At 40.5% G+C, this 72,089-nt stretch overlaps 1 protein-coding gene and 1 pseudogene across 2 annotated transcripts; both read right to left on the minus strand.

Moving 5' to 3' along the window:
* Window positions 1–24,944: 24,944 nt before the first annotated feature.
* On the minus strand, window positions 24,945–31,130 carry LOC109214815 (annotated as a pseudogene).
* A 3,361-nt stretch (window positions 31,131–34,491) lies between these two features.
* LOC109214816 lies at window positions 34,492–40,049 on the minus strand. Of its 2 annotated transcripts, none has more exons than XM_019378777.1 (4): window positions 39,923–40,049; window positions 35,841–35,932; window positions 34,851–34,999; window positions 34,492–34,770 (listed from the first exon to the last, which is right to left on the minus strand). In XM_019378777.1, exons 1-4 carry the CDS (start codon window positions 39,960–39,962, stop codon window positions 34,686–34,688), a joined length of 366 nt encoding a protein of 121 aa, XP_019234322.1. In that variant the 5' UTR covers window positions 39,963–40,049; the 3' UTR covers window positions 34,492–34,685. The 2 variants fall into 2 exon arrangements, with proteins under 2 accessions (XP_019234322.1, XP_019234321.1); XM_019378776.1 differs by having other exon boundaries at window positions 35,841–36,052; window positions 39,923–40,045.
* Between the last annotated feature and the right edge of the window lie 32,040 nt (window positions 40,050–72,089).

The following is a 72,089-nucleotide window of genomic DNA, read 5'->3' on the forward strand; positions in this document are numbered from 1 at the left end:
GAAGGGACCAGATCATGCATTTGTTAATCAAGTAGCAAGCAGTATTGAATGCTTCGCCCACGAACTAGGTCCTCCATAACCGACTTGTTCAGCAAATAAAAACTCGCATGCCCCAGTCGTCTGTGCCATAACTCTACATCATCATCATTTACACTTAAGCATGTTATATTACCACCATTCAATGAATGAAGGTTTGCAACATAGATATTCTTGAATCTCTTGGCTATCAGTACCATTTCACCAGTTTTAAGATTGGTGAAAGTGCAAGATTTGGACAAGAACTTCACTTCATTTTTCCTTATCACCGATTTGAGACACACTCAACAAGCTATATTTCAAGCCATTCACATAGTACACGTTTTCAATTGCATGGGAGAATGTTTTGTCAATGATGCCAACACCAAGAAGATAGCCTTCTTGTCATTTCCAAAGGACACACTCCCACCTTAGAAGGCCTAGAGTGAGAGGAAATCTCATTCTTCTAATTTTATGCTTAGAGCAGCCACTATCCATGTAGCATTTTTTGACTGCTACCTCTCACTTTTGCCTGCACACTAAATCAATGATTAGACTTAGGAACCCAAGCCAACTTGGATCCCTTATAATGATAGAACGGGAAGATCAAACTTCTTTTTGCCCATGCAGGCAGCACATATTTTCTTTTAAGGGAACCAGATTCCTCATCTGTTGGCCTCTTTTCAACAAAAACTTTATTTTTCTGCAATGATTGAATTTTAGTTTTACAAGAGTCCTTATAATGACCCGTTTGACCAGAGTGAGTGCACAACCTATTATCAGCCACAATTACATACTTGCTATGGGGATTATAGGAGGTTTTAGCCTTTTGGGACCCGATTCCTTGCCTGTTTCCACCATTACTCTTGTACATAGACGTTATTACATCAGAGGATCAGGTACAATTAAGTGACTTATCAAGATCATTTTTAACCCTTTTCAAATCCTGCTAAAGTTGTCTAATCTTTTAAAGCTCAACAACAATACTTGTTTTAACTTTCTTAAGCTCACTCTCAAGATCAAGTTGAGCCTCACTAGCCACTTCTTTACCCTTAGTGTTTTCCATCCATTTTTTCGTTTGGCTTTTCAACAAGTTATTTTCTCTAGTTACTTCTTCCACTTGTTCCTTCAAATCTACAATGAAAACTACCATATTATCCCTCTCTTGTTCTATGTCACCAATTTCTTATGTTAAAGCATTTTTCTCATTAATGAGGCTATGATAGCATCAATCAACACATTTGCTGAGGACATCAATTTTTTCTTAGAGTATGTTTTCAAATTTCTTTAAACATTAATAGAACTTACCTCATCTTCCTCCTTGTCCTCATCATCATCGGATTTGGTCATGAGTGCAAATATTGACTCATATTCCGAAGATCCATTGTTAGCAACCATCATAGATATATCTCCTTGGTCATCTTGACCTTTAGATTCACCGGAGGAATTCCCCCAATCAGCCAAAGCTTGTTTAACCATGCTGTCAGCAACATCTCTTCTTTTGAACTTCATGTCAGTGACCTAGTTCCTCTTAGCCATTTTATTAGTGTTGGCTTTATAATGATCCTGCTTATGAATAGGATATTCTTTAATGAAGTATCCAGACTTTCCACACTTATGGCAGCAATCATTTTCTTTGAAATTCCTGCTGGAACTTCCTTTCTTTGGAATCCCACCATTTTTTCAAATCATCTTTTAGAATCTACGAGTAAGATACTCCATATTGGATTCATCACTACTTGAGTCTTTGTTGGCAGCCTTAAGAACCAGGTTCTTCTCCTTCTTGGGCTCTCTTCTTTCAAGATCCTTCTTTCTCTTCATCTCATAAGTTTTGAGATTTCCAATGAGTTCATCAATGGTCAGCTTCTGCAAATCATTGGCTTCAGTGATAACATTCACTTTACTTTCCCAAGAACCAGGTAAAACACGGAGTATTTTTCGGACCATCTTGTTTCTTGGGATGACTTCACCAAGGGAGTGAAGCTCATTAATAATGGAGGTGAAACGTGTGTGCATATCTTGAATAGACTCATCCTCCTTCATCTTGAAAAGCTCATACTCAGTAGTAAGCAAATCAATTTTGGACTGCTTAACCTGAGTAGTTCCCTCATGGGCAGTTTGGAGAGCTTCCCAAATCTCCTTGGCAGACTGACAAGCTGAGATGCGGTTGTACTCATCTGGTCCGATGCCACAAACAAGAATCTTCTTTGCCCTGAAATTCTTCTCAATAGCCTTTCTATCACCATCGTTGTATTCTTTTCTTGTTTTTGGGACTGTAACTATTCCCTCACCAATAGTTTTCATGGAAACAAAAAGTCCATCACATATTACATCCCACAGCTCTGAGTCCTCAGTCATAATGAAGTCATGCATTCTTTTTTTCCACCAACCATAGTATTGGCCGTTGAATCTTGGTGGTCTGTATGTTGATTGTCCTTCCTCGAAGTTTGGTGGAGCAGCCATGTAGATCTTTCTATGTGTTAACCTTTTAGAAAGAACCTGCTCTGATACAATTGATAGAAACTAAGCATCCACCAAACTATATAGAAAACCAGGTACTCTATCAGTTCCCATAGTAAGCAACAGACTATAAAATCAAACAGTATAGGGAACCATGTTCTCTATTTGTTCCCACAGTAAATCGGCTGTAAATAAAGAACACAGAGGAATTTTACGTGCAAAACTCCCAGCTCAACGGGATTAAAAACCACGACCTACCATTATAGGATTTCAACTTCACTACTCAGCAATCTTTAGATTACAGCCTATTGTAACCTAGGAATTAACCTCTTAAACCCTCACCAACTTGTAACTACACTATTACAAGCCACTTTGTAATAACTCTATTATAAAGACTTATCACTCACTAAATTGTAACAACACTATTACAAGCCACTTTGTAATAACTCTATTACAAAGACTTCACAACTCGACTAACTCTAGCCAAGACACAAACACAAAGGCTTATGATTTACAAAGGGTTTCCTAAACAATGCTTCTAACTAAGCTAAGTAGGAATTACAAGTGAAGAACAAAAGAACAAAGACTCAACAAACCTAAGGACTTAAGATATCTCCAATCTTTGGATCTGGTCCTTGAGGTTGCAGTAGCTTTGTTCTTGAGAGATGTGGTGGCTAGCACTTGAGAGAATATTTTCTTTTGATTTGCAAGTGTTCAAGTGATTTGTTTTACCTCCCTTGAATGCATATATATATTCGTGGGATCATTTATAATGATACAAGCAAGGTAGGTACAAAATCTTCCCTGGAAAGTTGACTGCAGCACTGTTCCTGCAGTGTAGCGTGTGCAGGCAGCAACTTTCCAGCTGGAAAGTTGACTTTCGTACAGTCTCCTCGGGAACTGGTAGGGACCTGGTCTCTCAGCTGTTCCTTCGACTCTGAAGAGTTGGGCCATATCCCAAACTGGATCCCAACCTGGAACCTTGTGATCTTATGGTCTTGAGAGTGTTTAAAGTTGTAGAGTTGACTATACGACGACCAGGGGAACTGATCCATATATGTTCCCTCTGTTGTTCCCTTATCTAATTTCATTGAAAATTGAACCAGACATCTGACTTGTTACTCTGAACGCAAGAGAACTAATTTTATCAGGTTCCTTATCTGGTTCTCTCATGAAGTTTGTCAACACAAAACAAAAGACGCATAACTTATCATTGTTGTTAGCTATATGCTTTCCATGTGTGATAGAAATTTGACTGCAAATCATGTTAGAAAATCCTATTTAGGCTATGTGTTGGTACTGTTGGGACCCACAGAGGCCGTGTTACATGTTGAATTACCTGCTAATTGTTGTTTGTACTTAGTCTCAGTTATACTTGCATATCATATCTCAGTCTCTATTATTTCTTGTTGATACATAATATCATTGCTTTTTGGGCTAATTTTCATGATTTATGAGAGCCCTAGTGACTGGAGAGGTTGATGAGTGAGTGAGGCCGAAGGCTTATTTCTGACGATATTTATGGGATCGGCCTGCACGCCATAGCATGTTTCATGATTTATGCCATGATTTAGCTTGATATAGCGCTTGGCCTTAAGGAGCCCTTTCGGAGTCTGTACACACTCCCAGTGATCGCAGGTACCTACTGAGGGCGAGTGCCGAGTACCGAGCGACTGAGAGGAATGAGTGACTGTGAGGAATGAGTAATTGTGAGGTCGGAGTGAATGGGAGGACTGAGTGACTGTTGCTCTGAGAGGCTGCATTGATTTCATTGTTGTTGCACTTAGCTGCCATATATCACTACTTTAAAATTTCTGAGAGATATTACATCCGGTTTTACTTGAACTTGACATGTATAAACTGATTTGACTTAAATTGTCGCATTTGAAAGCATGTCTATTTTCCTTTGTTGAGACTACTGAAACTGAACTATAATTGTGTAGCTCGTCACTATCTTCAGTTCTTTATTTAGTCTTGTTACTTACTGATTTGGTTGTACTCATACTACACCCTGTACTTCGTCTGCAGATCCAGGTGTTTCCGGACACGGTGAGTGTTGATACTCTACACAATTGACCTTTTGGAAACTTCGAGGTAGCTGCCCGGCGTTCGCAAACCTTGTTTCTCCTTCCCTTTCTTTCCTTTTATTATATTTGGTTTCGGACTATCTCAGACAGTATATTTCAGACTTGCGACAATTAGATGCTCATGTACTCTGTGACATCCCGATTGGGAGTTGTTTTTCCGTGTTTGGCTTTTTGGGATCTTTCTATCATGTTTATGAGAAGTTGCTATTTAAATTGCTTTAAATCTATTTTTGTTAAAAGTAATGGAGTTATTCGTAAGTGTCGGCTTGCCTAGTACTACGTTAGGAGACATCACGACATGTTGGAATTTTGAGTCGTAACATGTAGTTTGTGGAATTTCTTATAAATCCACAAGTAAATACAAAAAAATTTCGATGTTTTTAAACATTCTATTTTTTTCAAAATTTATTAACACAAGATTCCCAACACCAAAGTCAGACATGGGAAATAGAGGCTAGATCAGTTTTTTTTCCCTTAAAAAAGAGAGCGAATGATATTAAAGTAAAAAAGAAAAGCTAACCTCAACCAAAAGTACCCTAGGAACGAAAAAAAACTCGAAACAGAAAACAACTAAATAAACGAGAAAACCAGCATACTTTTAACTATCATTAAGGTCTCATTCTCCAAATGCAAACATTTCCATAAACTACTACCACATTTTTTATATCTTAAACTCCAAGAAGAAAACAAAGCATACTATCACATATCTATCATTTATATATGAAATGAAAATAAAATTTAAAGTTCATAATCTGGCATACAAATGGACTCTAGTGCTCAAAAATCCATTTTCATGTCAGTCAGCTTAAAGCATGTTTAAAAAAGTCCGAAAAGATTCAGAAAGCTATAATAAACTTATATTTCATAACTTCATTCAAGATTTACGCTATTAAAGGTAAAGGGGATACCTAATGCAGAAAACTTGAACAAAGAACTGCAAAGTTAAACTCTGAAGGTTCTTTATAGAATGCAGCAGACAACAGCATGATCAGCAGCAACTTAATCCAAAGTGAAGCAGAAAATTAACCCAGAAACTCAGCAACTTTCAAAGGAAAATGAAACCAAACACTAACTTCTAAACTTTTGTAGAAAATTAACCCAGAAACTCAGCAACTTTCAAAGGAAAATGAAACCAAACACTAACTTCTAAACTTTTGTACTTTTTGATAGCTTTTGTTATAAGAAAAATCCCTCAAAAGCACTCAATTTTCAGCTATTAAAAGATAGTACTTCTCTTGCTTTTCCTCTCTGATGTTATATGTTAAAGTGAAGATAGACCCCTATTTTTAAAGGAGAGGAGTGCCTTGAAAGTGGTTCAAAGTTGAACCAAAATTCTGTCCAAAATAATAAGAAAGGACAGTCTTTTTCTCCAATTTCAGACAAGCAAGGAGGTAATGGACTCTCATACCTACTCCAAACAGTAAAAGGCAACAAACATGTACCCTTTTTTATCCCCTATCTACCGTTCAGTTCTAACCCTTAATATGACTCCCCACTAACTTAACAAGTGCAAAAATAGAAAATTCAGCATTTTAAACTCCAGAAATAAACCCAATACTAACACAATTAATCAGAGAGAAAAATAAAACCAGAAAAGAGGCAAGACATATATTAACAGGGACGTAATTAATCAAATCAACCTAGTTAAACGACGAGACAAGCAGAAACGAGTTAAATGAAACAGAAAAACGAGACAGGACTTAATCCTAAATTATGCCTAAGATGAATCATAAAGGAAACATAAAATCAGAGACAGTGAGAAAGGGATTAAGATTTCACCAATTTCGAACGCCCATGAAAACAGTGGGGACGCCAACTCGACGGCAAGGTGAACTCCGCAGCAAGTTGTTCTTATTGGTGAATCGGTAGAGAAAACTCTGGCGAACCAGAGGTCAGTCCTAATATCATCAACAAAAATATCATGCCTCGGGTTCAAAATAGTGTCAGGATCCAGTTATGGATCTAAGCTAAATTTAGTAGTGAAACGAAATTGCAAACAATTGGAATAATTTTCTGGATTTTTTATAAATGGAAAATGAATATCAAATGACAAAGCTGAAAATGCAGAATTAAACTAATATATCTAAATGATAATTCGTTGCCATAGCTAATAGAATGTCTAGAAGAAGAGAAGAAGTTAGAATCTGAGAGAATAAGATAAAGGAAGAGGAAGAAGAATGAGAGACAATAGAGTGGAAGAAGTGTGAGACCTGTAGTTCATTAACCTCCTCTCTCTCTTGGTCTGGTATATAACAACCAGCTATCAATGTGGCAAAATCTTGTCCCTTGCTTCTCATTAATGAAAATCTAATCGTAGCCGTTCCTTTTGAAAGTTAGTTATTTCTTCCTGTGACTCTTGCCCATGTTTGAACCCAGCTGACTACATCTTATTACTTTGCCTATAGATCAGGTCATTCCATACCCTCCCCCCCTCACAGCATCCTTGGCCTCAAGGATGCGAATGAAAACCAAGAAATCTTGCCTTGAGAAACTGATAGTCCTCCCATGTTGCATCTTCAAGTGGCAGATTGGACCATTGCATTAACACTTTGACAACTATTGCATTATTCTTCTTCACCATCTGTGTCTGTAGGATTACAACTGGTTTGACTAGAAATTGTCCCTCCTCACTAGTGCTAGGCAATACAGTTTGCACAACCACTCTGTTTCCAACCTTCTTCTTAAGCAGTAATACATGAAACACAGGGTGTACTCTAGAATCTGGAGGTAATTCCAGCTTGTATACTACCTTACCAATTCGAGCAAGCACCCTGTTACGGCCATAGTATTTAGAACTGAGCTTCAAATTCTTCCTTAAGGCAAAAGAATTTTGCCTATATGGCTGGAGCTTTAAGTAAACCATGTCATGAATTTGGAATTCTCTGTCAGTCCTCTTCTGGTCAGCATAGTACTTCATCCTCTCTTGTGCCTTACACATGTTATTCTTAAGCAGTTGTTGCATTTGTTGTCTTCTCATAACATCATCTTAAGCAGCTGGAACTATAATTTCCATGAGTGGACCGTTGGATAAGTGGGGTGGAGAATAGCCATATAAAGCTTCAAAAGGAATACACCTCAAGCTGGTATGGAAGTTGGTGTTGTACCACCATTCTACATCACTTAACCACTGCTTGCAATTAGTAGGTCTACTAGCAATCATGCATCTGAGGTAGTTCTCCAAACATTTATTCACCCTTTCAGTTTAATCATCGCTTTGGGGGTGATAAGCTATACTATAATGCAACTGAGTTCCCAGCAGTTTGAACAATGCTTGCCAATAATTACTTAGGAAGACCTTATATCTATCAGTAACAATTGACTCAGGTATGCAATATAGACTATGCACCCTCTTCCAGAATATGTCATCTATTGTTGCAGCAGTATAGGGATGAGATAGGGCTATGAAGTGGGCATACTTTGTCATTCTTTCCACCACCACCCGTATCAATTCTCTGTTTCTAGACTTAGGCAACCTCTCAATAAAATCCATACTAATATGACTTCAACCTGGTTAGGGATGGGAAGGGGTCGTAACAAACATGGGTAAGCCACATTGTTATCCTTACTCCTGACACATATATCACAACTAGCCACAAAGCTAATAACTATCTGCTTCATCCCAGACCAATAGAATAGTTGTGCTAGCCTTTTGAGGGTCTCTAATTTTGCAGAATGACCACCCATCGGTGATTCATGAAAGCTGGCAATCAGCCGTTATCTGAGGATCCCATTTGTTGCAATGTAAACCTTCCCTTTCTTACTGAGGACACCAAAAGAATAATGCCACAGACTGGGAGCTTGCAGATCAATTGTAAGTTGAGTAATCAGATCCATGGCTTGAGGATCACCTTTATAACTTGAAGTGATTTCCTAAATCCATGTAGGAATTGAGGCACCGATAGCCATTAGTTGTCTAGTGACCTGAGGCAGATTGGTACTCCTACTCCCATACTATCTAGAAAGAGCATCTGCCATCCTATTTTTAGCACCCTTTTATATTGTATCTCATAGTCCAGCCCTAGTAGTTTTGTAAGGTTGGACAACACTAGTGACCTTTTACTCCAACAAATATTTCAGGCTATGATGGTCAGTGCTGACATTGCAGGTAATGTCTCCACTTATCTATTGCATTCAGTAGAGTCATGTATTCATATTCATAAATTGATTTGTCTCTGTGCTTTGGTGCTAAGATTTTTCTAAAATAGGCCACTGGCCTCCCCTGTTGCATTAGGACAGCTCCAATCCCACTTTGCATAGCATCTGTTTCCACTATGAACTCTTTAGAGTAGTCAGGTAATATCAGCACTATTAGAAGTCATAGCAGAGTTGAGTGTTGAGAATGCTAGCTCAGCATCTTCACTCCATTTGAATATATCATTCTTGAGAAGATTAGTAAGAGGTTTGGATATGGTCCCGTAACTAGCAACATACTTCCTGTAACAACTTGTTAGTCCAAAAAATCCTTTAAGAGCTTTAACTGAACTAGGTTTAGGCCATTCGACCATGGCTTGTGTCTTAGTAGGATTAGTGGAAACACCTTTCTTGGTGATTACATGGCCTAAGTATTCAACTTGAGGCTAGCCAAATGAGAACTTGAATTTTTTAGCAAACAAATAATGGCCTATCAATAAGGCAAATACAACAGCCAAATGTTCAACATGCTTCTCCAATGATTCACTATGGATAAGTATATCAAAAAAGAAGACTAAGACAAATCTTCTCAAGTATGGTTGAAAAGCCTGATTCATCAAGGCTTAAAAGGTGGTCGGAGCATTTGTCAAGCCAAATGGCATAATCTTGAACTCATAATGGCCCACATGGGTTCTAAAGGCAGTCTTAAGCATATCTTCTTCTTTTATCTTGATTTGGTGATAGCCAGCACTTAAATCCACCTTGAGAAGATCGCAGAGCCATGAAGTTCATCCAGTAAATCATCCGCAATGGGAATTTGATATTTATCCTTTACAATGATATTGTTTAGCACCTATAGTCGACATAGAATCTCCATGTCCCATCCTTCTTTTTAACAAGAAGTTCTGGTGAAAAAAAGGGTGACTGATTCTGTTGAATGATGCCATTTGTTAACATCTCCTTGACTTGCCTCGCTAGTTCATTCTTCTGATAATAATTGTACTTGTAGGGTCTCAAATTCACAGGCATGGCACCAGGGCTGAGAGGGATTGAGTGGTCCAGTTCTCTAACATGAGGTAGTGATTTAGGTTTAGTAAGCACATCATCATACTGCTCTAAAACTTCTTGGATGGCTTCATCAACTTGATCTTGGCCATTAGTCACCACTGAGTTAATCATGAACAAATGAGCTCAAAGTGCTTGACCTTTCTTAATCACCTTGCCCATAGTCCTACTGGAGATCATGTTCAGCTTGCCTTCTTTTGGAATTCCATACATGCTAGTTTATTTCCCTTTCTTCCTATGGAAACACAATTCTTCTCATGGTCAAATTTAGTGGGGTTGGGTTTCTTTATCCATTCATTTCTTAGGACAATGTCACAACCACCTAATAGAATGATGAACAAGTCTTCCTTGAAAGGTTCGCCTGTATTTTTCACTTAAAGTCTTTACAGTGAGAGGTACATATGACATAGTTGCCATTAGCAACTGTTACTCTTGCTGGTGAACAGTAACTAGCCTGAAAACCAGTCTCCTTAACAGTGTTCTCATCAATAAAGCTATCGGTACTGCCAGAATCAATCAGCAATGCCAAGTTCCTATTTTTCACAGAACCCCTTGACCAAGATTGTGTTAACTCCTTGGTTATTTCCTAATAATGCACTCGTACACATAGCTTCCTGCACAACTTGCTCTATATCACCTTTAATTATTAGGTCTGCAATGGAGGGGTCCTCTGTATCATTAGGGCATTCTGGAGTAACTTCCACCTCTCCCACCAAAAATTCAGTTGCTTCTTCTTACATCAATGCCCTGGTGTGTATTTTTTCCCACACCTAAAGCACATATGGTTGTTCCTCCTATCCTCATACACTTCAGGACTAAGTCTCAATACATTGGGCTTAATAATAGGAGTTCCTGAAGCCTTACACTTGGTGGTACCGCTCCCCGCAGTTGGTCGTCTAACACTAGTCTTATTCATCTTTTGAGCAGCTTCTATTGCCATCTCTTGTAGATTAGCCTGCTCAATAGCAAACTTCGGTGTAGTAGGCTTGAACAGTTTCACTCCAAAATAAATTTCTTCCTTTAGAGCCCCTATGAAACTGGATACGAAATGAGATTCATAAAGATGAGGATTCCTGATTAACATTTGGGCCTTCATATCCTCAAACTTTCCCAGAAACTCATCCACAGTACCAAGATGACTCAGCTTATTGAACTTCTCTACTATGTCATCCATCACTGCATCACCAAACCTATAGATTAAGTCCTCATTGAACTCAGCCCAATTAATGTCTCCCCTACTCAATGTGAGAGAGTGATACCAAGTCTCAGCCAACCCATTCAAATAAAGTGCAACTGTTTCTACTTTTTGATTGTCTTGAGTTCTATATAAATTGAAATACCTTTCACATTTTCGAATCCATACCTTTGGTTCATGGACTTCGAAGCTGGGCAATTCCCATTTAGGAGGGGAAACTGGAACAGCTTGATTCCTGTTTTGTCTTATCTCTTGAACTGGAAGAGGTAACATCCCATCTCATTGGAAATTTTCTCCTTGAGATCTATTAGGAAGCCTTTCTAGAGCTCTCAACCTATCGAGAATCAGTTTTAGGGTCCCTTGAATCCATTGACTGGTGAGCACCTGCTCTAATACTTCATCATGTCTAAGAATTTTGTCATCCAACAGTTTGAGGCGAGTTCCTTCCACCATTATCACCACACAATCACATAATCGAGGCTTTAATACCACATGTTGGGATCCAATTATGGATCTAAGCTAAATTCAGTAATGAAACAAAATTTCAAATAACTGGAATAATTTTCTGGATTTTTTATAAATGGAAAATGGATATCAAATTACAAATCTAAAAATGCAGAATTAAACTAAGCTATCTTAGTTATAATTTGTTTCCATAGATGATAGAATCCGCGGACGATTAGAAGAAGAGAAGAAATTAGAATTTGTGTCACGACCCCAATTTCCTTCTGTAGGATGTCATGATGGCACCTAGTCTCTAAGACTAGGTAAGCGCATACATGAAGAGTTTAAGTGAAATAGTAATAAAAATTTCAATTTAACTGATAGCTATCATAGAAAGGACTCTGCAACACAAGTAAACATAACAACCAAAATCTGGTGATACCGAGTCACAAGCTCTACACGAGTGTATTGATCATCCCTATACAACAGTATCTATAAAAAAGGAGAATGAAATAGAACTAGATAGAGGGTGAATCCGAGGCCTCGGATGCCGGCAGGTATACCTTGAAGTCTCCGATCCAAGCTCGACTCACTGATGCCTAGGATGGTATGAAGTACCTGGATCTGCACAAAAAGATGTGCAGAAGCAAAGTATGAGTACACCACAACGGTACCCAGTAAGTATCAAGCCTAACATCAGTAGAGTAGTGACGAGGTCGGGTCAAGAAACCTACTGGAGTAAATAAAGAAACTAAGCAGGTATAGTATAGTATTACAAAGAAAACAAGGGAAATGATACAAGGAAGAAATATAACAAGAATAACTACACTGAGACTAAGGCAACTAAGACATCACGGAAGAAACACATAATAAGAATATGCCAAGGAAATGATGCAAACCAAACACAAGTGATGAAATTGAAAGGTATCACCAAGAATCACTATCGATGTACCGCCTCGTAGTCTCATTTCACAAATTAAATCACAATCTTTACCTATACTGCCGCGTGAGCCTTAAATTTGAAATATGTTTTGAAAACAGTTTTCCCAAAATAGCTACATGCACTTTAGCCCACCTGATGACGCCCTGTGGCTACACGTAGTTCCCGTACAAGCAACACGCACATAAGTCCCGCCTTATACCGTCGCATACACATTAACCCCAAGCATTATACCGTCGCATACGCATCAATATCACATCACAATAACAACTCGTATCACAAGTATCCATATATCACAACTTGCCAAGAATCAACAATATCAATATTTCCAAAATAATAGCCCATGGCTCCGCCACAGTGGGTACGAGAATATCAACAACAACAATGAATGTAAAATGCTCAACAAGGAAGATGTATCAACAACAACAGTTTTTCCTCAATGTGATAACCCCTTCACAACTTCAACACCGACAACTCAACAATGAGAGATAATGTATAACAACGACATTAAACAAGAATAACTCGCAATGAAAGAGATAACGGGTAACAATAACTTCATATAATGGAAATCAACAAGGAAAGATATATCATAAACAATACTTCAAGTATGATAATCAATAATGAAAGAGATAACACGGACAATAACTTCAAATAATGATAATCAACAATGAAAGAGGTAACATATAACAAATAGAGGCAACAAGTTCAACTGAAGCACGAGCGTAATTTATCATTTAGAATATAGAACAAGTGTTAACGAAATCATTTAAGGCAACAAGGACAGACTAATACTAGTAAAATAGATTGACTATGAGAATTTAGAATATGATACTACAATTCAATTAAAGTATGGAAAGAGTCTAAGTAGCCTAAACCGGTCAAATACCTCGTACAACCCGTGTATCTACTCGTCACCTTGCGTACACAGCTTTCACATAGCACAAATGAATCAAATCAATACCAATCCTAAGGGGTAGTTTTTCCCACACAAAGTTAGGCAAGCACTTACCTCAACTAGGCCAATCAAACACTTGAAAATAGATTTTCCCTTAAAATTCGCCTCCACACGGCTCAAATCTAACCAAAATCGGCTTAATATCATCAAACAATGCTAGGAAAATCAATTGCAATAGATAAAGCTAAGATCTTTACACTTTCTCCAAAAAGTCAACAAAAGTCGACCCGAGGCTAGCCCTGTCAAAACTAGGGTCCAACGGTAGATTCCATCTACCTATGACCCTACGAGTTCATACATGTGATTATTTTCAATCCGAGTCCAAATCGACCCTCAAAACTCAATTTCTTATTTTTCAAAAACTTGACAAAGTTTCACAATTTTTCACTTTGATTCACATGATTTTGATGTTAAAATCTAAGATATGTCAATGGAATATGATTAGAAATAGATTAGAATCACTTACCCAACGTTTGTTAATGAAAATCCCCTCTTCAAATTGCCTCCTACCGGTCGGGTTCAAAAATGAGAGAATGTATTCAAAAATCTCGTCTCCCAACCCTTTAACCAGCTACAAATGTCGCATTTGCAACACAGGGTTCGCATTTGCAAACCCTCGCAATTGCAAACTAGGGCTCGCATTTGCGAACCCTGAGAGCCTTATGTATCATCGCAATTACGAACTAGCCATCATCGCAAAAGCGAACAATTGTTCGCAATTGCGAACCAAGCAAAATCCTACTGTCTTCGCAAAAGGGACGGGGAAGTCGCATTTGCGACAACTGTCCCCCATCTATCACCTTCGCAAATGCAACCCTGGTGTTCGTAATTGCCACATTAGAGTACCAGACACCAGATTTTTGCAAATTTCAATCCAAACCACTCCGGAACATGTTGGAAACTCATCCAAGCCCTCGGGGCTCCAAACCAAAAATCCACACTAGTCTAAAAGCATCATACAAACTCGCTCGCGCGATCAAAACATAAAAACAACATCTTAAACTATGAATCGAACACTAAAATGCATAAATTTCAAAGTAAAGTTCAGGAATTTCTAAAGTTACAACTAAACGTCCGAGTCTTATTAAATCAACTCTAAACGGCACCAAACTTTGCAAACAAGTAAAAAAACCATAATGAACCTATCCCATGTCCCAATATCAAATTCCGAGATCGATAGCTTAAAGTCAACCTACGGTCAAACTTTTCAACTTCAAATTGCCAAATTTTGGCAAATCAACCCAATCAACCTACGGATTTCCAAAGTCAATTTCGAGCATACACCCAAGTCCAAAATCACGATACGAAGCTATCACAGCCATAAAAATACAGTTTCGGGGTCCCGTAAGTCATAAATATCATGAAAACACATGCGTGAATCAGAAAAAGGGGTAACGAGGCGCAATTACACAAAACGACCGATCGGGTCGTTATAATTTGAGAGACGAAGAGAAAGGAAGAAGAAGAATGGGAGAGAATAGAGTGGAAGAAGTGTGAGAAATGTAGTTCATTAGCCTTCTCTCTCTCTCCCTCTCTCTCTCTCTCTCTCTCTCTCTCTCTCTCTCTCTCTCTCTCTCTCTCTCTCTCCGTCTGGTAGACAACAACCAGTTGTTGACATGGCCAAATCTCGTCCCTTGCTGCTCATTAATGGAAATTTAATCGTACTCGTTCCTTTTGAAAGTTAGTTATTTCTTCTTGTGACTCTTGCCCGTGTTTGAACCCAGTTGACTACATTTATTACTTCTACTCTGCATTTGGATCGGGTCATTACAAATAGAGGCTCGACAATGGTGGTGGCTTTTTGATCATTATAGTGGTGGTTGGGCGATCACCGAAGACTTTGCCGAAAACGGTCGACATATTTAGGGTCAAGACCAATCTAGAAAGGTAGCCCCTGTCGAGATCTATTAGTACGTGTAGGTGTTAAGTGGAGGAGGTGGCTCAGTCTCCATAAATTTGAACAGAAAGGTAGAGGTTAGGGTTCTTAGATCTACTATTCATGGAGATTGAGAGGGATTTGAGGGATTTGGTGTAAGGACCCGTGAAATTTTTTAGTCAAAAACCAGAAATCTCGTAGTGCCTAGTTAGGAATATGCGTTAGAAATTTATAAAATTCTTTGCGGCGAGCTTGCTCTCCGCGGTTCGGACCTTTTTGGATTGATCTGTGCATTAAAAAGTTAAGGAAAAATGTTTTTCAGAAGAGCGCGTTTCTGCGGCCCATTATGCGACCGCACAATTGCAATGTTGGCCGCATAGCTGCCGTATAGTGAGGTAGAATTTTGGCTAATTTTGAGGACATCTATGCGGCAAATTATGTGATCGCATAATCGATATGCAAGCCGCATAGTCTTCGCATAACCTCCTTGGGATTTTTGCGAAGAGCAGTTCTGCGGTGCATTATGCGACCGCAGAACAGGTATGCGGACCGCATATTGGTCGCATACCCGGGCAGAATATTCAAGTCTTGAGGGCTATTTTTGCGATCCCTTTTGCGGGCCGCATATCAGTTATGCGGTCGCATATGCGACCGCAGATTGAGTCGGGGCTCCTATTTTCTAACTTTTAAAACCCGACCCCATCTCATTAAAAACACCCCACTAGACCATATTGTGCTATTTTCTGCTACATTTAGAGTGAGAAAAAGAGTTCTAGAGGGAGAAGGTAATCCTCACCAAGTCGCTATTCAATCCTTGCCCAATCTTTGAAGATTATCAAGTAAAGCTATTAAGCCTTCATCCTAAGAGGTAAGAACTTGTGCCCTAACCTTTGATTTCAAAATTCCTACTAAAATGAGTAATTAAAAAGTGGGTTCATGGGTATAAGGATTGATTATCTTGCATGCATGTATGATAAAAGGGTATGGGGAGATTGTGAGCTAAAAATATAACAAATGGGGTGTAGGATGATAGAATCTCTCACAAAAAGGTCCTAAAATCACAATGCACACTTAGTGCTTGATAATGTGCCCAAATGAGCTAGAATCTTGATCATCCCTCTAATTTTTGGTTCAACCTGTAATTCTCATAAAATAGATCGAAGTTGCTAGGAGTTCTGGAATTATTGTAAGAATTTAAGGAAAGCTATATTGAGGTATGTATGGCTAAAACCTCCTCTTCTTAGAAATTGAGCTCCCTTGGTGTCCATGAAAATGTTGTAAGTTCCGAAATTTGATTGATGTAGTGCTTGCTATTTCAAATGAATTGGTGTTGCAAGGATATATGTGAAAGGTGTGCCTCAGTGTTTCCAATATGCGATTTTTTTGTAATTTAAGGATGTGTGAAGCATGTAAACCATGTGCTAAGATGCCTATATTTCAAGTCAAATTTAAATTGAGATTGCTATGCCAAACTATGTGAAATCCTCTCTATGCTTACCACTGGAATTGCTCTCGTATGTGCCTATTATCTTAAACCGCAAGGTTAATGTTGAAAGTGAAATTGATGTGAAATGTGGGGGAAAAGAGTTTGAGTTATGAAATGTGGCCTAGTGCCAAGCATGATGTGATAATTGTGGCCCCAAGTGCCGTAAACTGATATATGTGAAATAAAGATTGAAATGAGATGATTGATGAAAAAGAAAAAATGTCTTGGTAAGACGGCCTAGCCGATCAGGCCGTGATCGGATGTCATACCGCACACTTGGTGGTATTGTGCTGATATTGAAACTGGAAAGTGGGAATGAAATGGTGACTGAGGTACATGTCTCAAATGAGGCAACCTAGCTGATCGGGTCGTGATCGGACTCCGCGCAAGAAAGCGGTAGTATTATGAATGATGATGCAACAATATTAAATGTCCCAACCTAAAGCTATGGAAACTATGTGAAAGCTATGTGATCCCTTTTATTTGATGATGTGGTGATTGTTTAAAGCTTTTGTTGATTCTTATGATTTTCTTTATTCTTGTATGATAGTTCTTTCTAATAAGATGGTGTTTAGTTATACATACTAGTACTATTCCACGGTACTAACGTCCCTTTTGTCGGGGGCGCTACATCGTTGAATGGATGTAGGTGGTTCCATAGCAGACAGTGCCGATCGTACATAGCGGTGCATCCTCCTCTCAGCAATCTTGGTGAGCCCTTTTGTTCCAGGGGTTATGCAGTATATCTTTTGTTATAAATTACCATATTTTGAGGTATAGCCGGGGCCTTGTTGCCGGCATTATCATAACTGTCTTTTGTATCATTAGAGGCTCTGTAGACGTTTGTGTGGGTTATGTACGGGTGTTGGATGGGCCACTGAACTGTGTTGTAATTCTAGACTCTTGTTTCTTTAAACTGTAACTGTATGAAGTTTAGGAAACATAACTATGGTTTAAGGTTTATAATAAAATGAACTAGCAATGTTATATGTACGATCTTTCCTACTATCTAATTAAATGAAAGCACGCTTTCCTGATCATAGTGAGTTGGGTAGAGAGTGTCCAAAAAAGGCTTTCTCAGTCGGGTTCACTCGATCGAGCGCCGGTCCCGCCTCCCGAGGTTGGACGTGACATTTTGTTTGGAGATTCGGTTGAAGGATATTAAGGAGAGTATATGGTGATAATTTTGAGGTAATTAGCCACCATGTGTTAGGGTCTATTGCAAGAAATGAGACTTGAGTCCCATATTAGTACTACAAAATGCTGGCTTGGGGTTTATATAGCCTTGGGCTCTCCCACCTTAACAGCTAGTTTTTGAGATGTGGTTCTTCCTGGGTTGTATCAATGGTACATCCACCACCCTGTGTGCCCATCGTGCCTTGGATGATGTCGATTTTCGGGGGCCAAAAATGTCTAGCGCAAAGCCATCGAGGATGACGGATGCGGAGCGTGGTGGTTTGTTATGGTCTATTGCAAGGAGTGGGACTTAAGTCCCAGATCGGTACTATAAAGTGCTGATGTGAAGTTAGCCTTGGTCTCTCCCACCTAAATAGATAGCTTTTGGGGTGTGGTTCTCCCTAGGTTGTATCAGTCGGATGGCGGCGACATTTCGATTTTCTAAGGATTCCCTATTGTTGGCATAACAGGGACTAAAGGAGGGCGGTGGAGTAGAAGAGAGAAGAGGGAGAGGTTTAGGGTTTGATTTAAGTGAAAAATGAGCCAAAAAAATATGATTTTAGAATCCTTACATATGGGGTATCAAATTTGGACCACTGGATTGAAGGACAATGGATGGTCAAGATTGTGTTCGTTGCACGTTTGAATACAAGTGATACAAGCTGGTAACGATTGAATAGTAGTTACATACAGTTGATACATACTGTCTTTGTTCGCGCAACTGTATTCATTCGCGCAACGAATACATCATGTATCACATTTATCAATTGTATTTAAATGCGCAACGAATACAACCAAGGTTCCTTGAAAGAAATACAGAAAACTAAAATCCACTTGCTAAGAGTCGAACTCAAAACTTTCACTAAGCAGACGCTTTAACCAACTGAGCTACGAGAGCTTGTTCTCTCTTATTTCAGTTCAAAATAATTAAGCACTTGTTTCATGAATTTTCTACAAATTCAAATATAGCTAATAATGATAAATTGCCCAAAAGTGTAGTTGTGAATGATAAACATAGTGTATATGTTTGACGTATCGCGTAATTTTCTCAAATATTTATTGATATTTGAAAAGTTAGGTCAAGTTAGGCGAGTTGGATTATGACCCATTATTCTATTGACCCAGCCCATCTTAGCCCAAGTAAACTTTGGGCACGGTTGTATCATGAACCAAAACCCAACCTGTCGTGATAGCGCCTATCATGGTACTAGACGAGCCGACTACTCAAACATTTCCAACACTATCAATTTTGAAATATACTAACACAGTCTAAATAAATAAAAATCTCATAAAATGGGATAGAATATCATAACTCAATACATAAGTTTTTCCCAAAACCGGGGTGGACCGAGTGCATGAGCATCTATACAACACAAGTCTGAAATACTGTCTACGAAAAATTGAAACTGAATAAATAAACTGAAAGAAAGGGGAGAAGCATCAAGGTCTGCAGACACCAAAGCAGCTACCTCGATGATCTCTGAATGTATTCACCCTATGAATAAGCAACCACCCTGACCAGAAATACCTGGATCTGCACACGAGGTCCAGGGTGTAGCTTGAATACAACCAACTCAATAAGTAACAAATCTAACATTTAGACTGAAAGTAGTAGCGGACTCGAACATTACAGCTCACATACAGAATTAACAATACGAAAATTCACGAAAAATATGAAAGTGATATCACTGAAATTCATAATCTACAAGTAATGGTACAAGAATTTAGACATGCTTTCAGGTTTTGCAATAAAACTCAACACAGAACAGGGCAGATCCAGCCCCGAGCAGATCCAATCAAAATGCAAATAAACTAGAGCAGATCCAACCCAAATGTAAATAAATGCTACCAACTGCCCACATTGTCGATGTGCAGACTCAGGAGGGGCCGATCCAGCCCAAACGTCATAATAAGACAAATCCTGGCATGAATCAATAAAGCCTGCTACGGAGTGCATCCGGATCCCATGAATATCACTCACAATAGACCCTCAGCCTCACTCAGTCATTAATCTCTCCAATCTCTCTGCTCACCAGAATCATGATGATTAGCCCAAACAATTCTGATGTGATGTATCAAATAAAGGACAACAGAGACTGAGACATAATATGCAAATAATAGTTGTGACTGAGTACAAAATGGCAAATTAAGCAAATAATTCGACATGTAACACGACCTATGTGGGTCCCAACAGAACCAACATGTAGCCTATGCAGGATTTCTAACATGACTGGTAGCTCAATTGCTCTAACACATGGTGAAAATACGAGTAACAACAAGATTTTTCAACTATACAGTTCCACGGAATCGACTAACACGATTCTTACGGTGCACGCTAACACGCCCGTCACCTAGCATGTGCGTCACCTCAACACCAATCACATAATACGTAATTCGGGGTTTCATACCCTCAGAACCAAGTTTAGAAGTGTTACTTACCTCAAACTATACAAAACTCTACTCCAACAAGCTCTTGCCTCGCGAAAGGAAATTCGATCGCCGCAAATCTAGCCACAAATAATTCAAAACGATCAACTTAAGCTATATGAATCAATTCCATAAGAAAATACTAAGTTCTTAATCAAATGTCAAAAAGTCAACTCAATAGTCAACCCCCAGGCCCACATCTCGGAATCTGATAAAAGTCACAAATCCGAATACCCATTCAACCATGAGTCCACCCACACCAAAATTACTCAAATCCGATATCAAAATCTCGATCAAACCCCAAAAATTTGGCCTAAGGACTTTCCTCCATTTTCCCCCAAATTTTCAACCCAAATCACTAATTAAATGATAAAATCAAAGATTAAAAGATGGAATATAACCAAAACTAAGTAAGAATCACTTACCCCAATCACTCCCGTCAAAATTTCTCCAAGAATCGCCTCCAAGCGAGCTCCCAAAATCAAATTTGTGAAATAGACTCAAACCCTCATTTTCGAAATATTTAAGTTCTGCCCCGATGTCCCTTATTCGTGATCGCGGGAAAAACTTCGCGAACGCGAAGCACAAGCTCCACTGCCCCAAGAAACTCCTCTAGGCGATCGCACAAAAACCTACGCAAAAGCAAAGCATAGCCTTCCCAGGCCTACGCGATCGCCGATTGACCCACGCGTTCACATAGAACAACGCGTATGAACCCAACTGCCTCACTTCCTCTTCGCGAACGCGGCCTAGCCCACGCGTTAGCGATGCTCTGGTTATCCAACCTGCGTGATAGAATACTCCAGCTCGTGAACGCATAGAGTAAAATCCCAGTTTCCCCAAGCAAGCCTTCGCGATCGCGTACCTACCCAGGCAAAGAAAACCAGAACTGGACACCAGCAGTCCTGCAAGTCCAATTTTCACTCTGTTAACCATCTAAAATCCACTCGAGGCCCCCGGGACCTCAACCAAATATACCAGCAAGTCCTAAAACACAATACGAACATAGTCGAGCCTTCAAATCCCATCAGACAACGCTAAAACCATGAATCGCACATCGATTTAAGACAAATGAACTTTTCAACTTCTAACTTCTACATTCAATGCCGAAACCTATCAAATCACGTTTGATTCACCTCAAATTTTGCACACAAGTCAAAAATGACACCATGGACCTACTCCAACTCCCGGAACCCCAATCCGAGCCTAGTAACCACAAACTCAACTCTCATTCAAACTTTTAAATTTTCAACTTTCGCCATTTCAAGCCTAATTCAACTACGAACCTCCTAATCACTATTCGGACACACTCCTAAGACCAAAATCACCCAACGGAGCTAACAGAGCCATTAAAACTCCATTCTAGAGTCGTTTACACATAAGTCAACATGCGGTCAACCTTTTCAACTTAAGCTTCCAACATGGAGACTAAGTGTCTCAACTCTTTTCGAAACCCCACCCCTCCCCCCCCCCCCGACCCGAACCAACTACCCAGGCAAGTCACATAACAACAATTAAGCGCAGAAAGAGCAGTAAATGGGGGAATAGGGCTACAACTCTCAAAATGACCGGACGAGTTGTTACATCCTCCCCTTCTTAAACAAACGTTCGTCCTCGAACGGGTCTAGAAACGTACCCGAAGTCTCAAATAAGCGTAGATATCTGCGCCGTATCTTCCGCTCGGTCTCCCAAGTAGCTTCCTCAGCTGGCTGACCTCTCCACTGCACCTTCACTGAAGTTATGTCCTTTGACCTCAACTTTCGAACCTGCCGACCCAAAATGGCCACCGGCTCTACATTATAAGTCAAATCACCATCCAACTGAACCTTGCTGAAATTCGAAACATGAAATAGATCGCCGACACACTTTCAGAGCATAGAAACATGATATACTTGATGCCCACTCGACAGACTAGGTGGTAAGGCAAGCTTGTAAGCCACCTCCCCAATTCTCTGAAGCATCTCAAACCGGACAAATATACCGAGGGTTCAACTTTCCCTTCTTCCCGAACCTCATAACACCCGTCATAGGTGAAACCTTGAGCAGTACCTTCTCCCCAACCATGTAAGCAACATCACAAACCTTCCGATGGGCATAACTCTTTTGTCTAGACTGTGCCGTGTGAAGACGATCCTAAATCAATTTAACCTTGTCCAAAGCATCCTGAACCAAGTTAGTACCCAATAGTCTAGCCTCACCCGGCTCAAACTAAACCAATGGAGACAGATACCGTCTCCCATACATAGCCTCATGCGGAGCAATCTAAATGCTCGACTGGTAGCTGTTGTTGTAAGCAAACTCTGTGAGTGGCAGAAACTGATCCCAAGAACCCCCGATATCTATGACACAAGCGCGCAGCATATCCTCCAATATCTGAATAGTGCGCTCGGGCTTCCCGTCCGTCTGAGGGTGAAATGTTATACTCAGCTCAACTTGTTTGCCCAACTCTTTCTGCACGACTCTCCAAACTGCAATGTAAACTGCATGCCCAGATCTGAAATGATGGACACCGACATACCGTGAAGGCGAACAATCTCGCGGATGTAGATCTCAGTCAACCGCTCCGAAGAATAAGTAGTCCCAACTAGAATGAAATTTGCAGACTTGGTCAATCGATCCACAATCTCCCAAATAGTATCAAACTTCCACGAAGTCCATGAGAGTATTAATCTCAAGCATCTAGAGTAATCTACCCGGTCTCTGATGCTCATACTTCACCTGCTGACAGCTAAGGCATCAAGCTACAAAACCCACTATATCCTTTTTCATCCTCCTCTACTAAATAGTGCTGCCTCAAGTCCAGATACATCTTCGCAGCACCCGGATGAATGAAATACCGCAAACTATGGGCCTCCTCAAGAATCAACTCACGTAGCCCATCTACATTAGGCATACAAATCCGACCCTGCATCCTCAACACCCCATCATCCCCAATAGTAACATCCTTGGAATCACCGTGCTAACCGTGTCCTTAAGGACGAGCAAATGAGGATCATCACATTGTCGCTCTCTGATGTGATCATTTAAGGAAGACCGAGAACCACACAAGCTAGAACCCGACTGGGCTCCGAAACGTCAAATCTCAAGAACTGATTGGCCAAGGCCTGAACATCAACTACAAACGGTCTCTTACCAACAGGAATAAATGCATGGCTGCCCAAGCTCACCGCCTTTCTACTCAAGGCATCGGCCACCACATTGGCCTTCCCAAGATGATATAGAATGGTGATATCATAGTCCTTTAGCAGCTCCAACCATCTCTATTGCCTCAAATTCAGATCCTTTTGTTTGAACAAGTGCTGGAGACTCCGAAGATTCGTAAACCTCACACGACACATCGTAGAGATAATGCCTCCAAATATTCAACACATGAATGATGGCTGCCAACTCTAAATCATGAACAGGGTAGTTCTTCTCATGAGGCTTTAACTGACATGAAGCATAAGCAATCACTCTACCCCCTCTGCATCAAAACACACCTAATACCAATCCGAGAAGCATCACAATACACTGTATAAGAGCCTGACGCTTAAGGCAAAACTAGAACTGGAGTTGTGGTCAAGGCAGTCTTGAGCTTCTGAAAGCTCTCCTCACACTAATCCGACCACCTGAAAGGAGCACCCTTTTGCGTCAGTTTGGTCAAAGGTGATGCAATAGACGAGAAACCCTCCATGAAGCGATGATAATAATCGGCCAAGCCGAGAAAACTCCCAATCTCTATAGCTGAGGACGGTGTGGGCCAACTTTGAACCGGGGCGGTCTTCGTAATAGAAGAGAGATTTGGCGATAAGCTTGTGCTTGTTTGGAGGGATCATCATAAATGATTAAAGTGTGTCATTCACGATACACAAAATATTTAGACAGGGTTTCTCCTGTATAAGGAGCAAGGTATTGTAATATAGTAGGGGAATCCGCCCTTTCGGCTACCACAATAGTCTATTCCATCGCTCCCCCTTTCCTGTAAAGTAGTTACTACCTGGGCCACAGAAGATGCTTTTTGCCCAATTGCTACATAAACACATATTACATTTTGACCTTGCTGATAGAGAATCCTATCAGTGGCTACTGCTGTTTTACTGGTCTGTTTGTCCCCAATAATGAATTCTCGCGGACCACGTCCTATGGGGGATCAATCAATAGCAATAAGCCCGGTTTAAAGAGGCTCATATACGGAACGACGCAAAATACTACCTGGGGCGGGAGATTTAATTAATTGAAATTTAGAAGCTAAAATTTAATCTCCAGTGACAATCCCCTTTATTGTGTCGAAAACGGTCTTAACCGCTCATTTGAGAGAGTAAATAGAATAGTGTCGGGGATTGAATATAGACAATAGTTGAATTGAACCGGATTGTCGCTCAGAGCCTATTCCCGAGGCACTCTTTCTCTTATAGCGAAATTCCCCTTCACTTGCCAAACCTTCTTCTTCCTGGTCCTATCAAACCAGACACTGAATACTTGGCCTTACCCAAGTCTAGTTTCGAAACTAGTCTTGGCATCAATCGGCTCAATCCTTTTAGTAAAAGATTGGGCCGAGTTTAATTGCAATTCAATTAAGAGAACGAAGGATAATTACTTGAGTTCTTTCTCCTTATCCTTCTTTATTTCCTGCTAATTTATCTGCCAATGTCTACTATTTTTACTTATCCAAAATGTCCACTGCTGAAAAATTAAATACGATCTCTTTCTATACTTCACAAACAGCAGCTAGTTCTGGCTCCATTTGCAAGCCTCGCGAATAATTTCATTACCTTCCTGAGCAAGATCACGTCCTTCATTACGAGCTTGTACACATGCTTCTAGAGCTACTCGATTAGCTACGGCACCTGGCGCATTACCGCAAGGATGTCCTAAAGTTCCTCCACCGAACTGTAGTACGGAATCATCCACAAAGATCTCGGTCAGAGCAAGCATATGCCAAACGTGAATACCTCCTGAAGCCACGGGTAGAACACTTGGTAAAGAGACCCAATCTTGAGTGAAATAAATACCGCGACTTCGATCTTGTTCAACAAAATCATCACGCAGTAAATCAACAAAGCCCAAAGTTATGTCTCTTTTACCTTCAAGTTTACCTACTACGGTACCAGAGTGAATATGATCTCCACCAGACATTCATAACGCTTTTGCTAATACCCGAAAGTGGATACCATGATTCTTCTGTGTATCAATAACCGTATGCATTGCACGGTGTATGTGAAGAAGTAGACCATTATCTCGGAAATAATGAGCCAAGCTAGTATATGCGGTGAATCCCCCCGTTAACTAGTCATGCATTACGACCGGAACGCCCAATTCTCTAGAAAATATAGCTTTTTTGATCATTTTTTCGCATGTACCTGCAGTAGCATTCAAGTAATGCCCTTTGATTTCACCTGTTTCAACTTGTGCTTTATAAATTTCTTCGGCACAAAATAAGAAACGATCTCTCCAACACATAAATGGTGGTGAGTTCATGTTCTCATCATCTTTGGTAAAATCAAGTCCACCGCGAAGACATTCATAAACATCTCTACCGTAGTTTTCAGCAGATAACCCCAGTTTAGGTTTAATAGTACATCCCAATAGAGGACGATCATACTTGTTCAATTTATCTCTTTCAACTTGGATGGTCTGATCTGACTCCCCAACCAACCGCCCTAGCGTATGTTTCCAAATCAACTGCATCGCAAGCTGCTATAGCTCTTGCCAACTACCCTGGAAATGAAAAAGAAACTCTATCCTCAACCCTTCCAATCCTTAGTTCATGGTGGCAACTTCACCCCGTGCATCCTTTAGTTGTGAGCCCCTTCTTTGGATCCACCTTAATCACCTCACTAGATACCACGTGCCCTAAGAATGCCATTTAACTTAGCCAAAACTCACACTTAGAGAACTTGGCATAAAGCTTCTCATCCCTCAGCCGCTGCAACACAATCCTCAAATGCTGAGCATGCTCCTCCTGGATACGTGAGTACAACAGGATATCATCAATGAATAATATGACAAATGAGTCGAGATATGGCTAAAATACACTGTTCATCAGATGCATGAATGCTGCTGGGGCATTAGTTAGCCAAAAAGACATCACAAGGAACTCATAGTGCCCATAACAGCTCCTAAATATTGTCTTTTGAATATCCGAATCTCGAATCTTCAACTGGTGATACCCAAACCTCAATCGATATTAGAGAACACCCTCTCTCCCTGAAGCTGGTCAAATAGATCATAAATGTGCGGCAAAGGATACTTATTCTTGATTGTAACATTGTTCAACTGCCTATAGTTGATCGCATCTGCTTAGTACCATCCTTCTTAACCGTTGCACCCCAAGGCGACACACTAGGCCTAATAAATCCCTTATCAAGAAGTTCCTGAAGCTGTTGTTTCAAATCCTTCAACTCAGCTAGTGCCATATGATACGAAGGAATGGAAATGATCTGAGTGCCCGGCACCTAGTCAAAACCAAAGTTAATATCCCTGTTAGGCAGCATGCCCGACAGGTCTACAGGAAACACATCCGGAAAGTATCGTACCACCGAAACAGAATCAATAGTAGGAGTACCAGCACCTCACAAAGGCCAAATATGACAGACATCCCTTCCCAATCATCCGTTGGGCTTTCAAATAAGAAATTACCCTGCTAGTAACATAATCTAGAGAACCTCTCCACTCGATCTTTGGCAACCCCAACATCGCCAACATCACGACCTTAGCGTGACAATCCAGAATAGCATGACATGGAGACAACCAATCCATACACAGGATCACGTTGAAATCAACCATATTAAGCAACAAGAGATCAACTCTAGTCTCTAATCCCCCAATAGTCACCACACACGATCGATATACACGATCCATAACAATAGTATCGCCCACTAGTGTAGATACATGAATAGATGAAGCTAAGGACTCACGTGGCATATCCAGATAACGAGCAAAATAAGATGACACATACAAATAAGTGGAACCAAGGTCAAATAATACAGAAGCATCCCTGTGGCATACTGAGACAATACTTGTGATTTCTGTGTCCGAAGCAACAGCATCTGGCACCACAGGAATAGCATAAAATTGGGCATAACGCCCACCTAATCGGTCCCCCCCCCTAGGGCGACCCCTAGTTGCCTGAGCCCCACCCCGAGCTGGCTGGGCAGGTCATGAAGTAACGGGTGCTGAAGTCGTAGCCTGACTCCTCTATTGAGCTGGACCTCCCGTAAGGCGGGGACAAACTTCTTACATGACCCAACACTCCACACTCTAACATCCCCTCTCGAAAAATGGTGGCAAATATTGAGGCGGGCCCCGAGAGCCAGAATAACTACCAGAGGAACCTGGTACAGATGAACCCTGAACTGAAGGTGCACGAGATGAACTCTGAGCTGGGAGAGCACTAAGGGATGACTTACCCCGTCTAGAACTATAAGAACCATGGTGGATGATACTTCACGATGAACTGGACGAGCCATCTGAGTGGGCCTATAACGACGACCCCTACTGTGGTAAGACTGTCCCCCAGAAGGAACACCACTTAAACCACCTGAACCACGAGGCCTCTTAGCCTACCGCTCCTCAAGCTCCTGACTACGAACCATCTCTAGCCGCCGAGCAATATCAACTGCCTCGTCTAATGTAGCACATGATATACTCTTCCGAGTCACAACAAAATGATACTAATAGTAGAGGCCATCAATGAACCTCCTAATCCTCTCCCACTTAGTGGGAACCAACCAAAATGTGTGACGAGCCAACTCTGAGAACCTCATCTCATACTGGGTCACAGACGTGCCATCCTGATGTAGCTGTTCGAACTGCCTGTGCATCTCCTCCCTGATGGTCTGTGGAACAAACTTCTCCAAGAAAAGAATGGAGAACTAAAGCCATATAAGTGGTGCTGCACCGACTGGCCTGCACTTCTCATAGGCCTTCCACCATCTGAAGGCAGCCCTAGTAAATTGAAAAGTAGTGAATGAGACCCCACTGGTCTCCAGAATACCTGTCGTGCGAAGAATCCGTTGGCACCTATCTAAGAAGTCCTAGGTATCCTCTAACTCAACCCCACTGAATGACGGAGGCTGGAGCCTCCCAAATCTCTCTAGTCTCCTCTGCTCATCATCAGTCATAACGGAACCCACCTGGGCCTGAGCAGTGCAGGCGGCTGGGCTGGTAGTACCCCAGTGTCTGAAGTTCCTGCATCACCTGCTCTAAAGTACGGGTGCGGGGGGTATGAGTACCTCCCCGGCCTGAGAAGTGGCTGGCGCGGTCTGAATAGAAATCGCTAGAGCAAGGCTAGTGCACACAGTCAAAATCTGAGCCAAAGCCTTCTAAAGGCCTGGAATCACAATGGGCACAGCTGGTGCTTAAGCTGGCCCCACTAGCTCAACCATATCTGGTACCTTCTCCTAAGCTGGAGCAGCTAGTGGATCTGCAAGTGCTGCTCTAGATGTTGTACGAACTGCACATCTGCCCCTACCGCGGCCCCTAAGCGACCCCGACCTCTCGTGGCCCTAGCCAGTGGTACTGGTAGTGGTCTGTCCTGTCCGGTAGCACATATCCTCACCAACTGTGAGAGAATAGAATAGCAGAAGTTTAGTTCTTGGAATCAACAAATTCGCACGACAAGAATACAAGAATGTGAAGTTTCCTAAAGGTTTGCTAACCTCTCGAAGATAAGTACAGACATCTCCGTACCGATCTGCAAGACTCTACTAAACCTGCTCATGACTCGTGAGACCTATGTAACCTAGGCTCTGATACCAACTTGTCACGATCCAAAATCTAACCTGTCGTGATGGCGCCTATCATGGTACTTGGCAAGCCGACTACTTAGACATTTCCAATACTTTCAACTTTAAAATATACTAAAATAGTCTAAATAAATAAAAATTTCATAAAATGGGATAAAATATCATAACCCAATACATAAGTTTTTCCCAAAATTGGGGTGTCACCAAGTACACGGGTATCTAACAACACAAGTCTGAAATACTGTCTAAGAAAAACTGAAACTGAATAAATAAACTACAAAGATAGGGGAGGAGAGTAAGGGTTTGCGGATGCGAAAGCAGCTACCTCGATGATCTCCGAATGTCTGGACTCTGTGAATCAGCAACCGCCGTGACCGAAAATACCTGCATCTGCACATGATGTGCAGGGTATAGCGTGAGTACAACTAACTCAATAAGTAACAAATCTAACCTTTAAACTGAAAGTAGTGATGGACTCGAACATTACAGCCCACATACAGAATTAACAATATGGAAATTCATGGAAAATATGACGGTGATATCTCTGAAATTCATAATCTACAAGTAATGGTACACGAATTTAGACATGCTTTCAGGTTTTGCAATAAAACTCAACACAGAACATGGCAGATCCAGCCCAGGGCAGATCCACCCCAAATGCAAATAAACCTAGGCAGATCCAACCCAAATGTAAATAAATGCTAGCAACTGCGCCAACTGTGGATGTGTAGACTCCGGAGGAGCCGATCCAGCCCAAGCACTATAATAAGCCAAATCCTGGCAAGAATCAATAAAGCCTACTGCGATGTGCAGCCCGATCCCACGAATATCACTCACAATAGACCCTCAGCCTTACTCAGTATTTAATCTCTCCAGTCTCTCTGGCTCACCAGAATCATGATAATCAGCCCAAACAATGATGATATGATGTATCAAATAAAGGACAACAAAGACTAAGACATAATATGACAATAATAGTTGTGACTGAGTACAAAATGGCAAATTAAACAAATAAGTCGACGTGTAAAACCACCTTTGTGTGTCCCAATAGTACTAACACGTACCATAAGCAGGATTTCTAACATTACTGGCAAATCAATTGCTCTAACACATGGTGAAAATATAGGTAACAGCAAGATTTTTCAACTATAAAATTCCACGGAATCGACTAAGTCACAATTCTTACGGTGCATGTCCACACGCCCGTCACCTATCATGTGCGTCACCTCAACATCAATTACATAACACGTAATTCGGGGTTTCATACCCTCAGAACCAAGTTTAGAAGTGTTACTTACATCAAACATTGCAAAACTCTACTCCAACAAGCCCTTGCCTCGCGAAACGGCCTCCGAATGCCTCGAATCTAGCCACAAACAATTTGATACGATCAACTCAAGCTATAAGAATCAATTCGATAAGAAAATACTAAGTTCTTAATCAAAAGTCAAAAAGTCAACTCAAAAGTCAACCTCTTGGCCAACGTCTGAGAATCCGATAAAAGTCACAAAATTCGAACACCCATTCAACCACGAGTCCACCCATATTAAAATTACTCAAATGTGATACAAAAATCTCGATCAAATCCCCAAAATTCGGCCTAAGGACTTTCCTCAATTTTTCCCAATTTTTTAACCCAAATCACTAATTAAATGATGAAATCAAAGATATAAACATGGAATTTAACCAAAACTAAGTAAGAATCACTTACCTAATCACTCGCTTGAAAATATCTCCAAGAATCGCCTCCAACCGAGCTCCCAAAATCAAAATTTTGAAATAGACTCAAACCCTCGTTTTTGAAATATTTACGTTCTGCCCAGATGTCCCTTCTTCGTGATCGCGAAGCACAAGCTCAACTGCCTACAGAAACACCTCTACGCGACCGCACACAAACCCATGCGAACGCGAAGCACAGTCTTCCCAGGCCTACGCGATCGCGGATTAACCCACGTGTTCGCATAAGACAACGCGCGTGAACCCAGCTGCCTCACTTCTTCTTCACGAACGCGGCCTAGCCCACGCGTTCGCGATGCTCTGCCTGTCAAACCTACGTGATCGCATATCCAGCTCGCGAATGGATAGAGTAAAATCCGAGCTTCCCTAAACAAGCCTTCGCGATCGCTTACCTGCCCACGTGATCGCATAGAAGGAAACTAGAACTGGACACCAGCAATCCTCAGCAGTCCTCCAAGTCTAGTTTTCAGTATGTTAACCATCCTATATCTACCCGAGGCCCTGGGACCTCAACCAAACATACCAACAAGTCCTAAAACACGATACTAACTCAGTCAAGCCTTCAAATCCCATCAAACAATGCTAAAATCACGAATCGCGCATCGATTCAAGCCTAATAAACTTTTGAACTTCTAAAATTTACATTTGATGCCGAAACCTATCAAATCACATCCGATTGACCTCAAATTTTGCACACAAGTTAAAACTGACACCACGGACCTACTCTATCTCTCGGAACCCAAATCCAAGACCGGTAACCACAAAGTCAACTCTCGATCAAACTTCTAAATTTCCAACTTTTGCCATTTCAAACCTAATTCAATTACGGACCTCCAAATCACTATCCAGACACACTCCTAAGTCCAAAATCACCCAACGGAGCTAACGAAACCATGAAAACTCCATTCTGGAGTCGTTTACACATAAGTCAACATCTGGTCAACCTTTTCAACTTAAGCTTCCAACTTGGAGACTAAACGTCTCAACTCATTTCTAAACCTCTCCGGACCCGAACCAACTACCCTGGCAAGTCACATGACAACATTTAAGCACATAATGAGCAGTAAATAAGGAAACAGGGCTACAACTCTCAGATCGACCGTCCGGATCGTTAGAGGTTGAGTGATGACCCAATTACTACTTCATCCTATCTTGACCCGTCCAAATTCAGCCCAAACCACCTATTCGCCACCCCTAAGCTTGGCCATTCAACCTAATTGGAGAATGGAACTCCAGGCAAGGCATGTAAATAGCTAACCTAATAAAAAGAATTTTTTACCTATCTATACTACATATGAAATTTATTTACCCTCCCTAATGAAGTTTATCTTAATTACATAGTCATGTACAATTTACCAATTATGTACAAATTAGTTGTAAATGAGTATCCCTTAATTGTAGCCTTTTAATTTAGTAAATCCCTTTAAACCCTAACAATTCCTTTCTTACCCAGACTAACCCAATCACAGTTCATTCTAAAGGATTTTTCTCTTTGTCTCTTTGAAATCAACACTCTTTATACACCGATTCTATAAGATTTTTTCTTCTAAAGCTCATAATTTTCTCTAACAATGGCAAAGAAAGGGATTAATTTTGTCATCGATGGAGTTTGGAGCTTTTCTGGACTTTCCTTTTTTTGTTGGCATTCCGATGGCGGGCTAGTAGCAGATGGATATTAATTATTTGGCTCCATTGTTCGAATTAAAATTGTCAATCAATAAATTTTGATGTGTTTGACTCTCCACCATTGGCAGCCATTAAAAAGCTTTGAAGCTTTGAATTCGAATTCGGATTTAAAAAAAATATATATTTTGTTTGGATTGGATATTATTGCAAATGATTGGGAATATTCTATGGAGTTCACATCTCGATTTTGAGGGTATTTGGTGAAGTTTAGATTTGATTTTGGTTGGATTTTCAGAAGAAAAAGAGAATACATGACATACAATATACATATAAAATTGTATTAAAGTTGTATAATAGTTGTATGAAATTTGTATGAAAAGTGTATTTGGTTGTATTTTATTTGTAGTTTTTTTTTAATATTATATGAAAGTTGGAAATTAGTTGTGTACTGTATGAGTGGTTGTATAAAGATTATATTTAAGTAATAAATATTATCTTTTTACATAAAGTTGTTTATATATATCAAAATTATATTAAGAGATGAAGTTTTGATTGAAATTTTAGAGATGAAGAATAACACACCATATACAAAATATATACAAATCATATACAAACCACATACAAAAGACATATTGTATGTGGTTTGTAGTTGTATTTAACTGAGTAATAGTGATGTGTGAAAGTTGTAGATAAGTTATAAATAAGTTGTATACCTTATAATTAGTTGTATAAAATTTATTTTTAGTATGTATGTTGTTGTATATATATATCAAATTTGTATTAATCTTGAACGAAATTTGTTTTAAATTATGTTGGTGTCAGTGGCCAAGCCACATGGTGATAAGGGTGGTCAACTGACCACCCTTCGCCGAAAAATTGCACTGTGTACATAGGTAAAATATTACGTTTTAGATGTATATAACACATATTGAACACCCTTTGTCTGAATTTTTTTTCACTTCTTTTAAATTTGAACACCCTTGAATAAATTTCTAGCTTCGCCACTGGTTGGTGTGCCATACATTATTCTTTTCTTAAAGAAAGAAAGGTATAGAATGAATTCGAAATTGACCCATGTGCACTGATTCATGACGTACCCGTTTTACCCTCAAAGTTAATCTACTATAGACTTCAAATCTGATTAAACTGGAAATTGTTCGTGGAAAGTAAAGCCTGCAAGAAAATAAAAGCGACTTTACCTTCTAAAATTTTGATCATATGATACAACCGTTTTTTATACAACAGTTATGAAATTAAAAAAACTTCACGGCTACAATCAAAATATCTCCAATGACACATCAAAAGGGTCTATACTTGGACATACCTATGTACCCAAGTTCACAAGGTTAATTAACGGAATGGAGAGTAGTGGGGTGTTGATCAATTCCGGATATTACTAGTAAAATAGGTGAGACTGCGACAGTCAAGAGACTACATTACAATTGATGCAATCTTGAATTGTACTGCAAACCTAGCTCCTTCCTGTCCCAGTAATGAATTTGGAAAGGACAATGCTGACTCAGTACCGGATTAGCTGGTTGATCCTAGTCGCTAATATCCTTATTGAAAGAGGAGTGGAGTGAAAATAGGAAAAAGATGTAACTAAACCCTATAATTTAAGGCACTAATAATAAATTGTATATAATTTATAAGTAATCCTTGTTTAGGGTAGGTAATATACAAAATTAGGACAATTTTGGTAAATAAGTTTCAAATATTGTACAGTTAAAAAAAATCCCCTAATAAAATAACTAAATTGTGGATTCATGATATTTAGAGTAGAGGTGCAAAGTAGCATGGAGCTCTAATTTCCAATCACATTTGGTAGTTCAATAGTGCCGGAGCTTTCTGGGTAGTAAAATGGTCTGTTAAGGTTTAATGAAACTTGCGTTAAGCAAACTTCTCCATGAATTTCGAATATCAGAAAATATAAAGCGCAGCAATACTTAAGGATGCAAATGGCCACTATTATGGTAAGTCATTACCTAAAAAGTGGTGAAATTATAAATATCAGATTCAACATCAAGAAGCTGAACCTTAAATATGTCGATGCTTTTTTGGATTATGAAGTTTAGGTAGTATGAAAATCGCGTCATGTTATTATTCCACAAACCTCGTAGTACTTACCACATTTCAATAAGGACATAGAAAATGTAAACAGCATCTTGAAAATGGATAAGTTATAGCACTATCACAAGAAGGCCATATTCCAAAAGAATTATCGACAAACTATACATAATTAGGATATGCATAGAATTACCGCCTACATATTCTTCGAATTTCTTACCACTATATTGACACAATTGAATGATATGGTATATCATAAGGCAATTTAACAATTAGTTCAACTTCCCACTGCCGCCACATGAATTGCAGGAGCGAGCCGCGTTGCATTTCATACAGTAGCTCCATTTTTTGGGAAGCCTGCCAAATGCATGATATGAGTTCATACACTTAGAGCTCAGTGCCTATAAACGAGGGGCTTAACGAAATCGAAAACATACCCTGCTGTATATCTTGTGGCTGCGTTCTTTGCCATCAGTCTTGCTCTCTCAGAATTTTCATCAGACATCCTTTTTAGCACAAATCCTTCCCCTCTGCATTCTGCACAAATTCCAGAGCCACCGCAGTCTTCACAAATTTTCGGCGGGGCCTGTCTATTGATAAGAACAACAATCAAAAGAGGTAGTCTAAGAGCATAATAACAATTGCATTTGAGCTACAAATCATTTGATTTCCCCCCTACTTAAACTTCACAATTCTGCATAGTATTTTCCTCTTTTATGGTTAGTTTGGAGAATAACCTGCTACTGCACAAATCTTTAATCTTTGCTTCAAAGAGAGAACAAGCTGAAAATGGATAATGAAATGGCAAAATTGTTCTACTAACTGAAAGACCTGTTTCCACCGTAAATGCAGAACTAATTCTGAATTTCATTTTTCTGATCAGAAGCTAAGCGAAACTCGGCTTATTTTATTTTTTATACGGATGAGATACATCAATAATCAAACCAAGAGGAGCAGAAACTAACCAACTACAGATTGGTACCTTAGGTTAACCTCACTGAATTGCAAGAAACAAATATCATTTCGTTTTTCGTTGCAGTAGAATTTTTAGCAGGATATATCTGAATACAAATTGATGCAACAGTTGACTGAAAATGCAACTCGCAAACTTTCTGCTGGAGAATACTTCTTTTGTTGTTGCCCATTACCGAACAAATATGTTTCTTCTTTTTCTTGAAAGACAAAATTGCTATCAAACAATGGTAGAAGAAAAAGCCATGTCTTCCTCGATATTTTTAAGGTATAAAATATATGTCTTTTGGGATCATCCAGAAGGCAACAAGATTTTCATTGTACTCCAAGATCAGTATCAGAAAATGTCCTTAAGTGTTATTTCAGAGCTAAGATTAAATATTTGATTGAGCTGCTCTAGGATATGAACAAATATTTATATCAGAAGAAATAACTCTTGTCAGCTTTCAACTCACCTCAATTGCTTCAGAAGCTTTAGTTCTCCTTACAAGAATAGTTGCTGCAGCACCCACAACTGTGGCAGCAACTGCAATAGACACTGCTGTTTCTGCAAGTGCAGAAGTTACTCTGAATACTCTGCTAGCAGATTCTTTTGATTTGTTAGAACCAAGAGGATAAATGCGTGTAGATAGCGCATTGCAATCTCTAGATTTCAACGTTCCGGTTGCTTCAAAGATCAAAAATCAAGATAAGCTATAAGAAAATATATATTTGACCCTTTTCTCTTCCATTATCTTAAAATTCCTTCCACAAATAGTTGAGAAACATCCTGGGATAATTCACAGAGAGGAATATTGAAAACTAGACAGCTAAGCATAAGCCTTTGAACACAACAGGGCAAGCAGTTTAAGTACTGAAAGTGGGAAACCTGTTTGGCATTGGATACAGCAATAATTTCAATCTGCTTATGTATGCCCGTAACATAACTTTACATTGACTAATTCTTCATTATTTTGGCTCTCGTGATATATAGCACTTGGTTAAACTGCATTATATCACCAATATATTCTGTACCATCCAAAGAGTTAAAATGACGAACAAGTAGCAAATTTTTACAAAGCTCCAGTACTTAAACTATTAAAATATCACAATAACATGTCCAAATCAACTTAGGGATATTGACAAATAGACAAATATTTTGAAACCATCACATCATATAGCCAATAATTGTCTTATCTAGTAAATTGCAAAGCATAGCCTTTTATAAATGAAAGATTTTGTTACGCCAATATGTCCTTTTGGCAGCTTAAGAAGAACGTCTTCTCTATATACTTACTTAACATTTAAGTCTTATCTTCAGGATGTAACTCAAGTCCAATCAATCATACACATTTTTTAAGTGTACATTATGTGCCTATTTCTAGTGCCGTGATTCATGAAGCAGATGGGGACATGAGGCTAGTTACCCAAGTCATCCATAAGAGAGGAAGTTTCAAGTACCTATCAGTGAGTAATCCAAGGTAATGGGGGAGATTGACGATGATGTCATACAACGTATTAGTGCAGGGTGGATGAAATGGAGGCTCGCATCCGGTATTTTTTGCGATAAGAATGTGCTACCAAGACTTAAAGGTAAGTTATATAGAGTGGTAGGTAAACCGACTACATTTAGCCAGCCAAGAACTCCCGTGTCCAGAAGATGAATGTAGCGAAATGAGGATGCTGAGATAGATGTGTGGGCATCAGGGGTGTACCTACCTTAGTCCAAGCGGTGTCATCCGACACCGCTTGGTCGAAAGGTTCTACTAATTATAAATATACATAATATGCAAGAAAATAGAGAAAAGTTAATGAAAATTAAAATTGAAAGTGCTTGACAACTAGTGTGACTTAGTGTGGTGGTTGAGCACGTCAAGATCCTTAAAGGTGGTTGTGAGATCGAGCCGTGATGTACTCTTAATTTTTGGAACATTAAATTTATCATTTACAAAAAATACAACTCAGAAAGAATCGAACTCTTGACCTCAACCTTCAAGCCTAAAATCGCTATGGTGCCATATGCTCACAAAAACATGTCTAAGATAAGTGTATTACAGAATATTATGAACACATTTTCAAAAATAATTTTTGTTGGGGCGAATCAAAGTAATATATTTTGAACTATATTTATTAATATAATTTGAATTGTATTTTTTAAATACGATATTCTTTCAATTATTTGTTCAGTAGTTCAATTCTTCAAAATATCGACACTGCTTATGAAAAATCTTGCTTACGTCCCTGGTGGGCATACCAAAAGAGATAAGATTAAGAATGAAATACTCCGGCCAATGTGAGTGCGGCCTTCGGGGTGGACAAGATGCGAGAAACAAGACCGAGATGGTACGGGCATGTGAAGAGGAGATGCATTGATGTCCCAACGAGGTGTGAGAGGCCTGATGAGAATTAAAGGTAGGCCAAAGAAGTTGTAACGTGGCCATATCTTTGGCCTTGTAACCAAAGGCCTTGTTCGCCCATTTTTATTTAAGCAAGATAAGTCCCACGTGGCTATCTCTTGGCCAATTATTTTGGCCTTGATTTTCTATAAAAGGGCAGCTTCGTTCATGTTACAGATGCACCAAAAAGATTGAGAATTCAATTCTTGTTTCTTCCCCTCCTCCTTTATTTATTGAGAGTATTTTTGCAAGAAAGTTTGGTGTTGGGAAACACTCGTGTGATTCTCTTCTTTGGAGCGATCACATGAGGTTATTCCCTCGGGGATATTTTGGGTTGATTAGAGCTTTATCTCATCTTGTCCTCTGTTTTGTACTCTTGTTGGTATAGTGAAATTGCACATTTCCACTTGTGGATGTAGGTCATACTGACCAAACCACATTAAATATGTGCCTCCTTTATATGCTTTAATTGTTATTATTACTTGCATTGTCTTTGTTATTATCGTTATACACGTTGTTTGGCTAAATTCCGCACTACCTGGGTTTCCGACTCTAATAAAAATATTAGGTGACTAGGGAGGATATGACGCAACTTCAACTTATCGAGGACATGACTGATGACCCTTGATAGGAGAGTGGACAAGCGAGAATTAGGGTAGAAGATTAGTAGGCAGTCGAGCCTATCTCTTTCCCATACCAATAGTATTAGTATTATTTTCGTATTTTCTTATTCTTAGATTTCTATTACTACCTGTTGTTTTGATTACTTCGGCTATCTTATCATCTTATATTGTTGTTGTTACTGTTTTTTTTCTTCTGCCCTTGGGCTGAGGGTCTATCCGAAACAGTCTCTCTACATCTATTTCATAAGATAGGGTTAAGGTCTGTATACACACTACCCTCTCCAGACCATACTTGTGAGATTACACTTGGTTTGTTGTTGTTGTTATTGTTGCTGTACTATATGCCTGTTAACTTAATACAAGATATTTTAGCATTGAAGCATAAGTAGTAATCAGGGATGCAGTGCACAACCCATTGAAGAGGCGATTTGCATGAGCATAATGAAGATGTGAACTCATGTTGTAAAAATCATTCATCAAAAGCTAAACAAGTATTTGAAATCGTCTAACTACTATGGAAACTTCAAGTAGGAAACTGCAAATAACAGGTAAATCCTTCCACAACAGATAGAGATTGTAAAAAGGTGGAAACACTACAAGGGGCACACATCTACCCAAGAACATCCATGAGTATGAACTTTTGCTGAGGGCAAGTTAATTAGCCAGGGAAAACCTCAACCAGTTTTAGCTCTAAAAACTTTTTCTTTCTTTACTGTACGTGTTTTATTTTTTTTAAATTCCCGGCTTTGTTAATGTCAGTTCTGGGACAATAGCTTTGTCCCCATCCATTTATTGAAGACTAACACGTCCATTATTTCACTAAACAATAACATTTGAGTCGAAAATCAATATACAACACCAGCCTCATCAATCACTGTTAGTGAACACTGTTTCTGATAATTTTCTTAGTTTCTCCCTGCATCTCAACAACTCTGAATACCAAGTAAATCTTGTAGGTTTCCACATAAAAATCCAAAGACCTTCGACCCTTAGCACCAGAACCTATGTGAATTCTACTTGGTTCAATTACTCAAAACTTATCAATAACCCTAGACACTCAAAAACCAGACTGAAATTTAGCTTCATCTTCTTATCTAAACAGTCAGTTCATTATCAACCATACATAACATTAAATTGCAATTGAATGTGATATGAACAAAATCCATTAAATTGCCCGTGCTTTCCGTTAATATCAACAATCACTACGCAATTGTTCCCACAACATTTCAACCTCATCAACTACAACTACTACTGCGCCTCAATTCAAAATAGCTAGTTGGGGTCATATATGAATCCTCACAATGCAATTCCTACTATATGGAGCTGTTAAACTATAGTACTCAGTTTACTCTGCAGTGGGGAACTTATAAATGCGAACTAGATGCAATAGAGCTACTGATTTCTAACCAATGGATGGGATTGATAACAATGTTAGCATTACAGGTGGCAAACAGACAAATTAAACATCAAGAACGAAGACAAACTCACTGGTAAGTGAAGCATGACGGGATAAATAAGAATTGTGGTATGTAATCTTACTTGTTATAAATGGCGAGAAGTGTAGAGAGATGAGCTCCATCTTATGGTTAAAATGACGATTCTCAAATGGGGGGATATTTCTCTGAACTGATATACTTCCTAAACTGCCGAAGATGCCCTTAGCCCCTTCTTTTCCTTAAGTTGTCCTCACCCTTGAAACCCCCTAAATTTGGCACCAATTTTTTTTTAAGGGAAAAGATACTTATATTAATATTAATAAAGCAGGCATTGTACTAGGGTACAAGACCCATAGAGATGTCATTAGTACATAGTTTTGCCATGCCATATAGGGCATTGTCATTACCTAGAGATGCTAGAGTGTTGCATGCATACATACTACAAGAGCGAACATAGTTACAATCTTCCTCATGCTTACAATACACATCTATTGCAAAGTTAGGTGGTTTAGCAAAATAAAGGGTTATATTATCACTAGGGTACTTTAGAGCTTCCTTGGCCATCTTGTGTGCCACCATGTTTCCTTCACGGAAGTTGTGCTTCATTATGATCTCCCCCTGCTCCATTGCCCTCCCCATTAAACACCTGCATTCAATAATTAAATCACTGTAAGTAGGATAATCTTCTTCTAAAAAATGAATCACCTCTGTGGCATCTGTTTCTAGTTCACATGGGGGTGATCTTTTCCCTGATAATTGTTCGAAGTGCCTGCCGAAAAGCTAGAAGTTCTGCATGTATAGGTGATATTGTTTGACTCTTCTCATAGTAACCCAACATCCACTCTCCTTTGTTGTTTCGTATGATTCCACTGATTCCTCCATGCAGGCAGTCATTGTTGAAAGCACCATCAAAATTGACCTTGTACCAGTTTGTAGGAGGCGGGTGCCATTTCACCTTCACCTTTATGGGAATATTACTAGTGGTGGGCTTGGATGTGAGCAAATGATATTTCAGCGTTTGTTGAAACACTTTCGTAGTGTTAATAGTACGATTGGTGTTATTTACATTGTTTTCATTCCTGTTTTTTCAAATAGACCAAAGTGCAAAGGGGAAAACATCTTCCCATGTGATGAACTTAGTAGGTATGTGAGGTGTTTTTATGTAGGAAATCGACCCAGTGCTCGTGTGGCATAGGGTTCGAACTGAACACCCCTAATGATCTCCAAAAAAATTTTGCCACCTTACATTCCCGAAAAATGTGAAGTAGTGATTCTTCCCCATTTTTGCAAATTGGGCATGTTGTATCAATGTTGATACCAATTTTTCCTAGGTAGTCCCTGGTAGGTAGTCGTGAGTGGTAACATTTCCACATGAAAAACTTGATTTCTTAGGGCATTTCATGCCCCATATCCATGCAAACTCTTTACTAGTATGAGATTGCGTGTCAATTACTTTGTAGCATGAGGAAGTTGTGAATATCTCACTAGGATTTATACTCCATATAGGTTTGCTAGTGTGTGTAGAGGTTGTGGTTAGGGAGTGAATACTATTAATAATATTTTTGGGTATCTCGAAGGATATATGTGCTAGATCCCATCTATTATCAGTTTGGATGTCTTTTATTCGTAACTCAATCTCCTTATTTGTGAGAGGGTATTAAAGTTTCCCTTAGCTTACCATAAATAGGGATCCAGTTGGTGTCCCATATGGACATGTTAGGGTTATTATTCACTGGCCATCTTATCCCTTGTTGACAAAAATTCCAGCCCTTAAGAAGGCTTTTCCAAGTATTGGATCCCCCCTTAGTAGACTTAGTATAGCCATATAGGCTAGTAAGGACTCGCGCCCAAAGAGAGGATGGTTCAGTAAGAAGCCTCCAAGCAAGGCTAGTTAGTAGGGAAAAATTCTTAGACTTTGCCTTCCTAATACCTATCCCCCCCATGTCCTTAGGCAATGTTACCACGTTCCAGCCTATTAAGTGCATTTTCTTTTTTTCAGATGTAGTTCCCCAGAGAAAATCTCTTTAGACCTTATCTATTTCCTTTAGTGTCCTACTAGAGAGCATTGAGAGTTGCATTTGGTGATTTGGTATTGTGCTTAGAGTTGATTTTATGAGAGTACACCTTCCTGCCATACTGAGCCATTTTGCATTCCAAATATTGAGTCGAGCCCTCATTTTATCAATTATAGGCAGGAAGTCTTTATGTCTGGGTTGATTACTAGGCATTGGAAAACCAAGGTAGTTGCCAAAATCCTTAATAACCTTCATGTCCAAAAAGGAAGTGATCCAATTACTAGCACTATGGGGGCATGATTTTGACAGCAACAATTTCGATTTATCCTTGTTAATATTAAGACTAGATAAACGACAAAAGAATTCCATACTATTTCTCACTGTGGTGATTGTTTTTTGATTTGCACGACCCATTAAGGCTAGGTCATCTGCAAAGAACAAATGTGACAAGGGGGGCATTTTTTATTCAAGAGGGTGGGATCCCAATTTAGGGTATCTACTTGGTGCTCAATATTTTTGGATAACATATCCATGCATAAGATTAATAGATATGGTGACATGGGGTCCCCTTGCCTAACTCCCCTAGTAGGATAAAAATCCTTTGTTTTATTACCATTAACAAGGATAGAGATAGTACTTGTTGATATGCAGCTAAGAATTAGGGTTGTTATATTAGGAGGGAAGTTGTGGAACTTTAAAGTTCTGTATACAAATGACCATTCCAACTTATCGAAAGCCTTTTCTAAGTCAAGCTTTAAGATCCAATTCCCTCTCCCTGTCCGACTATTAAAACATTTTAGAACTTCTTGAATAATGATATCATTATCCGTGGCTCGTCTATTTTTAACAAAACTACTTTGGTGATCACTAATTAGAAGTTTTAGGTAAGGCTTAATGCGAGTAGCAATTATTTTAGTAATCACTTTGTACAAAGTATTACAAAGACTAATTGGTCTAAAGTTATGAATTTTGTCTGCATTTATGAACTTAGGGATCAGACAAACGTAGGTTTTATTTAAGTCCTGGGGCATAACTTTAGAGTTAAAAATTTTCTGACATAAATTAATGACTTTACCTCCTAGAATTGGCCAGAATTTTTGGAAGAAAAAGGGATGCAGACCATCAGGTCCGGGAGCCTTGCATGGTCTAAAGGAAAAAATAGCTCTCCTAATATCATGATTTTTAAGTGGACTGTCAAGGCATGACAAGTCTACTTTGTTAAAACGAGTGTTAGCCAAAGTAATGCTTTTCCAATTTGTGTGTTCATGAGAAGTGGTAAAATTTTTTTGCAAATGATCGGATACATAGTCCATAAGAGCTTTTTGGTTTTCAATCCAGCTTCCATAGTTATCTTTAAAGAAGACGATATTATTTCTCCTTCTCCGATTAGTGGTTTGGATATGAAAATACCTAGTATTTGCATCCCCTTCATTTAACCAATTAATCCTAGAACGTAATTTCCAGTAATCCTCTTCTAATTTGAGGATTGAGTCGTAATCTTCTATATGTTTGACCTCTAGGTCTCTAAGAAATTGGCTATAATGGTAACTAGGGGAGTTTTGAATAGCAGTTATACACTTTAGTAAATTTTTTTTTCTAGCAAAGATATTCCCAAAGGTAGCTTCTTTCCATTCTATAACACTGGTTTGGAAATGCTCAGTCCCCTTAATAATGTCCCTATTTTTCCAGCTTTCTTTGACAATTCTTGGGAAATCAGGGTGTGTGCACCAAAAGGTTTCCATCCTAAAAGGCCTTGTATTGGTGTGGTTAATTCTATTGTTTGTGTTAACTAATATAGGATTATGGTCAGAGTGAATTTTAGGAAGATGTGTAACCGTCACATTATTGAATTCTTGTAGCCACTCGGAATTTGAGTAAACCCTATCTAACCTTTCCATAATTAGACCCCCATTCCTCCTATGATGGTTTGACCATGTGTATTTGCAACCCTTGTAACCGAGGTCTACTAGGTTACAATAGCTAAGGCAATCTATTAGGGTTCCAGCCTTTTTTTGGTTAATTGGCCGCCCCCCAAACTTATCCGTTGAATTAATAATTTCATTGAAATCCCCTGTAACTTGCCAAGGTCCCTTATACTTATCAATAATATATTTAAAGTTATCCCATAGTAATTGTCTAAGGGCTACATCAGTGCTAGCATAAACAGTAGAAAAGAGCCAAGAAAGTTTTTTTGGTTTTACCTCAATCATTGCATGGATTGATTGGCCATTCCTTATGAAGTTACTGACTTTCACCACTTCCTTGTTCCAAAGGAGGACCATACCTCCAGAATTTTCAACAGCAGGTACTTCAACCATTTCATTGAAGTGATGGCCTTCTAGGATGGAAATGTGAGTTTCCATTTTTGTTTCTAGCAAGACGACTAGATTAGGTTTGCGAGTGTCCATTAGTTCACGAAAATGCCTCCTAAAATTATCATTATTTGCTCCTCTAACGTTCCAAATGATGATGTTACTGGGCTGATGCATGGGTCTCATGTTGGGTGGGATGTTGTTTGGGTTCCTCCTCAAGGAAGGGACCAGAATTACTACATTCTTGCCCATTGTGGGATCGTGGGGAGGCCGGATGTCCAAGGAGCACTTGTAGAGTGTCGTTGGGCAGCTGAAGATAGACTTCCTGTCGAGAATTTCCTTGAAGATTAATATTTTTACCTTGTTTAGGCTTGAAAAAACCACCGCTGGCTCCAACAAGAGTGCTAAGTCGTCCTCTTCCTCCTCTTCTTCCTCCTGAATCCCTTCCTGATTCTGCATGTTTGGAATTGGAGGTTGTTCTTCCATTGGCTCTGGTTGAGGACCTAGTGGCTGGTCGTGCATGGGTTGTTGTGGTGCCCATTGTGTCAAGATTGGGTTCAGCATCATTAGGTCCTCCAGAGCAAAGAAGGGTAGATTGATTGGTGGATTTTGAGGTAGTTGTTGGTTGGAGTTGTGGGTTATGTTCTACATCTGCTGCATGTTTTGAACTAGGTTGTGGTTTAGTGAGGGTGCTACTGGTTGTAGTACGTTGCTCATCCACATTTGATTTATGTAGTTGTTCATGGCTAGGTTCATTCCCTCCGAGATTAGTTGTGCAAGAAAGTGTGTGTTCTGTATGATTAAAATGGACTCCTGTCCATTGATCTCCATGTTGAATGAGATGGCATGCCCTTGAAGCCCCAGTTCCACCCATCATTGTGGTACATGGTTGGGAGGGCTCGGAGGTTGAGCATAGATGACTGGATTTGGTTGGACTTGGGGAGGGAGTGGTGGTAGATTTTTCATTCTCTGATTTCTTGAGAGGTGGATAAGTTAAATTAGGCGATATCTTCTTCTCAATGTTAGTGGTGTTCTTGACATTTTCACAGGCTTGGGGTAATACTATCTATCGCAGTAGTAGGGTTAGTAATGCTTTGCTCTATGTTTGTAGTGTGTGGGATGGTTTGCGTGTGGTTTATAAGAAAATCTTCCATATCTTGCATGGATTTGCCTTGATCCACTTGGCAGTCTTCCACCTCCATCTGTTGCATGGTGGAGTTAAAAACAGTGGGAGGGTTTTGCATGTTAGTATCTAGTATGGTATTACTAGTGTCCTTTGATTGGGTGTTTAAGTCACCGGTGTGGCTATTACTAGGGGGAATAATGGTGTTTAGGTTGCTCATGTTAATTAAGGAGTGATTTACTACATTGTCCAGTTCGTGAGATAATAGATTTGAGTAGTTATTATTAAGATTTTGTTGTGACACGTTGTTGCCACTTGTAGGGAGTATGGCTGTAGTGCCTACAATTTATAGTTTTCATTTTTAATTTTTTGTTTAATGGAATTTTGCAAAACAGTGTACGCTTGTGATTTTTTAGAAAAATCACTCTTATTCTCAAAGTGTTGTTTTCCAGCAGGGTAAGTTGCTTCTAAGTTTACCCCTTTTCCTTTGTCCGATTGAGAGTTAGTATAGGTTGAGTTAGTATTGGTTGAGTTACAGTTATGTTGTGCTTGAGTATTAGCATAATTCATATGTTGGGAGTTTAAGAACTTACCCGACATTGCATTAAAAAAAGCGTACACTGATACTTGTGTCAGTGTTGGGGATTGCCTTCGTTAGCTGATGATTGGCTGCCTTACCTTTGCTTTTTCTTGGAAATGAAACTGTCTTCCATCTTGTGCTGTGTCTTCCGTAGGTACTGATGCCTCATTTGTGGCTGATCCATTTGTTTGTCCACTTGGAAGTTTCCTATATGGACAACTTGGAGTTGAGTGACCCAACCTTCCACAAGTTTTGCACAAGAAACCTTCCCCTTCATAGAGGATTGGTTATTTGTGGTATCTTATCATAATCGAGGTTTGGACTGGCTGATCCAATGGCAATTCCACAAGAGTCGTGCATACCTCCCCCTTAATGTGGCTGATGTGCATGCATCCACTTTCAACAACCTACCAATACAATTCCCAATTTTTTTGAGGATGATTCCATCATAAAATTCCGTAGGAAGTTGTGGTAATCTAATCCAAACGGCTGTGTAGTTTTGGGATGCCCTATTTGCTACAAAATTTGGAACCTATTTTTGTATAGATAGGAAGTACCCATTGATGGACCATGGACCATTATGTAGGATCTTTGTCATGCTCTCCTCTTTCATCAACTTAATCGTATAGTAATCCTCCCCTAGGTCTATTAGAGGGTAGTTTTCATCGACCTTCCATAACTCTTATGTTTTTCTCTTAAGGTAGTGATGAACTATTCTTTTTCCCATGAGTTTGATAATTAGTGAGTACCTCCATGGATTATACATTCCTTGTTTATCATCCTCACTCGGGATAATTTGTCTTATATTTTTGCACACAACTTCCATTGAAGTGTTATCAAAATCATAGGGTTGGGTATCCATGATTGTACACGAAGGCCCTGGGTTTGATTGAGGATCAGTTGAGAATAATTCTCCTTGAATTAATTTCTCTTTGTAGGTAGAAAAAAATGTAGGATGGACTGTTGGATTGGTTGATTATTCGTTTGTGAGTTTTTGTCAGGGGGTTTGGGAGGAATTTGATGTGAATTTTCTGTTGGATTTGTTAGTGAGAGGTTGCTCATTCTCTCTCTTACTCCTCTCAAACTTTTGAGTTGTCAATTTCATCAATGGAAGAAAGAGATTAACGAAATTAGAGTAGAGAGAGAGATGAGCAGAAGAGAACTTTTTTCCTTTCAATCTAATTTGGCACCAATTATTAGTTGTATTCTTAAATTATTGGCAAAATATCATAAAAACCCCTATAAATTTGGCATCGTACTATTAATAATATCGTTGAACTATTTGTGATCTTAATTATCCCCTATATTTGGTTATTCGATAGTTGTTGGACGATCTCATCATAGAAAAGTGGCATGCACTCTCCTACTACGTGAATTTTTTATGTCCATGTGACATTTTTTGAAAAATAAAATATATTTTATACCTTTTAAGTGTGTTACTTTTTAGATAATTTTTTCTAATAATATTTATAATAAAACTTGGTTAGAACTACATTATTTAGGATAATTTTTTTTTATTTAGCTAAAAATAATAAAGTTTTAGTTATTGTTTTTGAATTTGACTTGAAAATAAAGATTTATACAGTTTAATTAAACAGTCAAGGCATCTAAAAAGATATAAAAAAATAGTTTGATTTTTATTATTTTGAATTAATTTTTTATATAGCTCTAAATTACCGAGCTCTAAAAATATAATTTTCTTACAGATACTACCGAAAAAGGTAAAATTACACAGTTGAAATAAATAGCCATTGCATCAAAAGAAGAAACAAAAAGAGGTACGGTTGCAAGTTTATTATTTTGGCTATACCTTTTAATTTGGTAAAAAATAATGGAGTTGTAGCCATTTTTTTTATTGATTTGACTCGAAAATAAAAATACACAATTAAAATAAATAGATATTATATCTAAAGAAAAAAAAATACCGGAAAATACACAACTAGTACCCCATTATTTTTGCTAAAAATTTTCTATTTGGCTAAAATGATGGAGTTCTAACCAAACTTTTACAAATTTTACCCAAAGAAAAAAAAGAAGAAATATGCAGTTGGAACAAATAGACATTATATTTCTATAGAAAAAAATTAAAGTTAGAGTAAAGTTCACATTATATGTCAAGATAAAGCAAAAAAAAAAAAAAAATACATAGTTGTAACAAATAAATCATTTTTTCGTCAAAAGGGATATATATAAAGCTTATAACAAGACTAGCAATTACAATGCATAGTACTGTCTATGCGGGGGTACTGTAATTCCCCCAATAATGCGATTTTTTGTTTGACAGTATCAATATTACATGCCAAAAAATTTCTAACAACTTTAGTTCCTAAGATGTCTGCCCAAATACATCATTTGCAAACATCGGAGGAACTCCAGTAGGCAACCTGTTTCGGGCAAGAAGCTATATGAAGTTCCTAACTTTGTTAGGAGCTTTTAATTTCCATATCCAAGTGAAGTTACCTTCCTCCCTATTTCCAAAATGCTCTTTTTTATTGCTAAGGAAGGTGTAGGCTGATTTGTTGGTGAAGGACTCACTTGGTGTAACGATCCGACCGGTCGTTTTGAACTCTAGCGCGTCGTTCAGCGTTTGAAGCCCTGAGTAGCTTCACTTCAGGTATTATGACTTGTACGCGTGGTCGAAATTGAATTCCGGGAAGATCAGAGTTGATTTGGAGAGAGAATTCTCATTTCGGAAGCTTTAAGTTGAAAGAATTGACTAAGATTGGATTTTTGAGTAAACAACCTCGGAATCAGGATTCGAAGGTTCCAGTAGGTTCGTATGATGATTTCGGACTTGGGCGTATGTCCGAATCGGGTTTTGGAAGACCTGGGGACGTTTTGGCACCTATTGTGGAAGTTAGCATTTTTGGAAGAGATTCATAAGTTTGGGTTGAAGTGCATCTCAGTGTTATCGATGTCCGTTTGGGATTCCGAGTATGGGAATAGCTCCGTACGGTAATTCTGGTGTTGGGAGCGCGATCGGAAGTGAATTCGGAGGTCCGTGGGTCATTTTAGAGTCATTTGGCTAAAGATAGAGCATCGTCACATAACGGCTTGCAATCGAGGTTCTTATCGAACCGTCGAAGAGTCGGACGAACACAAAAAACTTCAACGAGGGATAAATAAGCCTATACTAGAGGACGTATCGACCCAACGCATAAGAGCCCAGACGCCAGCCTAAATTAAAGGTCGTACCGACCTTACGCGTAAGAGCCCAGACGCCAGCCTAAATTAAAGGTCGTACCAACCTTACGCATAAGAGCGTGAGAGCCAGCTTAAAATCCAAAAACTTAAGGGTCAATGAACTCGAGTCGAAGCCCGACTCGAAGACTTAGCCCGAAACAGTTAACTAAATAATGCCTAAGGGCAAACGCGTAAGAGCCCAAGTGCCAGCCTTTATTAGAGGTCGTACTGACCCAACGCGTAAGAGCTCAAAGGCCCGCTCAAATAGCCTCAGGGCTGATACTTAGGCCTAAAGGTCGGTAAACTCAAGTTGAAACATGGCTCGGGACTAAGCCCCAAACGATGGACTTTAGGCCATTACNGGGGGGGGGGGGGGAGCTGGATTCGCATTTGCGATGCCTTTGTCGCAAATGCGACCATCGCAATTGCGATCCAGAGGTCGCAAATGCGACTTCTGCGTCTGGTGTAGTGGCTTTTTATTCCGATACTTAGCCTATTTTCCTCATTTCCCACTTGGTCATAGGCAATTTTTGAGAGCATTTGAGAAGGGGTTCCACCATCATCAAGAGGTGTGTGATTTCATCTAGTTATGGGTTAAATACAAGGATTATATATGGATTTAAACGTGTAAATTGTAGAAATTTAGTGATTTTGAAGAAAAACCTAGAAATTGGTATTTTTGGATTTTGACCACGATCTTGGGCATGGAATTGAGAATAAGTTATATATTTGAGTTCGTGAGGTCATGGGTAAACTTTATCTTCGAAAAATTTCCGTATCTGGGCACGTGGGCCCGGGGATGAATTTTAGGGACCTTGCATTTAGGGTTGGGAAATTGGTTTAATAATTAGAATATGAACTTTTGAGCATGTATTGACTAGTTCTTACCCCATTTGAATAGTTTTGGATCGTTCGGCTCCAATTTGGAGGTTTGAGCGCGTTCTTGAATTGGGATATAGGATTCGGAGCGAGGTGAGTTTCCTTTCTATCCTTGTAAGAGGGATAGGTGAATTAATTGAATATGTGTTGTTAATTTTAGGGGCTACGTACGCACGAGGTGACGAGAGTCCGTGCGTAGCTACTATTATGTTTATGTCCGGGTAGTCTAGGACCCAAAATCATGCTTACTTGTAATAAATGCAAACTTATTGTTAGTTTAAATTGCTTATCATATCGAAGTGGCAAATGATTTTCTAAAAGAATTAAACTTCATTTTCATGTCTTGTAAAAAGGGAAATTTACACCTCTTTGAATAATTGTTTCCTTGATTAATGTCTTGATTGACTGTTTGATTATGTGTTTCTATGTAAGGGTGTGCATTCGAATCGGTTTATCGATAAATCGAATCGATTATTTGTTATCGAAATCGAAATCGAAAAAATCGAAACCTTATTGAAACGATAACGATAAGCATATGTACAAATCGATAATCGATAAGTAATTATCGATAAGGGTCAAAATCGAATCGATAAATCGAATGCACACCCCTAGACTGTAGACACTTGTTAATTGAGTAATTACCTATTTGTGTAGATTAATATAACATACAGAATGTATATATATTCCGCTACTATTTTGAAAGCGGCTATACACTATTATTTTCCCTAATCTATACCCTTTCCTTTACCCTAAGTCCCTTACCCTATTATTTCCTCTACCACATTTAAGGAATGATCATATTTAAAGATCAAGGGAATGAAGTTCAAATTAATGGAAAACATAATTAGCCGTGATGATGTGTTTTGTTTTGTTTTGTTTTTTTATACCGTTGGAGTGTTGGTGGCATACATTTGATCCCTTACTTTAGTTTTGTTGCATGTGCTTGTTGACACAATTTTTATATTATAAATGGTGTTTGTCTTATTTTAGCTTCTTTTTGTCCATATTAGTTAGGCGCGTTTGTAGCGATATACTTTCCGTGGAATCCCGCAAATTTTCTTATTGGTGTAATCGATAACCGAATCGATAAGCCCCCAAAATCGATAAATCGAAATCGAAAAAATCGAAACCTTATTGAAACGATAACGATAAGCATATGTACAAATCGATAATCGATAAATAATTATCGATAATGGTCAAAATCGAATCGATAAATCGAATGCACACCCCTATTTCTTTGTGTACCTGCGTCACATGTATGATTCGTGAGCAGGGTGATTGTTTATTTATATTTGACCGCGTCGCATGTATGATTCGCGAGCGGGGTAATAGATGCATTTGTGGTTCGCGCCATTCGACCCTCTGGCAGTGCACAATTTAAATATTGTTGGATCGGGCCGTACGACCTCAGCATGATTTGCGCATGCTTGTATTGCTTGCCTTGAAATTTATTGAAGTGATATTGTTTCTTTCCGGTTTGAGAATAAATGTATAAATGATGAAAACGAATTTGGGAATTTCCTATAAAAGAAAGAATTGTTTACTTGCTTCATTCTATTGAATTACAATCATGTTTGTAAAAATCCTCGATTTATTATATCACTGACGTATCATTATTGGACCCCTAGTAAGTGTGGAAGTTGACTTCTCGTCTCTACTTCTTCGAGATTAGACGGGATACTTACTGAGTACACGTTGTTTTCGTACTCATGCTACACTTGCTGTGCATTTTTGTTGCACATGTACCTGTATTTCTAGCGGCCTACTGGGCATAGCAGCATGGATGATATGGGGACTAGGTGAGCTGCATTTCTCGAGGCGACCCCGCAGCCAGTATAGTCTCTTTCAGCGTATTATATTTATTTTCTGTCCAAATTTGTATTCTGGACAGTTATTGTACTTTATTCGATTCCTTAGTAATTGCTCATGCACTTGTGACACCGGGTTCTGGGATGTCTATGGGATTTATTCAGTATCTTGAAATTGTCAAAGATATTATTATTTATTCAGTGGAACTTCTTTATTGTTTAAATATATAAAAGAAGTAAATTCAGAGATATCTAAAACACGAAGTTACTAATTAATTAGTGTTGGCTTTCCTGACAATGGTGTCCGGCGCCATCACGATCCTTAGTGAATTTCGGGTCGTGACAACTTGGTATCAGAGCACTAGGTTCCCTTAGGTCTCACGAGTCATGAGCAAGTCTAGTAGAGTCTCGCAGATCGGTACGGAGATGTCTGTACTTATCTTGGAGAGGCTACAGGGCTGTTAGGAGCACTTCCCTTCTTGATTTCCTCATCGTGCGATTTGACTCCTTTGAGGCTTATGTCTTTGTTTCCTTCACAATCGATCTTATGTGATGCAAATCGCTTATTATAAATTAGGAATTGAGAAATTCTAAAGGTACTACAAAGGTGGTGCGGGGTGCTTTTCCCGGCGAAGTTGATTTGGCTATTGTCGACGCCTTGTGGAAGGATATTCCGTTGTTTCAGCTCAGTAGTCGTACTTCTGAGAGCTCTGAGGCTAGGCATAAGATTCCATGGTGCTTATGAATGGTTGTCGCGCAGTATTGATGTGATGGTAGGATGCTTGCCTACGTGTCGGGGCTGTGAATGACTCGAAGGGAGGTTTACTCAGTGCATGATTTGGAGATTCGGTATTTTATTTCCGACTGGGGAAAGGCCATCGGGCTAAGAATGTTCAGATTTGGGTTGATGGAGTAACGAGGCTTGGTATTTGCGAGCGTGGTGAAATTTTTCATCTGTAATGAGGTGTCGTTGTCCTTGTTGAATGTACTAAGTTCGTTGGTGTTATGACCTTCTATAATTTGCCCTGGGCAGGATATTGTAAAATAGTATTGGAGAAGCGGCTGTCAGAGATCGTGGGGTGCGGTGATTCAGGATTGAATGTATATTTCTAATGCTGACGGCTCGAGAAAGATGATCTTCAGAAAGATTTAAAAGTTAGTAGCGATCTATTGATTCAAGCGCTACTGAATTAGGTTTTGATCTAAGGCATCAGCTGAGCAGTCAAGGATGAGGAAGGACATGTGGGAAGTATTATGTGGTGGTTAAACTTCTAGAAGGCCAGGTGTAAGAAGCGGAAGTCAAATAGTTGCTTAACGAAGAGGGTTTGGCCAAAGTGGGAGAGTGGCAGAGCAGCACGAGGATTCAGTGGCAGGATAACTACACCCTTGAGGAAAGTTTGGAGTGATTTGGGAATTTTAATGGACGGTGATTGAGTCTACGAGCTTAATTTGAAATATTGGCTAGCATAATGGCGGGAGATTTGGTATGATGTAAAGGAGCTGCTTGATACGAAGAAGGATGCAACATAATTTTGAGTTGGAAGATATTGTCGCACATTTAGTTGATGTCCCTAAGAAGTGAAAAGACTAGTACAATTGGTAAATGAGCACGGGCCCGTGATGGGTTATGAATGAAGTAGTGATTGTGCCTCTTGCAGCGGCACTGAAAGATGTCGGCGCGTTATCTCCACAGGTGGGTTATCTCCTGTGTGCCGATCAGTGGTCGCGTGGTTGGCGAAGCTTCTGCAAAGAATCCTACTGGCTATCTGCTAAGGAGGTCTAATATGTGAATGTTGCTAGAGATTCAGAGTGTTTATGAAACTCTAAAGGAAGGATTTCGCAGAATTTGGTGGTTTGATTGAGCAAGGTCATGTCAATAAGAGATAAAGAATCTTGGTAGGCTCTGGAGTGGTGTAATAGTGGCTTCAAGTGAAGTGGGAGAGTCCCACTGCCTACGGTTGGATTGCCTGGTCGCCTATTTGTAAGATTTCTAGTTATCGACATATTGATGGGTTACCGCGACTAAGGAAAGAGAACATCAGTAGTAAATTGAGCAAAGGAATCGAAGAATGTGTTCTATAATTGGCATCATCGATTCATGTTCAGGCTTCGAGAAGATTCAGGAATTATGCTTCGCGTAGAAGTAAGTTGCAAGGAAGGTGATTCGGCCGGGTGCTTCTTTGAGAGGGTGGTCATGGGCTAGCGGAGCCTTGCAGTTGATTATATTCGGGACCATGTCAGAGTGGTGACTCGCAATAACGGTCCTAGTGATTCAAGGGTTAAAAATGCGGTGCCTAGGGATTCAAGCCGCGGTATGTTTAAGAATCGAGCTTGTGAAGCAGCTTATGACGAGAGGCTCAGAATGTTCTATGATGTGTTGACTTGCAGTGTAGTATTGGGAAGAAAGGGAGAAAAAGGACTTCGGGTTCGTAGAGGGATTATCAGAATGGATGTACCAGTCGAGATACGAATATGTACACGAGGAAGGTAGGAGGTGATTCGTGGGATTTGAGACAGCATGATCTCGTGCTACAAGGCCACTCGGGTTGAGTGCATTATGTGTTGAATGAAGTTATTATTATTCTAAGACAATTAAGGATAAAATGGAAGAGGTTCGATTGGTTAGCCATGGTTGAATTGGCATGGTGGTGGCAGTGATCAGTTCCTTCAGCGTGATTAAGTTATGCAAGTGATTTGTTATGGTACGTGTGAGGCTTGTCGGTCACCGTAATTGATTTTATTCGAAAGTATTCTAGTATTATGGCCTGCTAGGTGTAGGCGGATCTCGGAAAGAGCTAAGGTGACTTAGACCACTACTTGAAGAATTGCATCTTCTGCAGTTGTGAGAATTCACTCGTGTTTTGCTTTGGTTCTCTTGGAATGAGTTAAGTAAAAAGTTCCCATGTGAGGAAGTGTTTACCATGTTAGTGGTTTAGGAGTTGTGATGAAATTCTTGTACTATCGCATGCTGGCTTGTTAGGTGCAGTGAGCGGTATGAAATTTGAACGTGAGGATCAAGGTTGCGGGTTGGTGTTGACAAGGATGTCACAAGCTACGATGAGCATGAAAGGGATTTGAATGTTTAGAGTAAGCTGGCATTGTCTTCAGCGTCACCTGAGATCGGTATTTTGTGAAAGAGGCTTTGCATCCTGTTTATGGATTCTTGATCGTTTTTCAGCGTTAGTGCGGCCGGTGGTATGGATGTGCAGACTTGTTATCTATTACGGAAGGTCGTGGGAGTGTGCCCCACAAGAAGATTGTATAATCATGGCATGTAGTCACTGGATTGATTGAAGAATGAAACCAAGTGTGAAGATTGTGGTGATATCGTTAATCTGAGAATTTATGCCTGGAGCGCACTCAGTTTATTGGGTTGTGGACTGTGGAGGATTACTTTGGTTATGATGCTTGTTCTTGTGTGTTATGGGAAGAAGGGGTTATTATGGACCCAGAAAAGATTACTGGCCTAGTTCGGTACGATCAGAATCGGCTTGAGGTCTGTGGATGGATTTAAATATGAATATGGGCTCTATATTAGGCCGAATGTGTTCATTTCCGCATAGCTCTCCTTATGGAGGAGTATTCGGACGTTCGATGTTATTTTGTCGTCGACTATTTCATGTAATGCTATATTGTGCCGTGTGAGTTGCGAAACGGCTTGGTAAATTTCTTATGTGTTGGGATTCCGCGTAATGATGGTGTTATGTGAACAGGATGGCTCTTTAGTTTCAGAACATTTATCGCACCTCAGTTATGCTTGAGTTTGTTAGCTTATGGCGCTATATGTCCCCTCAAGGATGGTATTATGCACTTAGCGTGCTTGTGACCGATATTCGGTATTGTGTTGTAATGAGCAATTTAGCTCGATGTGTATCTCCTTATGTGAATTTTGTATATGGATCGGGTGGCGCGCCGCCATGGTTATGCTGTTTGGATCGGGTTGCATGCTGCAACAGTGTGATGATGATTACAGTCCCTTATATTCTATTCTGTGTGTTTTGTTTCCATTTTCTTAGGAAAGTTCATATTAGCCGTGTGAGTGGAGCAGTCCCTTCCAGAGCTCGTCTTTCTTATGTATCACGTTCGAGTTGGTAGCCTATTGGCACGTTGTGGCATCATATGGGACTTTTGGTCATGTCTGGGGTGGCAGTTCGTACTGGGTGAGACAAGGTTGTTGGATCTAGGATCAGTGCAATCAGAATGTATGAAGTATATTAAAGAGCAAAGATCCTTATTTGGTTGAGAATGAGGTAATCTTCTTGTCAGGAGTGTAGCCTCAATGATTTGTAGACTTGGCAGTTGGTTATGGATTTCTACACGTCTCTTCTATCGTGGCGGTATTGCGAGAGTTGGAACAAGACTTATATATATCACGAGGTGTGTTGTGAGCATCAGATTCGGGGGATGTTGGTTATTATGATCAGAGAATGTTATTATGGTCCTATGAATGATGTGGTGCATGGTGAGAATTCAGCAAAGGTATGCAGTTATGTCCTGGTACCTCGTGTAATGATTGATACGGTGTTCATATATGGAAGCAGGCCTAACGGAGAATTCCGGATGTTGGAATTGGGTTCTAAGCTTATTTGTTTGAATAAAAGAGAATATCTTCAGATTCGATCGAGTTAATGTGGTCAACTAAGCTGTGATAGCACGGGTAGGTGCTCAAGGTGTTAAATAGTGATTCCGGACAACTCTGTTGCAGCTCTCAGCACGTTTGAGGATGAACGTATGTTTAAGTGGGAGAGAATGTAATGACCCGACCGGTCGTTTTGAGCTCTAGCGCATCGTTCAGCAGTTTGAAGCCCTGAGTAGCTTCACTTTAGGTATTATGACTTGTACGCGTGGTCAGAATTGAATTCTGGGAAGTTCGGAGTTGATTTGGAGAGAGAATTCTCATTTCGGAAGCTTTAAGTTGAAAGAATTTACTAAGATTGGATTTATGAGTAAACGACCTCAGAATCGGGATTCGAAGGTTCCAACAGGTTCGTATGATGATTTCGGACTTGGGCGTATGTCCGGACTTGGTTTTGGATGATCCGAGAACGTTTCGGCACCTATTCTGGAAGTTAGCAATTTTGGAAGAATTTCATGAGTTTGGGTTAAAGTGCATTTCAGTGTTATCGATGTCCGTTTGGGATTCCGAGTCTGGGAATAGCTCTGTATGGTGATTCTGGTGTTGGGAGAGCGATCGGAAGTGAATTCGGAGGTCCGTGGGTCATTTTGGAGTCATTTGGCTAAAGATAGAAATTTGAAGGTTTTTGAGAAGCTTGACCAGGAGTGGACTTTTTGATATCTGGGTTGGATTCCGATTTCGCAAGTTGGAGTAGGTCCGTAATGTCGAATGCGACTTGTGTGCAAAATTTGAGGTCAATCGGACATGATTTGATAGGTTTAAGCAACAAAAATAGCAGTTTGAAATTTTAAAGTTCATCAAGTTTGATTTTGGGGTGTGATTTGTGATTCTAGCATTGTTTGATGCAATCTGAAGCCTTGAGCAAGTTCGTATAATGTTTTTAGACTTGTGCGGGTGGTTGGTTTGCAGCCCTGGGGGCTCGGGTGAGTTTCAGAGTAGCTTCAGAGGATTTTTCTAAGAAATGGGATTGTTGGTTCTGGTATGGCCGCATTTGCGGTGTTTTGGTCGCAAATGCGACCATCGCATTTGCGAAGGTAGGCTCACATTTGCGAACCTGGGGCCTGAGGGAAGATCGCAAGTTTGAGGGAGTTATCGCATTTGCGATGCTGTCCTCCTCGCATTTGCGAGGCTTTTTATCGCAAATGCGACCATGTCAGGGGGGGGGGGGGGGGGGGGGGGGGGGGGGAGCCGGCTTCGCATTTGCGATGCCTTTGTCGCAAATGCCACCATCGCAATTACAAACCAAAGGTCGCAAATGCGACTTCTGCGTCTGGTGCGGTGGCTTTTTGTCACGACCCAAACTGGAGGGCCATGACTAGCACCCGGCCATACTTACCGAGCACCAACATACGTTTTATCTAACCTTCTTTATTATCTTTAGGGCTGACGAGATCAATATAAATGGTAGACATGGGTCATGGACAACCAACAATAAAATATGATGGCATGAACATACATAACATGGGATGACTAGACAATCAAGAAACTATATATATAAGGTACGAGCTACCACACTACCATGAGAGACTATACAACAAAAACCAGCCGACCAGGCCTACCAAACTATACATGAGTCGACACCTGTCTATGAGCCTCTAAAGGAACATAAGTGTTGCAACATAGCCGGAACAGGGCCCCGACATACCCATAATATCTATAACAAAAATGCAAACCAAGACCAAGGCAAGTCCGAAGAAGGGATCTCGCCAATCACCGCTGAACTGGACAGCCTACTATGGTGGGGGAGCTACGCCTGCCCGTCTATCAGGACCTGCAGCACGACATACAACGTCCACAAATAAAAGGACGTCAGTACGAATAAAGTACTGAGTATGTAAGGCAGGGAACCATAAGTACGAACAGTAATGTAAGCAGGGATAGAGAATAAACAACCTGTAACATCTGGGTACCTCTAAGGGCTACTGACATGAAATGNAGAGATTAAACAACCTGTAACATCTGGGTACCTCTAAGGCTACTGACATGAAATGCGTAATACATATGTATATATACATAAACTTTTAAAACATACGCCTCTGTGGGCATCATCATCATCATATCGTACCCGGCCGTAATAGGCTCGGTAAAAACGTACCCGGCCACGTGGAGCTCGGTAAAACCCAACTGATCAGTGGTTGCACAATAGGTGCCATACCCGGCTGACTATAGCGCGGCTCGGTAGAGTAAAATAGATACATATATATAATGCATGCTCGACTCATGAACTCACGTTCTAAACCTTTCGGAGTGACGTAAGGTCGGTATCCTCTGTACACGTTATTAGGACTAACTCTTCACCATGAACCTTATAAGAATCAGGAAGTACCAATAACATTGACAACATAAGAATAAGAGAAGCAACATCAACATCAATCGTTCCATAAGAGGGGAAACAATGTAAATACTGCTAGCTTCTAAGAGTAGAGTATCTTTGGAAGCTCGTTCATTACATTATGTACAATCGGAGTTGTGCAAAAGAAGGAAAGGGATAGCCTCACATACCTTGTATATACTGCCCCAATCTCAAGCTATGCAATTTTCACGACTCCTTAGTCTACAATAAGAGAAACGGTACTATAGTTACCATTCAAGCGTCATAACTATTATGTATCGACCACAACCTATTTTACGATGAAACGGACAGCACCTCCCCTATATATATGACTTCACACAATTCCAAACAATCACCAAACAGCCCAACAACATCAATAATAATCATATTGAGCATCCCAAAACAGTCCACCAACCGATAACATTACTACCAAGCCTTTCGATATATATTTCACAAGTTCTAGCTTCAATGACTTAGCCGTAACTTGGATAATCTTAAATACATATAGATTAAGAGGTTCCTTACCTTTATACAGAAAGAACAACTCCAATTTGAACTTAATTCTCCACGAAATATCCCTCCAATTCTGCCACAACAACAAGGAAGCGAAACTAGCAATCAATTAGTGTTTCTTTTTGGCACTAGAATCACTTTAGAAGGCTTGAAATAACCTAGGGTTGATATTAAGAACTTGAGGGAGTATTTACAGAACATAAACCCTTTAAAACAACCTCCCACACGAGCTGGAACAACACAAAAATGAGCAACAACAAGAAGAACAAGAGACTTACTAGCGCCACGGGATTCCCGACACTTGATTTGTGTTGTTTGCCCTTTGTTTGGGTCTTGAATCTTGAGAGAACCTTGAGAGGGTGTTCCTAGGGTTCTAAGGTCTGAAAATAGTGAAAATAAATGACTTAAAACGGGTTGGAGGCGTCCTATATAGATCCAAATGTCTTAAACCGCCTAAGTGGGTCCCATAGAGAGGTGCTTGGCGCAGTCTCGCGAAAACGCAAATATCTCTCTACTCCAATGTCGTATTGATAAAAGGTTTAATGCGTTGGAAACTAGACTCATAGATCTTCAATTTGGTGGGTAGATCACCCCGTAATTCCAAGTATATTTGGAGAAAAGCGTAATAACATTTGACCTAAAGTTTAAGTAAAACTATGAACTTAAGTTGCAACAACTCTTGTCGACTTTTGTTTCATAACTCGTTTGACTTCAAGACTATGATACGGATATTTTATGATTCATATACCTTAAAATACGACCTCTTGAGAGTATTAAGCACCCCTAGGTTTACCCAAAAATACGGCTGACAACATCCTTGATTCGTTTAACTTCTAATACTTGTTAACCACCCTTATACACCTTTGTATCATTTAAGACCAATAAGATTAATCTCTTATCATCTCAAAGATAATCTCTTCATGGATTTACGTCGACGACCTTATGGCATGAACTAACGTATGTGAATATGGGTTGTAACACCCTCCCCCCCTTAGGAACATTCGTCCTCGAATGTAAGGGTTTATGGGGAGTCCAAATCATCGTGGATTCCAATGGAAATTCCCGGTCAATTTTCCCCTATAAAATGGTTACTAGCAAAACTTGCAAGCAGTTAAGCCCAACGTATGGCCTCACAAGGCTACACAAAGCATTATGGACGTGTACATTATCTGCATATCACCATTTTGTATTAAGGAAGAGTATTCTCAAGTTATTGCTTACCTCATAGAGCCGTTTCACCTTCTAATGTATCCTGCGTTCCACCAGCATCCTTGTTATCTTCATTCTGTAATAGGTAAGGATATTTAGAACTCATATCCTCTTCCGCTTCCCATGTCATTTCTTCCATATTCTTGTTCCTCCATAATACTTTGACAGAAGCTACATCTTTTGTTCTCAGCTTGCGGACTTGTCGATCTAATATAGCCACTGGCACTTCATCGTATGATAGATCCTCTGTAACTGATAGATCCTCTGTAACTTGTACATCTTTGATAGGGATAACTCGAGAAGGGTCTCCAATACATTTTCTCAACATAGATACATGGAATACTGGATGGACAAATTCCAATTCGGATGGCAATTCTAACTCATAAGCAACCTGTCCAATTCGTCGAAGAATTTTGTACGGACTGATATACCGTGGACTCAGCTTACCCTTTTTTCCAAAACGCATAACACCCTTCATCGGCGAGATCCTCAGGAAAACCCAATCACCAACCTCAAACTCCGGATCACGACGTCGGACATCAGAATAAGACTTTTGCCTGCTTTGTGTCGTCCTCAATCGCTCCTGTATCACTTTCACCTTCTCAATGGCTTGGTTAATCAAATCTGGCCCATATAATTCTATTACACCGACTTCGAACCATCCAACTGGTGATCTACATCTCCTCCCGTATAGTGCCTCGTATGGGGCCATTTTAATACTGGAATGGTAGCTATTATTGTAGGCAAATTCTATGAGTGGAAGATGGTCATCCCAATTTCCCTTAAAATCTAGAACACATGCTCGTAGCATATCTTCAAGTGTCTGAATGGTACGTTCAGCTTGTCCGTCAATCTATGGATGAAATGCAGTGCTGAGATTCACTTGTGTGCCTAAACCCTTCTGAAAAGACCTCCAAAAGTTAGCCGTAAATTGAGCTCCTCTGTCTGATATAATAGATATTGGTACACCATGAAGCCTAAAAATTTCCTTGATATACAACTTCGCATAATCTTCAGCCGTGTAAGTTGTCTTAACTGGCAGAAAATGGGCACATTTTGTAAGTCGATCAACTATCACCCAGATGGAGTCAAACTTATGATAAGATCAAGGTAACCCAATAATGAAGTCCATATTAATCACCTCCCATTTCCAGGTCGGAATCTCTATATTCTGAAGCATCCACTGGGTTTTTGATGTTCAATCTTTACTTGTTGACAATTAGGACACTGGGCTACAAATTCTGCAATAGACTTCTTCATGTTATCCCACCAATACTGCTCCTTAATGTCATGATACATCTTTGTCGAGCCGGGATGGATGGAATATCGGGATTGATGAATATCATTCATAATCTTCTCTCGCAATCTTGCCACATTAGGCACACATAATCGGCCCTGGTATCTCAGTGCCCCATCTCCTCCGATCTCAAAAGCCATAATTTTACACTGCTGAATGCTCTCTCTCTCAATCATACTAAGATAGGATCTTCATATTGCCGTGCTTTTACCTCGGCTACCAAAGATGATTCTGATGTATTATGTACAGTAACACCTCCGTCATCAGAGTCTAACAATCTGATTCTCATATTGGCTAGCTGATGAAGCTCTTTAGTCAACCCCCATCTACCCGCCTCAATATGTACTAAGCTTCCAATTGACTTACGGCTGAGAGCGTCTGCCACAACATTGGCTTTACCGGGATGATACAATATCTCGACGTCGTAGTCTTTCAGTAATTCAAGCCACCTACGCTGCCTCAAATTCAACTCTTTCTGCTTGAAGATGTATTGTAAACTCTTGTGATCTGTGTAGATATCAACATGGACGCCGTATAAGTAGTGTTGCCATATCTTCAAAGCATATAAAAATTACTGCAGCCAATTCCAAATCATGGGTTGGATAATTCTTTTCATGCTTCTTCAATTGTCTTGATGCATAAGCAATCACCTTCTCACGTTGCATCAATACGCACCCCAAACCTATACCTGAGGCAACACAATATACCACATAACCTTCTGGTCCTTCAGGAAGAGCGAGCACTGGTGCGGATGTAAATCGATTCTTCAACTCTTGAAAACTTCGTTCACAAGCGTCAGACCACTGGAATTTAGTAGCTTTCTGTGTTAACTTAGTCAATGGTGCCGATATAGAGGAAAACCCTTCAACAAATCGCCTAGAATATCCTGCTAGCCCCAGGAAGCTGCGGACTTCTGATGGTGTTGTAGGTCTCGGCCAATTCTTTACTGCATCGATCTTCTGAGTGACGACACTAATACCCTCGTCAGATATCACATGGCCAAGGAATGCTACTGAGTTCAGCCAGAATTCACATTTGGAGACCTTAGCATATAACTTACGATCCTGAAGCGTCTGTAATACTATCCGCAAGTGGCCCGCATGTTCAGCCTCCACACGAGAATACACCAAAATGTCATCAATGAATACGATCACGAACACATCAAGATAGGGCCTGAATACAGTATTCATGAGATCCATAAAAGCTGCTGGGGCATTTGTTAGCCCGAACGACATCACCAAGAACTCAAAGTGCCCATAACTTGTCCGGAAGGCCGTCTTTGGAATATCCTTCTCCTTGAACCTCACCGATGATACCCTGAACGTAAGTCAATCTTGGAGAAATACTTGGCACCCTGGAGTTGGTCAAACAGTTCGTCAATTCTTGGAAGTGGATACTTGTTCTTTACAGTAAACTTATTCAACTGTCGATAGTCGATACACATCCGTAACGACCCGTCTTTCTTCCACGCGAACAAGACTGGCGCACCCCAAGGTGAAGTGATAGGCCTAATGAAGCCCTTATCCAGTAAGTCCTTCAACTGCGCCTTCAACTCTTGCAACTCTGCCGGGGCCATTCTGTATGGAGGGATAGAGATCGGTTGAGTGTCAGGCAACACATCAATGCTAAACTCGATCTCCCTCTCAGGTGGAAGGCCTGGGAGTTCATCTGGGAAAACATCTGGAAATTCATTGACCACAGGGATTGATTGTAGAGTAGGCGGCTTCGCCTCCGCATCCCTAACGCGAACGAGATGATAAATGTAACCTTTTGAGATCATCTTCCTTGCCTTAAGATAGGAAATAAACCTACCTTTCGGCGTAGCAATGTTCCCCTTCCATTCAATGACGGGTTCACCAGGAAACTGAAATCTAACCATCTTCGTACGACAGTCAACATTTGCATAGCATGAGGCCAACCAATCCATTCCCATTATCACATCAAAATCAACCATTTCTAACTCAAATAAATTTGCCGAGGTTTGACGACTACAAATCATCACAGTGCAACCTCTATATACCCTTCTAGCAATCACAGAATCTTCTATCGGAGTAGATACTGCAAGGGGTTTACTTATCAATTCAGGTTCAATGCCAAACTTATTAGCCACAAAGGGTGTAACATATGATAATGTAGATCCCGGATCAATCAGCGCGTATACATCATAAGAAAACACAGAAAATATACCTGTAACAACATCTGGAGATGACTCGAGATCCTGTTGACCTACTAGAGAATAGGTTCGATTTTGAGCACCACTCGAACTCTGCACTGCACCTCTGCCTCTACCTCGACATGTCGACTGTTGAAAACCCCGTGCTGGAGGTCGAATTGATGAGGAAGAACCAGACACAAATCCAGTCGGCTGAGCCATACCACCAACTCCTCTGTTAGGACAATCCCGTATCATATGGCCAGGTTGTCCGAAAGAATAGCACGCATCAGAACCTCGACGGCACAGTCCAAAGTGGGCCTTACCGCACTGATCACAATGTGGTGTTAAGGGTCTCGTCTGATTAATATCTCTGTGATATTGCGAGCCTGATGCCCGCGAACTCTAACCTGGACCTGAATAGGTAAATCGATCATATCGGGGCCTCTAGAATTGTGGAGGAGCACTAGCTACAGATGGCGCCAAACTCCTCGAAGACTGGGGCCTGACGTTGCCTCTGAAGTCATCAGAATACCCTGCAAATCTCGCCCGCTTATGCTGGCCCCTATCCTGCTCCCTATCTGCCATTTGCTGGCGCTTACGATCCTCTAGGGTCTGGGCATAAGCCTGAATACGCGAAATATCCATGCCCTCCACCAAGGACGCTGTCGTGCACTCATTTATCAGATGTGGTCCCAACCCGTTCACGAACAGATGCACCCTATCACTCATCTCTGCTACCATATGGGGAGTATACCTTGCTAAAGAATCAAACTGCATACTATACTCTCGCACACTCATATTACCTTGTCTAAGGTTCAAGAACTTATCAGCTCTAGCTCGTCGTATCTCAACTGGCAAGTAGTGACGAAGAAAGGCCTCAGAAAATTCCTTCCACACAGCTGGAGGAGCGTTCGGACCCCTGGATCTCTCCCAACTATCATACCAGAGAACCGCTAAATCCCGTAGCCGATAAGAAGCCAACTCTACTGCCTCTGTATCACTAGTATGCATAACCCGCAGTGTACGATGAACCTGATCAATAAAAGTCTGCGGGTCCTCCTTCGGATCTGATCCAGTAAACACAGGAGGGTCTAAATTAATAAAATCACGAACTCTCGTACTAACTGGTTTATCAGCAGCACCTGTATTCTGCCTTTGAGCCTGAGCAGCTACCAAGCTAGTCAATAACTGCAAAGCACTCCGCATATCCTGGTCTGTAGTGCCAGACGGAGGAACTGGAGGTGGTGGGTTCCTCCTAATATCCTCTGGAGGAGACGGAGTAGATGAGGTATGAGACGACATCTCACTCTGAGCCTCACTTTGGCCCGCTCTGGCTTGGGGCACCTGACTGGTACCCTCTCCCGCAGCTGTATCAAGCCGTCTACTAATTGTTTGCTTCCTAGTCGAAGGCATCGCTGAAAGAAAACAAGGTGAATATTAAAGATGAACACTTACGACTCAACTCTACGCACGATCTAGATTCAGGAAGAAGGTAACAACCTTAGATGTCATGTAGCCTCCTGATTATAAATGTGGAGCGCTACACATCCATAATCAAGACTCTACTAGACACGGCTCATAGACAATCCCTAGGACAGACTTGCTCTGATACCAAGTTTGTCACGACCCAAACTGGAGGGCCATGACTAGCACCCGGCCATACTTACCGAGTACCAACATATATTTTATCTAACCTTCTTTATTATCTTTTAGGGCTGACGAGATCAATATAAATGGTAGACATGGGTCATGGACAACCAACAATAAAATATGATGGCATGAACATACATATCATGGGATGACTAGATAATCAAGAAACTATATATAAGGTACGAGCTACCACACTACCATGAGAGACTATACAACAAAAACCAGCCGACAAGGCCTACCAAACTATACATGAGTTGACACCTGTCTATGAGCCTCTAAAGGAACATAAGTGTTGCAACATAGCCGGAACAGGGCCCCGACATACCCATAATATCTATAACAAAAATGTATACCAAGACCAAGGCAAGTCCGAAGAAGGGATCTCGCCAATCACCGCTGAACTGGACAACCTACTATGGTGGGGGAGCTGCGCCTGCCTGTCTATCAGGACCTGCAGCACGACATGCAGCGACCACAAATAAAAGGACGTCAGTATGAATAAAGTACTGAGTATGTAAGGCAGGGAACCATAAGTACGAACAGTAATGTAAGCAGGGATAGAGAATAAACAACCTGTAACATCTGGGTACCTCTAAGGCTACTGACATGAAATGCGTAATACATATGTATATATACATAAACTTTTAAAACATACGCCTCTGTGGGCATCATCATCATCATATCGTACCCGGCCGTAATAGCCTCGGTAAAAACGCACCCGGCCACGTGGAGCTCGGTAAAACCCAACTGATCAGTGATTGCACAATAGGTGCCGTACCCGGCCGACTATAGCGCGGCTCGGTAGAGTAAAATAGATACATATATATAATGCATGCTCGACTCATGGACTCACGTTCTAAACCTTTCGGAGTGACGTAAGGTCGGTATCCTCTGTACACGTTATTAGGACTAACTCTTCACCATGAACCTTATAAGAATCAGGAAGTACCAATAACATTGATAACATAAGAATAAGAGAAGCAACATCAACATCAATCGTTCCATAAGAGGGGAAACAATGTAAGTACTGCTAGCTTCTAAGAGTAGAGTATCTTTGGAAGCTCGTTCATTACATTATGTACAATCGGAGTCGTGCAAAAGAAGGAAAGGGATAGCCTCACATACCTTGTATATACTGCCCCAATTTCAAGCTATGCAATTTTCACGACTCCTCAGTCTACAATAAGAGAAACGATACTATAGTTACCATTCAAGCGTCATAACTATTATGTATCGACCACAACCTATTTTACGATGAAACGGACAGCACCTCCCCTATATATATGACTTCACTAAATTCCAAACAATCACCAAACAGCCCAAACAACATCAATAATAATCATATTGAGCCTGCCAAAACAGTCCACGCACAACCAAATCACTTCATACATACGACGGCCACCATAGTCGTGTCAAACGACCCGAAAATGTTACGAAGAACTACCAGCCCACAACCCTACATCTATATGGTGTTTCTACACACCCTTCCTCCTCCAAAACTCCACAAAACAGTAGTAGAACACGCAGCCCAACAGCAACACAAAACACTCCACAAAACAGTCCGCTACAAGTGAATAACTCAAACTCACGGCTTCCGATCACCGTCCCGTGAGTTCTTACATGTATAGAACGAATTACCATGAATTCACAGCAGAATAAATGTATGAAAGATAGCAGTAAACTCACCTTACTTGTTGGATAACTCAGCCCTTATCTTGGTTCTTCAAACTCTAGGGTTTACCCCCAATTTGAACTTGAAAGAGAGGGAAAATCAATTAGGGTTTGTGGATAATTTTTGGGAGGAAGTTTGCAGGGGTTTATGTCTGGTTATTTGTGAAATATAATGAGGGATATATTTCAGAAGATAAGCCTTTTAATGGCCTCTTTGTCTGACCCGAAATTGCCTCTTTTTGGGCTATCATTTAACCAAGTAGGTGACCCACCTACTTGTCACCTAGCAGCTTGTGCAGTCTCGCAAAACTATCTATATCTCTCTACTCCAATGTCGTATTGATAAAAGGTTTAATGCGTTGGAAACTAGACTCATAGATCTTCAATTTGGTGGTTAGATCACCCCGTAATTCCAAGTATATTGGGAGAAAAGCTTAATAACATTTGACCTAAAGTTTAAGTAAAACTATGAACTTAAGTTGCAACAACTTTTGTCGACTTTTGTTTCATAACTCGTTTGACTTCAAGACTATGATACAGATATTTTATGATTCATATACCTTAAAATACGACCTCTTGAGAGTATTAAGCACCCCTAGGTTTACCCAAAAATACGGCTGACAACATCCTTGATTCGTTTAACTTCTAATACTTGTTAACCACCCTTATACACATTTTTATCATTTACGACCAATAGGATTAATCTCTTATCATCTCAAAGATAATCTCTTCATGGATTTACGTCGACGACCTTACGGCATGAACTAACGTATGTGAATATGGGTTGTAACATTAGAAGTACAAATGCAATTCTAAACTAAACAGGCAATACAACTCCATTCCAAGCTCCCTGTGGAAATTCGATCCTGATACACTATTCGGGTATTAGTTATTGCTACCTACTCTTCCTGCCATTGTGTAGTGTTGAGACGGTCGCGATCACTATCCTTGGCATTCCACTTCCCTAGGTGGATAGGAGTTTTAGTTGTCTTTCTCCTAACTCGCTCTTTGATCAGTGATTCACCGGCCACTAGATCGATGAAGAATCTCTCTAAAATCTGCTCTTTGATCAGTGATTCACCGGCCACTAGATCCAGGAATCCCACCTTATTCTCAAACCTGGTGGCTCGGTTGATTGGCACTCCTGTAGGCTCATCTTGCATACAAATTCTGGGGGTCCCAAGTCCTGCATCCACCAAGAACATTTCTTCCCTTAAGCGTAAAACTTCAGATTGTAAGGCGTTTCCACTACATAAGAAAAAACTGGAATTAGATCTTGGAAATGATCGACTCAAATAGATGCTCATCATAAGCTTTTTTTTTCCTCCTCTTCGTCTTCTATTGATCAGAAGCATCCAGCAGCGCCACGCCAGTAGAAAGAGTGTTGCTACTAAGCTAAGCTGCTGTTGGGGAACTCGGTATAAGCGATTTTCCGCTTCCGCCTTTCTAGGCTTCACAATAGCTCCCCCTTTTCTTTTCCAATTCCTTCTTTTCGTTCTACTTAGGTGGAGCAATCCGAACTCTCGACAGAATATAAAAGAGGACCACAGGCCTGTGTAAACACCTCAACGAACTCATGTGGACACTCCTCAGCCCGAGGACAATCTCTCAAATACACATGTTGATGTTGTTGACCCGTTTTTCTTTTCTTTGCTGATTCCTCTCAATGAAATTTTCCATGTTGCACTAAGTTACTTACGGATGTATGCATGCGGTCCGGGAACACTTTGGGGTGAACACCCATCCGAACAAGTAGGGTCAATAGTTCAGCATTTAGGCCGTAACATTTAGCAACAAATAAATATTTAACCCAACAAGTGCTCTCCGAACCAAGCTAGATAGTCTCCTATCACTAGGCTCACCAACCAACCTGGACTTTTTTTTTATTATTCCTACCGGATATCAAAACAAACCATAAGGATTGTTTCCAGCCATGAGTTCCCCTATGACATAAGCGCTCTTGGGTGGGGTGGGCCATTCCATCAAATCTTTGAGAAGGGGCCCAATCTCGTATTTGATGGTCGGCGTGGCGATAGGCTTCGTTTCTACGACTGCCTTCCCAGCCGTTGAAAGACTGAGCGAGAACGGTAAGGGGCGCACAAACAAAGAATGTCGTTGTGCGGGGATGCGATTCGCCAAGCTGGGGCAAAGAAAGCCGTCCGACCCTACCGAAGTACCAAAGGCTTTCGAGGCTTACACCTCCCTATTACAGGACCTAAAAAAAGGCTTTCAGTAGCGCCCTTAGAATCTAATTTGAAGCGCCAGTAGTTGTAGCTGTGGCCACACCAACCCTTGAGTTCTTATCGCTCCGGATTCCGATCTATATGACCTCCGGGCGGTACAAAGTAAACCTCTTCCGTAGAAGCAGGTAGTAACCTAACCTTTAAGAATTTTTTCAAGGGGGGACCCTCTGATCTATCAATGGAAAGATCTCCATGTGTGGCGTGATAAGGAATCCTAGAAAAGATCGATTGAGACTCCCTCCACGGTCCCACGAAGATCTCTACGTACTTGTCCAGGACAAGTGAGATCTTCGGTCTGCGTGCCTGGGAGCAGCTCAAACAAAGAAGAGTCTGGTCCGGTCTGAATTCAGGCACGGCCCGCCCGTCTGCTGCTAGGTCCGGAAATGGCGCCGGGCGAGGGCGCCGCTATGCCCCTTAATGAATCGAATGGTCCTTCGACCTTCGTTTGATTCCGACGGCCGGCATAGATCTCATGAGACCCGCCCACTATTACTACGAAAAAAGCCCTGCCCTTTCCTTCGCTACTAGGAAAGTAAGCAACTTCTATTAGCGCCGGACCTTGAGTCGAATTGATCGTGTCATGTGCAACGTCCATCAATGATGGTTCATTAATGTCCATTGATTTAGACTCCTTCCCCCTTCTCAACGTAGAAAAAGATCGAGAGGGGCCCGAAAGCCCCCAAAGAACGGAAACGGAATTCGATTCACTCCCCATTCTCTCTTAAATAAATAAAGCTCGCCCTGGGCCGGGTCTTTCCCTGTTGTTCTGTTCCCGCCACGAGAAAGACGCACGGAAGAGGTATTCCCAGCGCGCGGAGGATCCGTTGAGAGTTTGTCTCGGTAGGGAACTGTACGATCTTTTCCCCTATTGTATTGAATCAATAAAAAAAAGAGGTCAGTGCTACGGCCCCCTATTGTTTGATCCAATATTGACCGGGGACGAGCCCCCACTTCCATAGATCCTTGGTTTGACCTCCCGTAGTGGTCCTTGCTTTTAAGAAAGCGGAGCGGGGCCAATTTCTCGTACTTGCTCAGTGTGCCCCCCTTTCTTCGAGTGCCCCGCCCGGTTCACTGGGCTGTTGGCTTACCAAGCACTTGCCCGCTGCTCCTGCCGCCCGCTTGGCGGGCGGAGCGCTCGTTATCCTGACTTTTCTCTCTGCTGGGGCCCTCCCATTGCTATAGCCATAAGCTATGGCAGCTCCAGCTCGCAACCACAGGGGCCCGCCCCGCGAGGCCAGAGTGGGCTCAGCGGTCAGCCTCCATTCGAATTATGTTAGGGGGTCTTTCGCTTTTGCCAGATCTAGAGAGATACTACAAGTCCTCCGTCCCAGATTCCATCGCCGCGGCCATCTGGTTCACCGGTACTACCAAAAAGTCTCATGCTTACGTTACTGTTATTGATGGTTTGATTATCTTGGACCACGAGGACCCCAGTCGTGCTTCTGGTTTCCATTCCAATCATCATATTGATGATAAATCTCCTCGTGCTCTGCCATAAGAACTTGGAGTCCGTATCATGGTGAAGATAAGGTAAGGCTGTGATTCTTGCTCAAAAAACAGACCGAACGCCTTCGAGTTATTGGCTCGTCCAACCCGGCAGCATTCATGAGTCGCTAGTTCAACTGTCCCTCGGAGACAGGGTCGAGAAGTACCATGCATGGTTGCCCCCCGTCCTTTCTTTCTATCAGTCTCACCCAGCAAGCCACCCCAACCCTACAGCCAAAAAAGGTAAGCGCCTAGCGCGAGCCTTATTTATTAGTTTAGTAAAGTCAAGCTTTGGCTCCCTAAAGACTAAAGAAATGCATAAAAAAAGGGGGGGACTTATGCAACGGGCTATGCCACCCAAACCAACTGAGGGAAGTCGCATCCGTCCCATCGCAAGCACCTACAATGTCATGATCACATTGGTTTACCCTAGTTTCTTTGGTAGTTTAACGTACGGTCGCCCCTCCAACAAGAAAAGGTATAAATATGGAAACTTCTCTGCCATTTGGATCGGAGAATTTATGGAGGAAATCGGGTTTTAAATTCCCAGAAACCGCACGATTATATAGCCAAAGGGAATAGGCCGCGCCTAAAATCATCCCAAGCGCTGCTAATGTGGCTACTAAGCTATTTCTTTGGAAAGCTCCTACTAAGATGAGAAATTCCCCGATAAAGCTGCTAGTACCAGGTGAACTCATATTGGCCAAAGTGGAAGAGAAGAAAATGGTAGAGAGATTCGGCATGGTGCTCACTGAACCTCCGTAATATCTAACAAGTCGAGTCTTATGTCGGTCATATAGAACACCAACACATAGAAAAAGGGCTGAAGAAACCAGTCCATGACTTGACATCGGTAGAATGCTACCTCCAATTCCCTGTATGTTCGATAGAGCCAAAGATTCCCCCCCACTGATCGGAGTACGCCGATTACCCCCCGAACCGTACAAGATAGTTACCACCTATCATACGGCTTTCTAACTTAACTTCTTTTTCTGGTCGTTCCGCTCTGTCGATCGATGGTAGTATAAGAGATCTGTAACCCCCCGAAATTTTTTACATAATGGTTCCTGCTTCCTACCCATAGTTAGCATGTATCTCCCCCGGTCATACTTTAGTATCACATCGTAGACCCCCACCCCAACGCTATCTTCCTTATCAGTGAANGCTGTGAGAGCTTCC

The sequence above is a fragment of the Nicotiana attenuata genome, unplaced genomic scaffold (genome assembly GCF_001879085.1).
Source record: "Nicotiana attenuata strain UT unplaced genomic scaffold, NIATTr2, whole genome shotgun sequence".
NCBI lineage: Eukaryota > Viridiplantae > Streptophyta > Magnoliopsida > Solanales > Solanaceae > Nicotiana > Nicotiana attenuata.

Excerpts from the sequence above, each read along its gene's own strand:
- LOC109214816 (XM_019378776.1), bottom strand. The coding sequence starts at position 39,962 with ATGGAGCTCATCTCTCTACACTTCTCGCCATTTATAACAA. Across the intron at positions 36,053-39,922 it reads CTTCTCGCCATTTATAACAA|CAACCGGAACGTTGAAATCT; the intron begins GTAAGATTACAT and ends TGATCTTTGAAG. Across the intron at positions 35,000-35,840 it reads AAGCTTCTGAAGCAATTGAG|GCCCCGCCGAAAATTTGTGA; the intron begins GTGAGTTGAAAG and ends ATCAATAGACAG.